Source organism: Papaver somniferum, chromosome 10 (genome assembly GCF_003573695.1).
Source record: "Papaver somniferum cultivar HN1 chromosome 10, ASM357369v1, whole genome shotgun sequence".
Taxonomy (NCBI): Eukaryota; Viridiplantae; Streptophyta; class Magnoliopsida; order Ranunculales; family Papaveraceae; genus Papaver; species Papaver somniferum.
Window position 1 is genome coordinate 92,700,201 of NC_039367.1, and position 72,089 is coordinate 92,772,289.

The 72,089-nt window shown below is 35.4% G+C and overlaps 1 protein-coding gene, 1 long non-coding RNA gene and 1 other non-coding gene across 9 annotated transcripts; all 3 read right to left on the reverse strand.

The window, feature by feature from the left end:
* Positions 1-40,626: 40,626 nt before the first annotated feature.
* Positions 40,627-43,337, reverse strand: LOC113317756. 5 transcript variants are annotated; one of them, XR_003343983.1, is made up of 3 exons: positions 43,208-43,337; positions 42,655-42,803; positions 40,627-41,099 (listed from the first exon to the last, which is right to left on the reverse strand). XR_003343983.1 is itself a non-coding variant. In XM_026565895.1 (3 exons), the coding sequence occupies exons 1-3, from the start codon at positions 43,320-43,322 to the stop codon at positions 40,894-40,896; spliced, it is 225 nt and encodes a 74-aa protein (XP_026421680.1). In that variant the 5' UTR covers positions 43,323-43,337; the 3' UTR covers positions 40,627-40,893. The 5 variants fall into 5 exon arrangements, 2 of the variants coding, with proteins under 2 accessions (XP_026421680.1, XP_026421679.1); XR_003343982.1 differs by having other exon boundaries at positions 40,627-41,443; XR_003343981.1 differs by having other exon boundaries at positions 40,627-41,446; positions 41,540-42,803.
* Positions 43,338-45,515: 2,178 nt separating this feature from the next.
* On the reverse strand, positions 45,516-45,588 carry TRNAK-UUU. Its single transcript has one exon. It is a non-coding gene; the product is annotated as a tRNA-Lys (tRNA).
* A 1,364-nt stretch (positions 45,589-46,952) lies between these two features.
* Positions 46,953-50,704, reverse strand: LOC113319363. 3 transcript variants are annotated; one of them, XR_003345406.1, is made up of 10 exons: positions 50,203-50,701; positions 49,661-49,694; positions 49,310-49,496; positions 49,009-49,223; positions 48,789-48,925; positions 48,465-48,708; positions 48,155-48,270; positions 47,922-48,014; positions 47,774-47,833; positions 46,956-47,254 (listed from the first exon to the last, which is right to left on the reverse strand). It is a non-coding gene; the product is annotated as an uncharacterized LOC113319363 (long non-coding RNA). The 3 variants fall into 3 exon arrangements; XR_003345407.1 differs by having other exon boundaries at positions 46,953-47,254; positions 48,155-48,708; positions 49,634-49,694; positions 50,203-50,704; XR_003345405.1 differs by having other exon boundaries at positions 46,954-47,254; positions 48,155-48,708; positions 50,203-50,702.
* Positions 50,705-72,089: the final 21,385 nt, after the last annotated feature.

Consider the following 72,089-nt stretch of genomic DNA (forward strand, 5'->3'; position numbering starts at 1 on the left):
GGTACTCAACTACACACTTCTATCATAATCTGAGACTTGACTGAATGTAGACTAGAAATAAAGAACAAGATATAGTTTTGATCAACTAAATTTGACAACATGCTAGCAACAATTGTGAGTTTGACCGAGCAATACTCTAACAATCTCCCCCTTTGGTGAAAAACTATCAATACATACGGATTAAAAGCTTCAAAACTCCAGTATCCATCAAGCTTTCTTTCTTTGGTTCTCCAATTCCTTGAACTTTTCGTTACTTCAAGTTGCAACGATTCTAAACGTGTTCAACTCAGCATCGTTTTTGTTAAATATTTGTAGAAATAACAACTTTGAAAACAAATATTCTCAATCGTCGTTATACAAAAACATTGTATTATTATCTTCTCCAAAGTTAAATTAAATCACAACTTCTAAGTAATACTACGGTGATATGTTTCTCCCGCTTAGTCAATATTTACATCTTTTGCATAATAGGTGATACTTGTAGATGTTGATTCACTCCTCCTTACATAATAATCCGTAAACCATATGTATGTAGTGCGAAACTACTTAATACTCCCCCTTTTTGTCAATAAAAATTGGCAAAGGCACGAAAAAAATGGGATCATAATGAATTCAATCAAAAGATGCTTCAAGACTTAAAAGGAACACATATCAACTTCAATTTAGATGATATCACATAGTATAAAATACTTAGCGTCTCATCTAGGATATTTAAGATACAAGCATCCCCATTGTATTCCACATCCATTTTCCCTACAAAGATATAGCAATTAAGCACAAGTTCAATGAAGAACTATCCCCTATTTGATGTCACTCCAAAGAGAACAACATGAGTGACCTTACTTTAATGAAAAAGAAGGGTTTTGTCGGACATTACCAAATCATATGAATTTGTATCCTAAACATCAATGCCAGTTACGAACAAGAAAAAAATTTAATCGATATGACTCAACGTAATAAAATCTTACGGAGTTTGATAATGCAGTAATTACACAAGAGTGTGACCACGAGTAGATCAATATTGTGAGAAATTCACACAAAGTTTGTTCCAGTTTTAGTTCATAAAATATAATAGATTTAACTTTTATGCATATATGAGATATTAGTTCAATTCACATAAGGTAAATGACACATATATCTCATAAGACTTTGCAATGCATAAAACCAATAATAATTAAATATTGCAAGTTCAATTTCCAAAAACTCTAGAATTTAAATAAATAAATCTAGAAACATGCAAGATGAAAATCGTTGGAAATAGTTTGTGTACTCACAATATATGTTATACCAAACCCTAGTTATCCTTCTTGAACAACGTGGGGGTACCAAAATACACCACCAACTTTTTCTTTGGAAACCTGTATGGAAAAAATCTAAATATAATACCGAGAGTTCAAATGAATTTCAATCAAGAAATAATATTCAGAGTTATACCTTTTCTCCCACAATCAGAAAGTTTACAAAGACTAGTCTGTGAACCTGATTTACGTGTGAGAGTTCTTGGACGATTCTAAAGAATCAAATCAAGTCGTATTCAACAAATAAGGATGGATATATCTATTTTCATTTATTTACGTACAATCTGTGATATTTTAATTACAAAGATAAACAATATAATACGCAAAAGAAATAACACAGACAGTAGAAATTTTGTTAACGAGGAAACCGCAAACGAAGAAAAACCCCGGGACCTAGTCCAGACTTGAACACCAAACTGTATTATACCACTACAAACACTATCCTACTACAAATAACTTACGTCTCGAATGTAGTTGAGACCGAATTAAACCCTCACAGCAATTCAGTTACAGTCGGGCTCCTTGGGCCTCTGAATTCCAGCAGGACTCTGCGCAAATAATTCCCTTAACTGACGTCCTTTATTCGCATCACAAGTATTAAACCTGTGGAATCAGAAAGTCTCAGACGAAGAGAACTTTGAGATTTCTATCCATCTTGTTTGAGTAAGCATCTCCACAATCAAAACAAGATCATGATACTCGAATTATAAAGAAAAAGATAGTTGGACATGGCTTCACGAATCCGTAGGTGAAGTATTTTTAGTCGCTAAACCCTAGAATGGTTTTTGGGAGAGGACGACTCTAATTAGCAACTAGGACTCACAAAGAATAGTGTCAGGGATTCAAAAACCACAGTTGTTTGAGGTTATCCCTTATATAGACTTTCAAAGTATAAGTTGCTTTGGGTTTAAGATAAGATAGCTTAAGAACCAAGCAAACAATATCCATCATCAGATGAATCTTTGAAATGAGATTAACATACTAAGATATACACTCTGGTTAAGATGAACTGTAACCTAATCATGTAAAAAGACATTGTTCATGGAAGGTTAGCCAAGACTAGCCGATTGAACCATAAACTTAATCATCTTCATATAACACTTAATACTTTAAGCTTGAGTCACAACCATAGTTAATGTGATCAATCATGTTTATATAAAGTTTTTAGAGATTTATTCAAATGCCAATTATCTCACAGAAATAATTTTTTTGCATCTGAAAATATTCGACAGGGCAAGTATGTGTACCAGGTACGTGTATTAAACCGTGTTCGTGACTATTTTTGTCATGTTACATGTGCCAGGTGTGTGTACCCTTAAGAAAAAATGGGTTCAAAAACTCACAGAACTTTTCCGGTTTGCGTACCGGGTATGGATACCACACAGATTTCAGGACCAACAATACATTTATGGTATACATACTAGGTATGCGTACCATTCCTGGTTCATGAGGAAAAAAAACTTTTATGGTATAAATACCGGGGATGCGTGCCAAAAAGTTGTTGTCGACTATTGCTATGTCGGTATGTGTACTGGGTACATGTATTGCGGCTCCGGACCTATGACAGTTTTCCCAGTATGTGAAACTGGTATGTGTACTATCTTGTATCCAGATTTACAATAGTTATATATTTCTCTCTAAATCAATTCGATACATTCCCAAATAACATCATTGCCAAATGTCACTTTTCCAGGCTATTTTCGAATGATAATGTTCACTCACGATTTTGATTATGAACAATAAATCGTTCTTAACCAAAATTCATCAAGTACGAACAAATGTTCATCAAGCTTAGTCATATATTTCGAGAACTAATTACCAAGATAAACTTGACTCGAAATTCGTGATATGCTTACAATAGTCTAATTAGTTATGCTACAACGTCTCATAGATAGAAAGATGAATATAACTTGGGAAATATGAGGTTCAGTCTTCACTTACCTTTTGTTGAAGAAGTTCTCCAAAAGATTCGGTTGATCTTCGTCTTCAAACAGCAGAACGCAGTGATGCCCGATTCTCGATACATACTTCTATTCTAATCCGATAGTTTACTAATTGCAGAATAGAAATCAATATATAGTTTGATCAACTAAATTTGATAACAAGATTGATATAGCAACACTTGTGAGTTCGACCGAGAAATGCTCAACAAGAATAAATTCTCACGAAAGGAAAACAAAATAAGGAAAACTATAACTCGTATGTAGTCAGCGACTTAAGTTTTGAGAGAAACAAGATCATCAGTCACTTTTCCCAACTCTGTTTTAAGGAGATCGAGATCCCTTTTAGCTGCAGATAATTGGTCGAACACAACTCCAAAGTATCTAATAAGATTTCTAACCAGACCGGTGGACATCGGAACAGGTTTTGTCCCAGCATGTTCTTGAGCAAAGTAACAAGATATGGTGACAGGATTATAGTTAAATTAAACAATACTCAACAATTTCTTTGGTACCACCATCCTCCATCTTCTTGTTATCTTCCTTTATACTGTTTGGAATCTTAGAAGCATCCATAGATTGTGATAATTCACGAGTTATACCAGTACTTGTATATATTCAAAGGTAGACGTACCTTGAGTATATATATATCTTCCACATTTAGGTCAAGAAAACTAAAGGAAGAGAGATCCTTTTCTGGAATCTTTCGAAGAGTATTAACTCATTACTTAGATCGGTCATGGGACCCACACGGTTACGGGTTCGTGAGTTCATTGAGTTCGTGACCAAGTTAATTCCCAAAAAAGTTCATATAGACACCATCAACATTGTTCTTAGCTCAATATATGGGGATTTCGAGTACAAGAGTTAGTTGATATTCACATCAGGACATTTGATGTGACTGTATCAAGAAAAAGCCCTATAGTAGTGTTTAGAACCATATTTTTGCACAAGATTAAATTTACATATAAAAAGATAGTACATCATATGTTAAGAAGGAAACAATTTTCTTTCTGGAACAAGTTGTGCATCCTCCTTTCAATTGTTACAGGAGGAAGCATTGTATGCAACAATCAAGTTATGTCATGATAAGCATCCAATAAAGGCCCATCATGAACAACAAGAATTTTTAGTATACTTAATTTCTTGTTTTGTACTTATGATATCTTTAATACAGTTTTTCTTAGGTGAGCTACTGAGGGATACAAAAGTAGAATTCTTACATGTATATAGCATTTTCCTTGTCCTTTTAATGCCTCGTCTTAATCGGCTAATCTGCGTTTTGAGTTCAGAAATCCTATGATCAACTCTTTTCTGAAGGTTCGTAACTGTGTGGTTATGAGTTTCTGGGAAAGCTTTCTTCCGATTGAAGTTATCTTTCTTTTTCCCATATAATTTGAGAGTTGCAACACAATTAATAATTTGGTGCAAGGACTTTTATAAAACAGAAATCCTATATCCCTTAGTTCTTGATGAACAATATTTTGAGAAACTTTTCGTATATAAACAAGGTTCCACACTAGACAGTTCTCTTTTATAATTATTCCTACATGGTTTCATATGACCATCCTGTTTACATTGGAAAGATTTTTTCCGAGATCTAACGGGATCAAATTTACTTTTCCTCTCTGTACTGGATTTACTTTTAAAGGTACTTGAAACCATTTCTCTGACATGCTGAGAAGCATAAGGATTTGTGTTTTCTAGGGAGTTTTCTGGAGAGCATACTGAGTTATTTCTTACTTGACCACATGGTGGTTTTAGTGTAGATAATTTTTTTTCAGGTTTTTAATCGTTTAAAGTGCTTGTATTAGATCATCCATTGATTCATTAAGTTTTTTCTTCAAGAGTTTTTCTATTTCATTACTTTCCTTGAGTTTTTTTTTAAGAAAAACATTGCTTTGCTCTTTTGATTGAAGTAGTTCTTCAAGAAGATTAACTTTGCCGTGAAGAAATGATTGGGAACACGTTTCGTTGTCAGAGTCCTTGATTGCACATACAGTTTTAACTATATGTTTATCATGACGGTTAATGAACCTGTTGTGCAACTGTCTTCTCAGAAGTTTTGATAAACTACTCGGTTGTACACACAAGAGAGGTGTATTGATGAATAAGGGAACCTCATTCCCCGTGTTGTTTTTTATTCTAGGAAGTACGCACAATGAGTCTTTCCATGGTAAATTGAAAACCATACTTTGACTCATTGGTTACAGGTTTAATCGCTTACAAACACAAGCTTATTAGGTTTTCTGTGTTTTCCCGCTCTGATACCAATTGAAAATTCGGGGGTACCAAAATACACCACCAACTTTTTCATAGGCAACCTGTATGGACTAAACTCAAATACAATTCCGAGAGTTATAACTTAATGAATCTCAATTAGGAATTATATGAAAAGTTTATATCTCTTACTCTCTCAATCAATATGTATTCAGAAACAAGTCCGTGAACCTGATTATACAGTAAGAGTTCTTGGACGATTCCAAAGATCAACATACAATATCAATAAAGTCGTATCCGACAATTATGATGGACGTATCTACTGTGACGACCCAAATACTAAACCTTCTTAGCTAATAGGATTATAACCTAGTTGTCGAATGAAGCATCAAACCAAGATTACCGTATCTAATAATCATAATTACATGAGCTAATCCCAAAGGCAAACCCATACATTCTAGTATTATATAAATGAAGATCTCTTGAGTGATATGAATATAATAATGGGTTGTTTTATAGATTAAAAAAATATACATATACAAAAGCTACGCAACATCTCTAATACGATAAAAGCTTTAAGCCACAAAACGGTTATCTTCGAGCGCACCTTTTCTTTTGATTACTGAAATTGAAGTGGGAACGAGTGAACACATCATCCCAAAGGGGTGCCCAATGGAAACAAATAACTTTCAAGTAATCACTAATATGCTTCATAGTTCTAAAAGAAATATAAATCGAAAGAAACAAGAAGAAATTAATCATTCGGCTATTTATGCATCATGAAGCAAGTGTCACTCTAACCTCGCCAAACTCATTGGAGAAGACGACGCGAGAGCAACCCTAATCAATAATAATAACATCGTCCACACAGAGTGCCCATACAAACCATGATTCAGAATATTACCATCAAGACCAGAAAGTTAGACAAACAAGTATAATATGCACACGAGTGATTTCCCCAAAATAAAATAGTATATATAATAACGAAATGGGGAATAAGCCGCCCTACTAGGTACTATTATAACGGGGAAGAAGCCTCCCTACTATATATTATTTATATACTATCGAAACGGGGAAGAAGCCACCCTACTAATATATTGAAACGGGGAAGAAGCCGCCCTACTAAATAATATTAAAACGGGGAAGAAGTCGACATACTTAACTTTGCAAAGAGCCGTGGGGAATCACAGACACTCCTTGCGGGAAAATCATACAACACATATTACATGCACATCAAGGCACATATAAGCATTTACATAGATAGTAAAACACACAAATATGCCAAAAGTAATAAAGACTCATCATGCTCGAAATAGAAGGAATGCTTAATGATTACAAGAAGGTTACAAAATTCCCACCTGATTTGATGTCAAGCCACACCTAACTTGAAATCCACAATCCACTGGTTCATCCTTGGAATCGTTCGTTGTTAATATAGACTAACTGTTAATCACACAAGTACTCTAAGAATTATCCAAAAGGCTCATAACATAATCTCATACAATTCTCTAGTTGTATAAAGTTAGGTGAACTATATAATGGTTCTACATCTTTTTTGCTATCTATCTTTAACACATATAGAAGTTTACTAATTCAATTAGGTTCATTCTCTATTTTATTAGATATATATGTCTTATGAATATCTATAACTTTGTAGAAGGAACCAAAGGCTAGTTCGGACCATAAAGGGTCCAAGTATCAAACTAAGAAAGCTAGGTATAAGCCCAAGTCTACTAACCCGGACCATTAATCGAAGGCCTGGTCCAATTGGGTTAACTAACGGTCAAAGACGGTCAAAGGGTTTAACTAACAGTCAATGTCCATTCAAGGTCAAGGTCCTGGTCAAGTCAGGTCAAACTATTCAAAGTCAGGTAAGGTCTGGTAAACTGAGTCAAGTCCGTTTCAACACTAGTCGACTCATTCAGCTAACTGAGTCAAACAACTGACTATGATAACTAATTCAGGTTAAATATGCCAAGGCCAAAGCAAGGTGCAACACAAACAAACAAAGACTTAGATGATACATTTTTAACTCTTATTGCAAAACAACATAATCACTATCTACAACACTATAATCACCATTCTCAGCATTACATCTAATTCCACTTTCACAACTTCGTTGTCTTCATTGTCACTAAGTCTTATAACCTGTGCCCTATAACTTGTCTTGAGTTGTAGTACCAGAAGCATTACTATAAACCCTTCCACGTATGTGATTCAACATCTCATCTTTATTAACACAATCATTTCTAGTTCTCAACACCACCAATCTGTAACTCAATCAACAGCAACACAGGACCAGCACTGTAGAACTCAGCTCCACCTGCAGCTTCACTAGACTGCAACTTCTCCATTAAGCCACCAATCACAGTCATCTTTATGACCACTTGCGACTACCTCTAACATTCCTAATTCACACATCTAAACTTCAGTTCAGTACAACTCCACCAATTGTCATCATTATCACAATTCAAACCAATTCAGCATAACCAATTCATCCACCTACACCAACACTTTATCAGCTTCATTACTGTTTCTAGTTCATTTCACTTGCACATGTAATCTCATCAACAACCATTTCCTGAATTTCCCTTTCACCTGTAGTGTTCCCAAATACCACCTGATTACCATTCTTGCAATTTGCAATACATTTCAACACAACTATAATTCATATGTTACCCAAACCTAACCCTCTAAGCAGCAACACAAACACTTGTAGTTTCTTCTTATTCTTCAATGATTTAACACTTAACACATCTCCACTCCTTACAATTATGCATTTACAGCTCAACTGCACATCCTCTCTATTACCAAACAACAACCAAATCTACATCATATCAACCTCCACTAATTAAATCTATTTCCATAATTCATCTGCATCATTTACTTTTAACACATTCACCATTTACAGCTCCTCTCTACCTCCCCTAGTTCAATAACATCACCATTACTTAAACTACTAACCTCTGCATATCTGTAACTACAGAGTCCCCTTTAATTGAAAACACCAGACCCATCTTCTCCTTGTAACTCAATTCTACATAAAAAATCTCAGTTTCATTCTTCCATCCCCAATTTCATCTTCATTAACAGTTCCCCATCAATCAATACAAACAACACCACCAGTTCAGTTTTTCGTTGTTCTTGTCATTTCACCAGCATCTTTCCCTGGATTCCTTTGTCTTGCCTCAATTTAAGTAATCTAATTCAAAAGCCTAACACCATACATATAACCCATTCTTTTAAGCAGAACCCTAAGCCAATAATTTAACTTCAATCACCATCATATTCATCTTCCTCATTTAAGATTCTACATCAACAGTTCAATTCTACAAAACCTAATTTCTGATTTAATTTAGGGAAGAACGGAAACTCTAGTTTCTATAAAATCAAAATTAAACTCTGTACATCCATCTACACTTCAATTAATAACCAACCCAATCTATGACTGATCAAAACGAAAAGAACACATAAAGAAACATCAATCAAAACCGAAACCCTAAATTACCTGTTTTTCGGTTCTTTATCAGAAAATCTTCACCTCTTCAATTCCTTAAAACCCAATGGTTCTTCATCTATCGGAAACTCAAATCTTTTGTTGATTACTCCATCTCAAGAACTACACTCTAACCCTGACATTTCTATTTCTCTTTGATCCATCGTTCCTTCTTCATCTAAACTTAAACCAACTTTAACACCAACTGATTACCGAACTCCTAAGCTTACTCGAACAAGATTCACGATCAAAATCTCTAATTTGAGATTGACAGATAGAAGGAAAGGAAGAACAGAGAAGAAGAAAGAAAGAAGAAGAAGAAAAAGAGAACGGAAAAGAGAAAATAAGAATTTCTTTTCGACACGTATTGAAGATAAGGCCAACGAGATTACTAAGACGTCCACTTTTTGGATATGGGCAGCCCCGGGTCGGTCTAAGGCGGAATTACTATCTTTCCCTTCATACTTATCCGATGATATCTTCTTCGTCTGATATTCGAATGGCACGTTTGAGTAGTCCATCACGCATAACTTTTCGAGATCTATCTAGTGATACTAGTTTCAAATATAAATTATTGTTAGATTAAAATCTATATTAACTAATCGAGTAAAAAGTTGCAAATCGTCTCTTGACTAGTCTAATAGCGTTGACGAGTTGAGGATCCTTACACTACTTTGATTGATTTACGTACAACCTGTGATATTTCAATTATAAAGATAAAAAATATAATGTTGAAATAGAAATAACACAGACACCAGAAATATTGTTAAAGAGGAAACCGCAAATGCAGAAAAACCCCGAGAAACCGCAAATGCAGAAAAACCGCAAATAGGCTTCCCAGAAATATTTGGGAAGCCTATATTAAGCCTCTACAGACTCTAACCTACTATCAAAACTTCAGAGTAGAATGTAGTTGTGACCAAATCTACGGTCGCAACGATTTTGTTACAGTCTCACTTCTTAGGCTTTTTGAATTTCACAAGACTCTGCGCAATTCATTCCCTTAGTTGACGTCCTTTACAACCTTGAAAATGCGGGGGTCTAACAACCACACCCAACAATTCGTTTGGCAATCTGAGATGACTTACTCCAATACACTTTATAGAGAATCAACTAGACAGTCATACTCAATCTAGGGTAAAGTATATCAAAGAGCTTAATATCTCTAAATCTTAATTCAATCCGCAATCAGCAAATACAAATCTACGAGCCCGATTGAATATAAGAGAAGTTACTTGAACGGTACCAAAGACCAATGTTCAAGTGTCAATCAATGTAAATTAACAACCAAAGGTTGGATATTCTAATTGATTGATCTTAACGCACAACCTGTGATATTTCAATTATATAACAAAATATAATGTGGAAACGAAATAGCATGGACACCAGAATTTTGTTAACGAGGAAACCGCAAATGCAGAAAAACCTATGGACCTAGTCCAGATTGAAAACCACACTGTATTAAGCCGCTACAGACTTTAGCCTACTACCAATTAACTTCCGACTGGTACTGTACGTAGTTGAACCCTAATCAATCTCACACTGATTCAAGGTACAGTTGTGTTCCTTACGTCTCTGATCCCAGCAGGATACTACGCACTTGATTCCCTTAGTTGATCTCACCCACAACCAAGAGTTGCTACGACCCAAAGTCGAAGACTTGATAAAAAAATCTGTCTCACACAGAAAAGCCTATAGATTGAATAAATTTGTCTCCCACAAAAATATCCAAGAGTTTTTGTTTCGTCTTTTGATAAATCAAGGTGAACATGAACCAACTGATAAACCGGACTTACATTCCCGAAGGACATCCTTGTATTATCAATCACCTCATAATAATCTTAATCGACTATCGAAACAAGATAATGTGGAATCACAAACGATGAGACGAAGATGTTTGTGATTACTTTTATCTTGCCTATCGAAGAAATTAATCTCGAGTCAATTATTTCAATTGTACTCCATATGATAGAATCGGGCAAGATCAGAACACGCAACTACAAAGAAAATAGTTGGGGTCTGGCTTCACAATCCCAATGAAGTCTTTGAAGTCGTTAACCTACAGGGACTCTATAGAAACCTAAGGTTAAAGGAGAATCGACTCTAGTTATGTAAATAATAACACACAAGAGGTGTGGGGATTAGGTTTCCCAGTTGCTAGAGTTTTCCTTTATATAGTTTTCAAATCAGGGTTTGCAATCCAAGTTACCTTGGTAACAAAGCATTCAACATTCACCTTTAGATGAAAAACCTTATTCAACCAAGCTAATATATATCTTTCTACCGTTAGATCGAACTTATCTTGTTACACACAAATGAAACGTACCCTCATTTAGGTTTTTGTAATTGTACCCAAACATGTACACCATGTTGGTTCACAGATAGTTAACCGAGGTTAGTCATATGATTACTCTCATATCAACCTTATTCATCTTAACCATAAATAGTTCAAATGACTCAAATGAAACTAGTTAAAGAGTTTTTCAATTGGTATATTCTCATAGAATTACACAAGAACACGATTGAAGCAAAATCAGTTTGATTCACTGGAATCAATCATGAACATTATACCACGGTTTGCAAAGATTGCATTCCTTATTATATAAATGTTTATGTTCATGTTTAAAACCAATTTTAGAACTTTAACCTTCAAGTATGCAAACGGGTACGCATACTTGAAATACCCGAACTAAGATTGAGTTACCCCAGTACGCAAACGGGTACGCGAACTTCAAATCCCAGCAGAAATTCTCGGACATGAACCTATACGCCAGTACGCAACGCATAGGTTCCCGGATTTCTCAAACCAACAGGTACGCAAACGGGTGCGCATACTATGGTTCTGGACATGGATTACATATGTGCAAGAGTGCACAACATGACATATCCAATAATGGTTAAGTGTTCTAAACTCTTATTTCAATCATTAAAACTTTGTTAGAGGATGACAATAGCCGTTTTCACACACTATTAGCATCAAAACAATTTCCAAGTTATTGAAATAATCATTACAAAACATTCCAAGGCAACACCAAATGATTGTATCACACAAACCATGTAAGATGTTACTCGGAAATTTTCACATGATATAAGACGAACATGTGAAATCATCCTAGCTTATGTGAAAGGAGGGACTCTCTCCTGTGGCTATGCAAGGCAGCAGGATCGTGAAAGGGGGGACTCCTCCCTGTAGCCCTGCTTGCCCTTGACAAGGATAAAGTGGGCATGTTATTTTAACGGTCGCGAATGCGTAAACCATACTAAAATGGTGTGACAACCCCCTGTTCCACCCGCGGCACGGAAGGTGCCAAGGACTTACTACTGTCTCCAACAGGTTGCCCGGGCAGGTGAGCCGGTTTAGAAATTTAACCATATCTTGGAGATAAAATCTTTACGAGAGATTATTTATGCCCAACCTGGTACATGCTACTAGAAAATGAGCTTTGGATATTGGATATTAGATTAGATGAACTTGGTCGAAGCGAAAGCTTTCCAACATATATTTCGAGAAATATGTAAGCGAGTTAAACTCAGCTCGAAATCTCAAATGTGTATATAGAAAACTATATCGTAATACGACTTATGTCTCAATATAATAGATAAAGTATAAATAGACTTTCCCAGTGATAGATGAGTTTAAGTCTCCACATACCTTTTGTCGATGAAGTTCCACAAGCTCCCCTTAGTAGTTCTTCGTCTTCAAATGATGAACGTCGTGAAAACTAAGCTCAACTACACAATCTATGTCCTAGTCCGAGACATCCATAAATAGGCTAGGAATCAAGACTTATATTTTTGATCACTAACATTGATAAACATGCTTGAGATAGCAACGCATGCGAGTTCGACCGAGCAGTGCTCTAACAATCTCCCCCTTTGTCAATTTTAATGACAAAACTATCAATACATATGGATTATAAAATAAATAAAAATTTGTAGCTTCTCATCCAAATGGTTGATCTCCTTGGCATCTTCAACATGACTCGAAAACTTCGTCACTTCCAAGTACTCCATGTTTCTAAACGTGTTCAACTCAGCATCATAGTTGTTGAAGATCCGTAGCGATAACAATGAGTAAACAAATGCTCTCAATCATTGTTATACAATGTCATAGTATTATTATACAGCATCAAAGTTCAATTGTATCACAACTTTGACAACAATACTATGGTGATATGTATCACTCTCCCTTAGTCAATACTCCCTCTCACATGGAAACCACTCCCCTTTACATAATGATCCGAAAACCATATATATTTGTAGTGTGAACTACATATTAATTCTCCCCATTTTTGTCAATAAAATTGGCAAAGGTACAAGAACGGGTTCCTAATGAAATTTCCGAAAGAGACATTTCTTGACCAAAATAAAGCAAAAATATCAACTTGTTCTTTAGATGCAATCATAAAGCCAAAGCTAAATGCATTCATCAAGGAGTTTATAAAGATACAAGATAACCCCTATAATATTCCATAGCCGCACTCCCCACAAAGATTTGGTAATTAAGCACAAGAGCAATTAAGAACTCTCCCCCATAAAATGTCATTCCCGAAGAACAACAAAGGCTACCTTGCTTTTACAAGAAAAGAAGGATCTCTTTGGACATAACCAAATCACATGAAAACATGAATTTGTATCCAAAAATCTTAATTGAATCAACCACAAAAATGATCAATTCAATTGGTCATGCTCGACATAAGAGAACTTACGGAGCAACACAGTATGTGCACAAAAATGTGGATCGGAGATCGGCCAATACTGCAGAATACACAAGGATTCATTCTATTTTCCATCACTATTTGCACAATGACATATAATAGACATAATCCTTGTAAACAAAAGTTTTATCCTTTCTTCCATCAAAAAATGACATAAAAGGCTTTAACTTTTGTAAGTCAAAATTCCATTTTATCTTTTATCAATACTTTCATACCGACATAATAGAGATAACTTTTGAACAAGTATGGGACTGTCACAGGTTCACGGATGTAAACAACATATCCCATAACAATTTTCAGTATATAAAATCACAAAGATTAAAATTGCAAAAATCATCTTCCAAAAAACTTAGAATTTAAATAAATAAATCTAAAATCATGAAGATGAAAACGTTGGACATAGCTATGTGTAATCACAATAATGGTTATTCCAAACCCTAGTTATTCTTATAAAAACACAAGAAATAAATTCTCATAAGAAGATTTACTATACATTATAGAGCTTTCTCAGGGAATCTACAGAGAATTCCTTCTCATTATTGAAAAATCCATTGATAATCAGATCATTCAATTCCTCCAAATCTTCAGTAATATCAGTTAACTCACTAAGTTCTCTTTTCAGTTCACACAGAGTGTTCTTTGTTAGAGACAACATTTGTTCATAGTGAGAAATATCTTCTAAAGATAAAATGATTTGAGATTTTAAATCATTTTTTTTTCCTGATGAAATCCTTCACCATAAACCTAAAGTTATTATCAGAATGACAAACAGACAATAGGCAGTTTGAGGAAGAACTTGGATTATTAGTCCTATCCTTTACCTTCCTTTTCCTTGAGGACTGAATTCCTTCACACAGATACACATTTACTGCTTCAACAACATCTCTTTTTGTGGTACCTCTTGTTGTAGGAGCCATGAGATTGTATCTTTTGAAGAGAGAAGGTAAAGAACAATGATGTTCAAAAACGAACATAAATAAACTTCTAGGATAATAAAACCCTAAAGGACTTTGAAAAAGTCTCCACGGTTCATGATCCATTATCTACTTCAACAATAAGATATTTACTTGCTCAAAATAGAACAGAAAATCAACAAAATATTTACAAGACTTGAATAACCTTTAAGTAATCCTTATTTTTCAAGTCCAAATTAAGGATACAGTTCATTACCATGAATTAGATAGTAATAGAGTGAACAAAATGTTCACATCTTGTGTCACGAGGTGACATTTCAAGGTTTGTAGAATTAACAGACTTACCTCGTTTGTCTCTGAATCTTTTGGACTTCTTCTTGTTCCCAGGTGTCACTGACTGCTTCTCCAGAGTCAGATTCATCTTTTGCATGTCATTTTGAAGTTTGGTAATTCTTTTGTTGTTCCTCTTGAATCTCTAACACTTACTTTATACATGACTTGTACTTCCACAAAAGTAGCAACACAAAGAAGGTTTGCTTTGTAGAGATGACTATTGTTCATTGCAACACACAGGATCAATTGATCCAGAACCGTCTGGAACAAAAGAGTTTGATGTGCTCACAGTCTTACTCTTGAACACTAAACCACTTGTTCTTCCAAAAGCCTTTTGACCAAATAACATTGTTGAAATTTTGTCTGAGCTTCCTGGCAACCTTTGCAGGTCACACTTGAGAGAATTGATCTCTTTTTCTTTTAGAAATAGGGTTCTCGTGAATTCATCATTAAGACAGTCAATCTCAAGAGTTTTCACCTGTAGTGATGATTCAAGTTTATTCAACAATTCTTTCAGTTGAATATTTTCTTGATGAATTTCTTCATACTTATCCAGAAATTCTAGGATCTCAGTCTCATACTCGCATTCCAAACTGGAAATTGAGTTACACGAAACTTCTGTCGTCAAGGCTGAAACTTCCATACATACTTCAGCAGTATGTAAGATGTTGGGACACTGAGATAATTTTTCTTGACTTCAATCATCAGAAGCAATAAAGAGAGAAGATGATCTCTCGGATCTTTTGCTCTTCCTCACCATATCCTTGATCTTTTATGTTATCAGTGATCTATTAAGACCGCCGTGATTAAAGCAACATTCATCAGCCTATGACAAGCTAGAGGCTTTACTTGTAATGGCCACAGCGTTGAACGCATAAGTTCTGACTGTATTCTGATCAAGATCAAGTAATTTAATCTTTCTCACAAGAGTACTTCTGGAAAGAGTATCAAGGTTATTTCCCTCAACTATGTCATGCTTATTAGAATCGTATCTAGATGGCAGCGATCTGAGAATTTTTATGACGATGTCCGTTTCAGGAATAGTCTTACCTAATGCAAAAGATGCATTAACAATTTTAGACACTTTGTGATTAAACTCATCAAATGAATCTTCATCTGCCATACGAAGGTTTTCCTAATCATAATTTAGGTTTTGAAGCCTAGATTCCTTTTCACTGGTATTCCCTTCAAATACGGTTTATAAGATATCCCAAGCATCTTTAGACCGAGTGCACGTAGTCACATGGTGCTGAAGATCTGGGGTAATGGCATGTATGATGGCATTCAAACCGTCAGAGTTTTGCTTTGCAACAAGTATCTCAGCAGCGTCATATGCACCAATATCCTTAGGAACGGTCGCATTCCCTACTACCACAATGGGAGAATCATAGCCATTAACCACATAAACCCATGATTGAAAATCACACGCTTGAAGAAAGACACACATAGAAATTTTCCACCATACGTAATTTGAGCCATCGAAGACTGGTGGTACGTTTATAGAGACAACACTTCTTTCCATATCAGATCACTACAAACACAAACTTATGAGGTCATTAATGTGTTTGCCCGCTCTGATACCAATTGAAAATGCGGGGGTCTAACAACCACACCCAACAATTCGTTTGGCAATCTGAGAGGACTTACTCCAATACACTTTCTAGAGAATCAACTAGACATTCAGACTCAATCTGGAGTAAAGTACATCAAAGAGCTTAATATCTCTAACTCTTAATTCAATCCGCAGTCAGCAAACAGAAATCTGCGAGCCCGATTGAATATCATAGAAGTTACTTGAACGGTACCAAAGACCAATGTTCAAGTGTCAATCAATGTAAATCAACAACCAAAGGTTGGACATTCTAATTGATTGATCTTAACGCACAACCTGTGATATTTCAATTATATAACAAAATATAATGCGGAAAAGAAATAACACAGACACCAGAATTTTGTTAACGAGGAAACCGCAAATGCAGAAAAACCCCGGGACCTAGTCCAGATTGAACACCATACTGTATTAAGACGATACAGACTCTATCCTACTACGAATTAACTTCGGACTTCTACTGTAGTTGAACCCTAATCAATCTCACACTGATTCAAGGTACAACTGCGTTCCTTACGTATCTGATCCCAGCATGACATTACACACTTGATTTCCTTAGTTGATCTCACCTACAACCAAGAGTTGCTACGACCCAAAATCGAAGACTTGATAAACAAATCCGTCTCACACAGAAAAGTCTATAGTTTGAATAAATCTGTCTCCCACAGAAATACCCAACATTTTTTGTTCCCTCTTTTGATAAATCAAGGTGAACAGGAAACAATAGATAAAGATGTTCCCTCTTATATTCCCGAAGAACAACATAGTATTATCAATCACCTCACAATAATCTTAACCGACTAGCGAAACAAGATATTGTGGAATCACAAACGATGAGACGAAGATGTTTGTGATTACTTTTATCTTGCATATCGAAGAAATTAATCTCGAGTCAATTATTTCAATTGTACTCAATACGATAGAATCAGGCAAGATCAGAACACGCAACTACAAAGAAAATAGTCTGGTCTGACTTCACAATCCCAATGAAGTCTTTGAAGTCGTTAACCTACAGGGTCTCGATAGAAACTTAAGGTTAAAGGATAATCAACTCTAGTTATGAAACTAGTAACACACAGGAGGTGTGGGGATTAGGTTTTCTAGTTGCTAGAGTTCTCCTTTATGTAGTTTTCAAATCAGGGTTTGCAATCCAAGTTACCTTGGTAACAAAGCATTTAATATTCACCATTAGATGAAAAACCTGATTCAACCAAGCTAATATCTTTCAACTGTTAGATCGAACTTAGCTTGTTACACACAAATGAAATGTACCCTCATTTAGGTTTATGTAACCGTACCCAAACGTATACACCATGTTGGTTCACAGATAGTTAACCGAGGTTAGCCATATGATTACTTTCATATCAACCTTATTCATCTTAACCATAACTAGTTCAAATGACTCAAATGAAACTAGTTAAAGATATTTTCAATTGCTATATTCTCATAGAATTATACAAGAACACAATTGAAGAAAAATCGGTTTGATTCACTGGAATCTATCATGAACATTATAGCCACGGTTTGCAAAGATTGCATTCCTTATTATATAAATGTTTATGTTTAAAACCAATTTTATAACTTTAACCTTCAAGTATGCAAACAGGTACGCATACTTGAAATACCCGGACTAAGATTGAGTTACACAAGTACACAAACGGGTACGTGAACTTCAAATCCCAGCAGAAATTCTCGGACATGAACCTGTACGCCAGTATGCAAAGGTGTACACATACTTAGGTTCCCGGATTTTTCAAATCAACAGGTATGCAAACGGGTGCGCATACTATGGTTCCCGGACATGGATTACATATGTGCAAGAGTGCACAACATGACATATCCAATAATGGTTAAGTTTTCTAAACTCTTATTTCAATCATTGAAACTTTCTTAGAGGATGACAATAGCCGTTTTCACACACTATTAGCATCAAAGAAATTTTCAAGTTATTGAAATAATCATTACAAAATATTCCAAGGCAACACCAAATGATTGTATCACACAAACTATGTAAGATGTTACTCGGCAATTTTCACATGATATAGGATGAACTTGGTCGAAGCGAAAGCTTGCCAACATGTATTTCGAGAAATATATAATCGAGATAAAATCAGCTCGAAATCTCAAATGTGTATATAGAAAATTATATCGTAATACGACTTATGTCTCAATATAGGAGATAAAGTAGAAATAGACTTTCCAAGTGATAGATGAGTTTAAGTCTCCATATACCCTTTGTCGATGAAGTTCCACAAGCTCCCCTTAGTAGTTTTTCGTCTTCAAATGATGAACGCCGTGAAAACTAAGCTCAACTACACAATCTATGTCCTAGTCCGAGAAATCTATAAATAGGCCAGAAATCAAGACTTATAGTTTTAATCACTAACATTGACAAACATGCTTGAGATAGCAACACATGCGAGTTCGACCGAGCAATGCTTTAACAAACCTAACAGTTGCTTCAACTCAATTGAAGAATTTTAACCAATCTACATATCAAAGTTAAGATTATATGTGATTTCTGTTTTGATGAAAGATCAAGGTGAAATAGGAAATCAATTGCAATAGAGAAAGTCTAACAAACATCAAAATACGGTACTTACGACTCCCAAAAAGTAGCCTATATTATCATTCACCTTACAAGTAATTCCTACTCTGATTTTAACAAAGAATCGTTATTGTGGAATATACCTGTGGAATCACAAAGTCTGAGACGAAAAACTTTGCGATTTCTATCTATCTTGCCTGTTTGAGCTAAAGGATCAACAATCAGTAGCAAGATTATGGTAAACAAACCATCAAGATAAAGATAGTTGGACCTTATTCGCTAAACCTAAAAAGGTTTAAAGGAGATGAAAAATCTAGTTAACAACTAGGACACACAAGAATAGTGTAAGGGATTCAGAGATCACAGTTGCTTGAGGTTCTCCTTATATAGACTTTTAAGATCAAGGTTGCTATAGATTTAAGCTAAGGTAGCTTTTGAATCAAGCAATCGATATTCACCGTTAGATGAAAACTTGACTTGAGATTAGCATAACAAAATATAAACTCTGGTTAGGATGAACCATAACCGAACCATGTACAATGACTTGTTCCTGAAAGGTTAGTCGAAACTAGCCAGACGAACTATAAGCTTAACCATTTTCATATAACATTTTAAGACTTTAATCTTTAGTCACAACCATAGATTATAATGTGATCAATTATATCTAGATAGTGGTTTTGGAGAGTTATTCAAATGCCAATTTTCTCATAGAAATAATTCTGATGCATCTGAAAATATTCGACATGGTAAGTACGTGTAATGTATTTCTGTTCCTGAGTATTTTTTCATAGTACGTGTACTGTGTTTGTACCCTTAAGAAAGAAACGGGTTCAAGAGTCAACAAATCTTTTCCTGTTTGCATACTGGGTATGCGTACCATCCTGGTTCAAGAGTCAACATATCTTTTCTTGTTTGTAAACTAGGTATGCGTACCATCCTGGTTCTAGAGTCAACCGACTTTTTAAGGTCTGCATACCGGGTATGCGTACCAAAAGTCGTTGCCGAACTATAACTACGCCGGTACATGTACTGCGGCTCCGGACCTATAATAGTTGTGCCAGTATGTGAACTGGTATGCATACAGTCTTGTATCCATATTTACAGTTGTTCTATATTTCCCTAATAATCAATTTGAAACATTCCCAAATAACATCAATGGCACATATCACTGTTCCAGGATATTTTCAAATGATTTAATCTTGAATCATTATTTATGTCATAAATAATAAATTTTTCTTAACCAAATTCATCAAGTATGAACAAATATTCTCAAGCTTAGTCAAAATATTTCGAGAATGATTAACAACATAAACTTGACTCGAAATTTCTGTTATGCATGTAATGTCCTATTTAGTCATTAGAAATTTTCTCTTAGATAGAAAGGTAAAAACTTGAGTACGGTCTTCACTTACCTTTTGTTGATGAAGTTATACAAAAGCTTAGATTGATCTTCGCCTTCAAACAGTAGAACGCAGTGATGTTTGGTACTCAATTATACACTTCTATCATAATCCGAGACTTGACCAAATGTATACTAGAAATCAATATATAGTTTTGATCAACTAAATTTGACAACAAGCTTGAGATAAAAACACTTGTGATTTCAACCGAGCAATGCTCTAACAATCTCCCCTTTTGTCAACTTTAGTGAAAAACTATTGATAAATATGAATTAAAAGCTTCAAAACTCCAGTATCCATCAATATTGATTTCTTTAGCTCTTCAACTCCTTGAATTCTTTGTTACTTCAAGTTGCAACGATTCTGAACGTGTTCAACTGAGTATCGTTGTTGTGGAAGATCTGTAACGATAAAAAATTTGAAAATAGATAATCTCAATCGTCATTATACAGAAACATAATATTATTACCTTCTCCAAAGTTCACTTAAATCACAACTTCGAAGTAATACTACAATGATATGTTTCTCCCCCTTAGTCAATACTTATATCTTTTGCGTAATAGGTGAAACCTATAGATTTTGATTTACTCCCCCTTAGATAATAATTCGTAAACCATATGTATATAGTGTGAAACTACTAATTAATTCTCCCCTTTTTTGTCAATAAAAATTGGCAAAGGTACGAAAACAATGGGATGGTAATGAATCCAATCAAAAGATACTTCAAGACTTAAAAAGAACACATATCAACTTTAATTTAGATAATATCACATAGTATAAAATATTTAGCGTCTCATCTTGGATATATAAGATACAAGCATCCCCTTAATATTCCACATCCACTCTCCCCACAAAGATATAGCAATTAAGCACAAGTTCAATAAAGAACTCTCCCCCGTTCCATACAGGTTTCCTAAGATATACACCATCAACTTTTTCTTAGGAAACCTGTATGGAAAAAACCTAAATACAATACTGAGAATTCAACTTAATGAATATCAATCAAGGAATAATATTCAGAGTTATATCTCTTTCTCCCACAAGCAGAAAGTTTATAGAGACTAGTCCGTGAACCTGATTTACGCGTGAGAGTTCTTGGACGATTCCAAAGAATCAATCAAACCATATCCAACAAACAAGGATGGGTGTATTTACTTTCATTGATTTACGTACATCCTGTGATATTTCAATTACAAAGATAAACAATATAATACGGAAAAGAAATAACACAGACAATAGAAATTTCGTTAACGCGGAAACCACAAATGCTGAAAAAACCCCGGGACCTTGTCCATACTTGAACACCAAACCGTATTAAACACTACAGACACTAGCCTACTACAAATAACTTCGGACTGGAATGTAGTTAAGATCTAATGAAACCCTCACAATAATTCAGTTACAGTCGCGCTCCTTGCGCCTCTGAATTCCAGCAGGACTCTGCGCAAATAATTCCCTTAGCTGATGCCCTTTGCAGCCCAAGAGTTGCTTCAATTCAATTACAGACTTTAAACCAATTTTCCTCCCACATATAATGTGACGGCCCGGAAATTTTTTCGCTTCCCGTCGGCTGTGGAGTTCGGTCAACCGACAAGTTTCAAATTCTCTGAGCTTCCATTTGAGATGCACTGACTGTAAACCAGTTTGTAAACAAGAGTAAAAGTCATTCTATTATTAAACATAATAAAAGAAGTATCATTTACATAAACCAGTTAACTAAAAAGTGTGGAATACAAGATATGAGACATGAAACCATTTAAACCCACACTTACTAATAATAATACTCTTTTACAAACAACAAATTCAAGAAGAGAAGGAAACTCTTTTAACAAATCACAATAGCAAGTAAAGATACTATCATTTTTCACAGACTAAAACAATAGAAAAATACAGTATCCTTTTTCATAAGCCAACCCAGATACATATGAATATATACATGAACACAAAGTGATGTACTCACTTTGACCCCCAAAGCTCAATGCACCAAGCTTAAGAAAGATTACCACCTCAAGCTGACCTCAAACTCTGTGGAAAACAAAACAAATCAAAAGGGTGAGCCACAGCCCTGTAGAGAGTTAACGATACGATACCACGTGTATAAAGAATGCTCAGATATGATAATAATAATCAAATCGAATAAACCATAAATAATGCGTTAAGTTGTTTAGCACATCCATATCGAAGTATCAAAGGCCTTACAAAGCCAATACACAATCAAAATCATTTAAACCCAGTGAGTTCGCAATAATCTACTATGAGGGTCTGAATAACCAACTGTCGAGGTTTATCAAAAAACCACCCTATCGTCCCGGACGATCTTCCGCAGGTCACCATTAATATGGATTGCCCCTTGTGGGCCCGACAAACTCATCAATAGTGTTCACAATCAAAAGGATGCTCAACGCAGTTCATAAATAGTACACAAACATCGTTAAATACGAGTATTGAACAAATCATCAACAAGTTTTTATTCATAAACCATGAAATCAACTTACCTTAGCCTTTCCGCATAAAAACAAGATCATAAATACTGGTAAGTATTAAATCATAATGCTCGGAAAAACTCAGAATCGGCGAATACATCAAATCAATGAGTTTGTGCGATAAAATCCATTTTAAACCAAATTCGTTTTAAACCATTTAAACTCATAAATTTCCATGGGCTTGATTTCAAATCAAAATTCAATGAACTATAACATTTTAGAATCCAAAAGATGACTCCTTTCTTACATAAATCATTAACAAAAATAAGGAAGTGAAATATCTTAGATGACAAGATATTTAGTTAAAAGACAACTGCACAATGTTTCTGAAATTTCAGATTGCATAGCTTGTATTCAAAAATTCGTACAAAATTCATTACATAATGAAATTCAGAAGTTTTGGTTTTGTTAGAAAGCTTAGAAACCTCACTTTGATATAAAAATGACAACTAAAAGTAGTGGAAAACATATTTGTGTTGAAAAACCTCAATAAAACAGGACAGCAACGCCAAGTTCAAAAGTTTTCAGTTGGGATAACCTGTGTTCAAAAATTTGTGTAGGATTGATCACATAATGAAAATGAGTGATTCTTATCTCATTTTAAAGAAGAAAGGATAATATATCATATAAAATATGAGTAAAAACAATAAATTCTGGAACAAGTCTAAATTATTCTAGTAAAACTTGACTGTAAAAACGTTTTAGAAAACCATCAGATTTAGTAGTCTTCAGTTAAAAATTCACACAGACTTCATTACTCATCCAAATCCATTGATTCTTGGCTTAATTTAAAGAATAAAAGATGATTTATTGTATAAAAAATATATATAAAAATTATAAATTCAGTATTAAGGTTAAATTTCTCGGAAAACTTCAGACAGAAAAATTGTATACAAAAACCTACAGTTTTGGTAGTTCTCAATCAAAAATTCACCCTGAATTCAGTACTTATCGGAATCGAGTGATTCTTGTCTAGTTTTAAAAAATATAAATCCCTATTTTACATAAAAATTACAATCAAACATAAGAGTCAAACTAACTAGATGAGAATCTTACCCAAAAACAGGACAAAAAACTGTTTTCGGAAATCCCATAATTGCTTCTAAATTGAGTTTCAAGAGAAAATAGAGATCAATTCTGATAAAAAGAGAATACCCATGGATTATTTTTAGAAGTAATAGAGTTTTAACATCAAATTAGAAGAAAACCGTAACTTGTTTCATGAACCCAAAAATCAAAATCAAGAGGAACAAGCATGAATTCGTTTTAAACATCACAAATTCATCACATAGAGTATCATAAGAGTATGAAGAAGCTTCAAATTTCATTGAACATGAAATCAGAGAATTGAAATCATAAATATCAATTCAAAAACAGTTTCGAAGAAGAATATCCCCTACCTTTTCATCAGCAAAATCTTCCAAAGCTACCAAATCCATATCACCAATCAAGATATGTAAATTAAGCTTCCAAAACCAAGTTTAATGAAAATATTTCTCTTGTATGAAGAAGATCAGGATTCAAGAGTGAGAATAAAGAGATGTTTCTCTAATGAAATTCAAGAGAAAACGTTTATTAAAGAACACAAAATGTCTAAAATGCTACTATTGCAATTTAAACTCGACACATAGTCGAGGCAGGTGTCTCTTTATCGCAAATTCGAGTTTAAAAACTCTATTAACGTCCGTGCACACTACGGTCAGTCTCACACAAAGAGGAATATAATTTTCTCAAGTAAAAACCAAGTGTTTCTCAACCGAAACACAACAACAACTAGATTTAACGCTCCACAGTGCGCTATTTCTAGTCTTCCAATCAAAATATATTGGTCTCATACCCTAATAATTTTAGAAAAAGAACGCGGGTATTACATATAAGCCTATATGTGATTTCCTTTTTGATCGTAAATCAAGGTGAGATTGGAAATCGATAGCAATAGATAAAATATTGATAACCTCAAAATCTGGACTTATGCTTCCCGAGGAGCAGCCTAGATTATTATTCACCTCGCAAGTATTAAACCTGTGGAATCACAAAATCTGAGATGAAGAGAGCGATTTCTATCTATCTTGTTTGAGTAAGCAGCTCAATAATCAAAACAAGATCAGGATACTCGAACTATAAAGATAAATATAGTTGGACTTGGCCTCACGAATCCCTAGGTGAAGTATTTTTAGTCGCTAAATTCTAGAAGGGTTTTAGGGAGAGGACAATGGATTCAAAAATCCCAGTTGCTTGAGGTTCTCCCTTAGATAGACTTTCAAAGTATAAGTTGTTTTAGGTTTAATCTAAAATAGCTTTGGAACCAAGAAAAAAAAAATCCACAGGGTATATGAATATTTGAAATGAGATTAAAATACCAAGATACACACTCTGGTTAGGATGAACAGTAACCTAACCGTGTAAAAATACATTGTTCATGGACGGTTAGCTAAGACTAGCCGATTGAACCATAAACTTAATCATCTTCATATAACACTTAAGACTTTAATCTTGAGTCACAACCATAGGTTATAATGTGATCAATCATGTATATATAGGGTTTTTAGAGATTAATTCAAATTCCAATTATCTCACAGAAATAATTTTTGTGCATCTGAAAATATTCGACAGGGCAAGTACTGTACCATGTACGTGTATTCAACCTTGTTCGTGACTATTTTTTTCATGGCACATGTGCCATATGTGTGTACCTTTAAGAAAAAAATGGGTTCAGAAACTCACAGAACTTTTACGGTTTGCGTACCGGGTATGGATACCACACCGGTTTCAGAACCAACAGTTCTTTAATGGTATACATACTAGGTATGCGTACCAAACCTGGTTCACGAGCAACAGACATTTTATGGTATGGATACCGGGTATGTGTACCAAAAAGTTGTTGTCGACTATGGCTATGCCGGTACGTGTACTGGGTACATGTAGTGCGGCTCAGAACCTATAACAGTTTTCCTAGTATCTGAAACTGGTATGCATACTGTCCTGTATCCAGATTTACAGTAGTTCTATATTTCTCTATAAATCAATTTGAAACATTCCCAAATAATATAAATGACCCATATCACTGTTCCAGGCTATTTTCAAATGATTAAATCTTGGATCGTAATTTAGGTCATAAACAATAAATCATTTTTATCCAAATTCATCAAGCATGAACAAATGTTCTTAAGCTTAGTCAAATATTTCGAGAATGATTAACAAGATAAACTTGACTCGAAATTTATGTTATGCATGTAATGTCCTATTTAGTAACGCGACATAGTCTCATAGATGAAAACTTGAATACAGTGTTCACTTATCTTTCGTTGATGGATTTCTCCAAAATCTTCAGTTGATCTTCGCCTTCAAACGGTAGAACGCAGTGATGTATGGTACTCAGCTGCACACTTCAATCCTAATACGAGACTTGACTAAATGTAGACTGGAAATCAAGATGTCGTTTTGATTAACTGAATTTGACAGCAATCTTGAGATAGAAACACTTGTGAGTTCGACCGAGCAATGGTCTAACAATAGTCTACCAAGTCAAGTCTCGGAATAGGTTAGATTTTGGTAGTTGAGTATCAGAAATCACCCTTGAAGACTAAAGATCGACGAAGAAATTTGAAGAACTTTATCAATCAGGTATATGAAAAATAAACCATTTTATTTACTCACTATCTTACTATTCTATCTTATGAGACTATGTTGTGTGACTTCTAGTAGATTTACAAAGAAGAAATTTTGAGTCACGCTTGTTTTGTTAAATATCTCGAAATATGATTCAATCATAGATGTTCAAAGGTCCTTAACAATATTAGTTCGAAACAATTTATTGTTCAAGAATTAATTTGTGGATCAATTAAAAATTTCCCATACAAATGTTTTATCAGTTGAGGACATTTCAAACATCAAAAGAGAGAAATTCAGAACTATTGATATTTAGGCTCAGGATAGGTTGACGAACCACTTTCCAAACAATATATATTCGGGTTTCAAAAATACATGAAAGGTTGGCTAACCAGTTCGCAAACCATAAGTTCTGAATGGGACAGTTCACGAACCGTGGTGATATGAATTTTTCATGTTGGTGTAAAAGGCTAACGGTTGGCGAACCGGTTCACGAATCGAGTCCATCTAAGTTTTCGAGCTGATTAGGGTTGGCAAACCCGGTTCACAAAACGTAGCACCCACCAACGATCCTAGTAGAACTTAGCAGATGCTCAAAGACTTATTTTTTAAATATGTTTAACATTGTTATGACTCTCTTAAATACCTTTAATACATCATTTATCACTAAAACACTTTTATATGAGTATCATGATCAAATTCAAGCGTTTAAATGAACATCAGATTGCTTACAGTTCATAAGGAATATTTGCCATAAAAAACAGTCATTATACACGGTTTTGTAGCTGAACCACTGTGTATATTCTTATATGTAGTTTCAAGATGAACGTCTCACATGATTATTTGAAACCCTAGTTAGAGTTTCATCTAAACGGAGAAAGAGCTTTTTTGAATCTCAAGTTATATTAGCTTGATTTCTAAGAAACCCCTAGTCTTGAAAAACTATTAATACATATGCTCTATCAACTTGGAAATTCAATACCTGGCACTTTTTTTCCTAGTTGATAGCTAGAGTCGTCCTCTATTGATCTAAGTTTCCTCTACAAAACTTTATTAGGTTTTCGACTAAAAAACTTCGATTTGGAGATTCGTGAATCCAGGTTCGACTATATTTTACCTTGATAGTTTGTTTATCCTTATTTTTCTTTTCTGTTATCGAGGTTTTCGTAATTTTCTTTAGGAAAGATAGATACTCATCGCAAAGTTCTTTTCGTCTCAGTTTTGTGATTCCTCAAGATAGATATCTGAAAATTATTCTTAATTGATAAGTATTAAAGATTGTTTTTCAGAGGTAGTAAAGAATCCATGCTTCTGATCTAAGTGAGTGGAAGTGTTCTGTATTTTTGAGGTTTGCTAGCTTTGTCTATTAAAAACAAATTTCCAATCCTTAATCTTTGAGGGATTTCAAATAGTTTTATCCAGTTAGAGGAAGATTGGTATCGAAAGTCTTCACTTAGGTTAAAGAAACTCTTAGGTTATAAAGGACGCCAGCTAAGGGAATCAACTGCGTAGAGCCTTGCGAGGTTCAAGATACGTAAGAAGCTAGCGCGACTGTAACTGAATTTCTTAGAGGGTGGATCTGGTCTCAACTACATTCTAGTCCGAAGAATGATAGTAGGATAGTGTCTGTAGCGGCTTAATACAGTGGCGTTCAAATATAAACGAGGTCCCGAGGTTTTTTCGTCGTTATAGTTTCATAGTTAACAAAACTTCGATGTCTTGTGTTTTTCCCTTTCTGTATTATATTGTTTATATTCGTAGTAGGATTTACACAAGTAGTATGTATGCAATATTGTAGAGTCCATATAATTGTGATCGATTACCTTGTGTCTTGTAGAATTCGTATTTTGAAAGATAGATAACAAGTTTGTTACTTGGAAGAATTCCGATTTGGTTATTTGGATACGACTAGATTGATCTTATATATTTATTTTTGAGATCGTCCAAGTACTCTTCTTAACAATCAGATTCACAGACTCCTTAGTCTATATATAATGATTGAGAAAAGATAGAGATATAAAATCTACATGCATATTGTCAAGGATCATTAAATTGGTCTACTTGCAATTATATGCCGAACGAAAAAGTTGGTAGTGTATTTGGTACCCTTTCCTTTTCAAATAGTCAAGGCTTAACTAGCGAAAAACTGATAATTCATATTTGATGGATACTCAATATCTGAAAAGTAACTATTTCTGATTTGTTAGTGGTGGACATGTAAATATATTAAGACTATACAACCAAGTACCATAGTGCTTGCTTTTTCTCTTTTCATTGACTTAGATAAAAACCTTAATCACAGACAAACCAAAGGTCGCAATAATGCTAGCTCTAAACCAAGATTTTGTTGATTATATGGTAGTAAAACATAGTTGGATGTAGACCTTTTAAATAGGTGAAGTGATTTTAAGTAATTAACTTTTGTCTTTGATTACTTCTAGAAGTCCTAATACTCTCGGTAAAAATCGGCAATTACCTAGCCTAGTAATTGAAATGTATGTGGACTGAGTCTTCAAGGTCAGAGTAACGTACATGAAATTAAGATCCTTCCTTTTAACCCTAGACCATGATTATGATATCAATTCCAAGTGAGTCGATCAACTTATAAAAAATCCGACGAAAAAACTTTTGGTATGATAACTCCGATGGCTTCATACAAGAAAGAGAAGATGATTTTTTACAGAAAAAACTATTTTCCGAATTAGTGATGTAAGGAGTGATAAGGTCCTTGAGGAGGATATGATTGTGAGTTAGTTGAGAACAGGTGTCCATGCTTTGGCAATGAGTTTTTAAGAATATACTAGTATTGTTTCACCGTCTACTCGAGAACCAAAAACTCTAAAAAATCTGGGGAGAATGGATTGGATTTATTCGTTGCTTATTTACTACATCAATACGAAAATATTCAAGTTTTCCTGTCATATTTTCAGGATAATTTTCGAAAAATGGGTCATATGCCCAAAAAACCATAAAGTGTGGGAGCAATGGACTCCTAAAATATAAGTCTTGTTAAAAAGGATACAAAAAGATTAGTCATATATGACCTCTGCTTTTAACTTTATTCTTTGTTTTATCCTTTTCTCTCTCCTCTTTATTTTTTGCCTCTCCAATTTAAAATTAATGTCTTAACTTTCGAAATAGAAGTTAGATTTTAATAAAATCTATATATTTCGAAGGGGCATGAAAACATCTACAAAACAAGATCCATTGTTGATATTAAATTCGAAAAAAATAAATAAGTTGAAACCAAAACGATGGTATGTTATGCACCTAGCTAGGTGCGACCTAGCCAAAAATTTTCCATAAGAATATGCATTATGCACCTAGGTATAACCTGATCGAATCTTAATTCCCATAATAATATGCATTATGCACCCAGGTGAAACCTGACTAAAATTTTCCTATAAGAATGTGTATTATGCACCCAGGTGCACCTGGACAAAGCTTATTTCATATAAGAATCAAAAAAATATGCATTATGCACTCAGGTGCACCAGGTCAAAATTTACTTCCTGTCAAAATAAACATTATGTACTCAGGTGCATCTTGTGTACAAACACGTATTGAAGGAAAAAAAAAGGAACTACAAAAAATTCAGAAAATATACATTACGCACTCCTGTGCAACCTGGCTAAATCTATTGTTTTCTATCAAAATACGCATGATGCACTCCGGTGCATCTTGTACAAATAAACTCTGTGCAAAACCTCATCCAATTGGAGACTCAAACACATACATGCCATGTGTCAAAATCACATCTAATAATCACTTTCTTCGTGTTTCATTGAAACTTTATTATTACCACTCTATTTTCCGACTTTCACCATCCGAAACTAGTAGTACCAACTCACTATTTTCGCTCCCTTTTCATATTGTGTAGCTATGATTCATGCATTACCTAAAAAGTTTAAAATCATAAATCCTACAATAAAAAAATAGAATCAACATAATACCTTTCTCGGTTTGTGTTGCTACTTATATTGTTGGTAACAAAATCAATGCTTGAACCCTAAACACAAATTCAAGGATAAAAAAATCAATGAGATATTCCAAAAAGAACACCAGAAAAAAAAATCAAGACTCAACCTTCATGAGAAATCCATAAAAAAAGACCAGAAAAATGAAATAAGCTGCTTCAACAGAGCAACAACATCATCAATGACATCTACACCTTTAATAATAGGAAATACAGCCAGTTGTTGAATAACATATGGATCTCAAATCCATATTCCTAAAATCCAAAGGAGTAATCATCTTTAACACCCATTTCATCGAAACTGCTTACCGGTTCTACTCCATGACTCGTCTATGATTCATAACATTGTTGTTTTTCTCTCGTCTCTCTCCCATTCTCAAAAACCTAGAAAAACCCTATCATCTTCTTTCACCTTTGCTCAGATCTAGTCATTTAGGGGCAAAATCTGAGCAAAGATTACTTGTCTTTAATTTTATTTTGTAGAGTTGATCTTATCTAGGAGTTGTTTCACCATTTTTAATATTTTATTCGTTATCAGGGGGATTCCTTCTTCACCAGTAAAGCAATTTTATCAGCACTTTTGTAATGTTTCTTTCTATAGATTTGTTATTGATTTGGTTTTTTGGATACAAGAACATCAATGATTTCACGGAGGCAAGATCAAGTGCTTCTTAAACAGAATAATAAATCTAGGGCTTTCCGGGATTCTCGCTACACATGGGTTTTTGGAAAAATCACTTTTCTTTAGTAGGAGTATCTTTTTTCCAAGAAGAACATCAATTAAAATGGTCGAATTATGATTTCGAGTACAATTCCTTTTCCAATCTCTCCGTACAAGATTTGGGTGCTAACATTGTAGTTCGCTCTTTCTCTTTGTGATTTATTTACGTTTTGCATCTTTCATTGTATTTTTTCCATGTTTATGAGGAACTTATTATTTTTTAAAACCATCATGTAAATGTTTCTTATAGGAATGAAATACTATGGTTAATTATCAAAATAAAAAAAAAATTACATTGTTGGTTTTACCCTAATAATGAAATATGATCATAAAATTGAAAAAGGATCAAAAAATTAACCCATTTAAAATCTGTATTTATATGATTGAATGCTCATAAAATTGAAAAGGGGATCGAATAGTTAAACCCACTATCGAAATTTGTCTTGATTACGATACAAATTGAGTGAACAATGGGGTGTTGATGTTGGTGGTCCTGATGGTGGCTATGCTGACAGTGGTGGAGGTGCTGCTGATGGCAGTGGTTCTGGTTGTGGTGGTAGTTATGCTGGCAACGGTCGGGGTGTCGGTGGCGGTGCTGTTGCTACTGCTGGATGTCATGGTGTCGGTGATGAATCCAACATGGAAGATATGAAGATTTTGATTGAGTCAATATTTTTCTTTATTAAGAAAATAGGAGGCATGTAGGTGATGTTTTTTTCCTCCTCAAATATGATAATTTTAGTTTAGGCAGAATGCCCAAAAAGGATATTATATAACCCACATTTGGAGGATACTCTCATAAATTGGGTGATACTCAAAAAAAATAAATAAAAAATAATGAAGTAATTTGAAAATCCCCTTATCCAAATAATTTTGGTAATGCCTAAATTACCCTTGAGCATCCCCCAATGTGTTAAGATTAAACTTTAAATGTTTCGATTTTATTTCTTAGTGTTAGTGGAAGAAAAAGAAGGAATTTGAGAGATTTGAGTGATATGAGAGATTCTAGTGAGGAATTTGATATTGGGGACTCCTTGTCTCACCAAATTGAATGTGCTTAGATCGATTTTAATGACTCCAAATTACAACCTTTTGTAGAGAATCAAACTTTCATCCATGAAAATACCCCAAATCAAACCCAAAGGTGCTTACATTTATCTATGTGATTTTCGTGTATTTGATTTTTTTCATTTACAAAGTCACAATCGGCATAGTATTGTGATGAAAACAATACCGACTGTTGATGGATATCGGGCAGAGACATTCACCAAGAGTCGGCATTTATGTCGTTGTTCATGTAATGTCGTCTGGTCGACGGTCGTCATTGTGTTTCTCGAGCATGACGATTGTTGACTCGGCATTGCTTTATATTTTTTCAACTATGTCAACACAACTCAATTTGGTAAAAGATAATTGGTGAGAAGTGGTGTATGTATCAGCATAAAATCTAACCTAAAATTCAATACCTACTTATTCAACCTAATTTCTATTCCGACAAAAAGAATCAATGTTAAACTCATCCAAAATATCTATACATGAAGCTCAGTCGGCATTGAACCCATTATGCAATCAATGCCGACAAAAACATTGTAGCTGAAGAAGTTGTGGAAGAAAAAGAGAAGAAGAAGAAGAGTCGACAGTTGTGAAATTAAGGGGCACCAAAGATGAAACAATTTATTTTATTTTTATGTTTTTTTATTAGGTTAAATGGCAGTATTGATATTTCATCATTTAAAAAAACAACCCCTTAGCCAAAACTCACCCCATGTAAATGTTAGTATCCCCAATATATGAAGCTATCCCCCAAATGTGGATTCATATTATAACCGGTAATCTTAAATTCTTGGTTATTTGAACCGTAGTCATACTTTGCTTGTCTTATAACCCAAGAATTCTCTAAGTTTCTCTCTCCTTTCTGGTTCCTTTTCAAAACCTAAAAAAAAAACTCATCACTCTTAAAGCTTACTGCCCAGACCTAGTCCATTTTCGGCTAGATATGAGTAGGTTTCTTTCTTTTTTTCTTGTTTTTTTAGATAGATACTAGTTTAAGTTGTTGTTTCAATATCCAACTAAAACTGATAGTAATAAACATTCTAGATATCGTATCAGTTTCTAAATTCTGTCGGAATCATCTTGAAAAAACCAAGAGGTATTTTTTTAACCACGAAACACATGAATTTTACTTAAAAGGAATCAGACAGTTTATGCTAGAGAGTTTTCATCAGCAGTAACTGTTGTATTTAACCAAAATGGCATATTCTGCTGCCAAAAAAGTAAAGCTTCTATGGAGTCTGCAACATTGCTGCCTCACGGTGAATAAGAGTACATTTCCACTTGCTAAAAATTCTGTTTACTAGAAAAAGATAACCAAGAGGTAGGCCAATGCTATTTCACGTGTTACCACAGACTAGATTAGCGTGCTACGCACCAGTTTTTTATAACAAATTTTTTGATTTGGTGTGCGCGGGGCCCGCCCCATGACGATATATTTTTGATTTGGTGTCACCATATCCCGTCACGACGCATTAAATAGATGGAGAAAAGATAAGAAATATGTGCGGATTTTATTTAATTTTTTCCTTTTATTTTCGTGAAAAATATGTGTCTCCCCCCAGGCCCATTATGTATTAATTTGGAAAAAAAAGTCTTAATATATTAGGTTCGACTTCCAAATTGGGTTTGAACTTCCATAAAATTCTAAACACGGTAAGTTAAGTTTTGTATTAGATACCATTATAGTGTTCTTAGTTAGTGGCAGGTCCACCCATTAAAGCCCACTAATCAGAGGTCCATAATTAAGAGAAAACATGAAAATGGACCAAATTTTTTAAGCCCAGGTCCTGTACACGTACGGGACAAATTGTACGAAATTTCTAAATACCTAAACTACCCTTCCAATCCTACATATATTAAAGCAGTCTATTTCAAAGTTTCTAAAAAAATTTTCAGCCGATTATTCTTGGGAAAATTCTGCTGTCTTTCTTCTTCTGGATTTGGGACTAGGGTTTCTGAAGATTTCTTCTGCGATTTTTAACAGGTATGTTGCTTAATATTTTCGTTTTCTTATTTCTGCTACAGTTTAATGGAGATAGGTTGTGTTCTGTTTTTTTTTATGATTCTTGTTCGTTTTTATTCAGTTATTTGGTTAGATTGTTAAGTTTTTAGTTTATTTTAGCTTTCGATTTGATTATCTTTCTGTTTTCTTTTCAAAATCAGTTTTGTTTTCACTTTCAGATCGTATTATCCAGCAGTACATATATGACATACTCATTGTTTTTGCTACAGTTTTTGAATCATTATAAGATTTGAATTTTGGATCATGGAGATCGGTTGTGTTCTGTTTGTTTTTTATGAATCTTGTTCGTATTTATTCAGTTATTTGGTTAGATTGTTAAGTTTTTAGCTTATTTTAGTTCGATTTGATTATATTTCTGTTTTCTTTTCAAAATCAGGTTTGTTTTCACTTTCAGATCGTATTATCCAGCAGTACATATATGACATACTCATTGTTTATGCTCCTGGATTCTGTTTCTTGCATAGATCTTTCACTTTTTTTAGTTTGACCCATCAGTACGTATGTGAAATACCGTATTACGTGCTTCGATTCTGCTGTTTCTCCTAGATTCTTAATTATTCTTTGTCATGCAGTTGATTTTGTAGTTCATGAATCTGCAGTACATATATGGCATACTCATAGAAACTGCTCTTAGAATCTGTTTCTTGCATAGATCTCTCACTTTTTTTTAGTTTGACCCATCAGTACGTATGTGAAATACTGTATTTTAATACTGTTACATCTTTGTGACATTTGCAGGTTCAAAACATGTCTGATGGAGAGTGTTCCAATCCGAATACCTACTGCTATGCATACATTTATTATAATCATCATCATTTTGCTGTCAAAGTGCCTGTGATTGCTGACTTTGCTGTGTTTTTGCTCCTTTTTTAGTCTTACCCTTCAGTACTTATGTGAAATACTGTAATATGTCTTTCGATTCTCTTATTTTTCATAGATCTGTCACATGTTGTTGTCATACTGTTGATTTGTAGTTCATGAATCTTCAGTACATATATCGCATACTGATAGGAAGTGCTCCTTGTTATGTTTAAGGAGAAGTGAAGTAGATGCAGGCATACAGTGGAGCTGCAATAATGGGTGCTGCTGTACAACAACCCAATATTTTTACTAAAGGTTCTTCAACTTTTTTCCCCAAGTTGGGTACTACTACTCCGGATAGATTACCTTCTCAAGTTAGGAAGACCCTGAAGTACGTTCAATAATTGATAGTGAGAAGAATCGTCAGTTTAACAGCTTGGAGCTCATTGCTTCAGAGAATTTTACATCTCGCGCAGTGATGGAAGCTATGGGTTCTTGTCTCACAAACAAGTATTCAGAAGGGCTTTCTGGTAAAAGGTAAATATGGTGCTTAATTTTGTATATTTTCCCTGTATTTGTATTGAAATGCATTTGATCATTTCATTCTGCAATGTAGGTATTATGGCGGCAATGAGTACATTGATGAGCTAGAGACACTTTGTCAACAAAGGTCTTTGTTCATGTAACTGGCACAGGGTATGGATCTTCCTCATGGAGGTCACTTGTCACATGGATTTATGACTCCTAAAAGACGGGTATCTGGGACTTCGATTTATTTTGAATCGATGCCCTACCGTCTTGATGAATCAACAGGTGCTGCTCTGCATTCTTATATTGTGTAATGACTATGTGGTCTATTGTTGTTCATTTATAATTCGTTGATAATTTGCATTCATTACCAAATTCACTTGCAGGCCTTATTGATTATGATATGCTTGAGAAAACTGCCACCCTCTTTCGACCAAAACTCATCATTGTTGGTGCTAGTGCTTATCCTCGTGATTTCGATTATCCTCGAATGAGAAAGGTATACACATATATTTTGATTGTCAACAGTTGTTATTCTTAGTGATCAGAGAATCAGACTAGTTAACCCATTACGCACACCTAATTCCCTTTCCTGCTATGTTTCTTGAATATTGCAGATTCTGTTGGGGCTTTTCTCATGATGGATATGGCTCACATAAGTGGTCTCGTTACTACATCTGTACTTGCCGACCCATTTGAATACTGTGATGTTGTAACAACCACCACTCACAAGGTACACCTAGTCACATTCATGAAGTCTGCAAGACTTCAACTACTGACACCAACACAAGCAGCATTTGTTTTTATTGGTTTAGGTTCAAGGGTCCTGTTGTTTACTATGTCTTATGTTTCAATTTGCATTCATTACGAGGTCCCATAGGTGGCATGATTTTCTTCAAGAAAGATCCTGTTCTTTGGGTTGATATGGAATCTGCGATTAACAATGTTGTTTTCCCAGGGTTACAGGTAACTAAAACTGTAGCGGTTATTTGTATTTATCATTGGTTCAACATTATAACATTTTTTAGGTTTGTTACAGTTGTTTTTCGTGTATGAATTGACAGTACATATATGGCATACTGATACAAAACTCTTCTAATTTTGTTTTATTTGAAGTTTTTCCAATTTTTTTGGTTCGATCCATGAGTATGTATGTATAATACTGATAGGAAGTGCTATTTGCTGTGTTTTTGCTCCTTTTTTAGTCTTACCCTTCAGTACTTATGTGAAATACTGTAATATGTCTTTCGATTCTCTTATTTTTCATAGATATGTCACCTGTTGTTGTCATACTGTTGATTTGTAGTTCATGAATCTTCAGTACATATATCACATACTGATAGGAAGTGCTCCTTGTTATGTTTGATTCAGTACGTATATGAAATACTGAAATAGATGCTCTTTGTTACGTTTGATTTAGTACTGGAATTGGATATGGAGATGATCTGGAGCTGCAATTCAGAACTTATTGCAAGAAATGACAGATTTTGAATGATAGGAACAGGAGTTGTTGTTGGTTCAGATTTGCAAGCTTGTGAAATTGGTGGTGGTCTTGATGAAGTTACAAATTGGTTGTGACGTGTGTTTGAAAGAAGGTGTGTTGCAAATGGATTTGGAGGAACATAGAAGGTTGGGTTGCTACATTGTATGATCCTACAATGTATGTGATGTAATACGTTTTCTAATTTATTTATCATTGATTCTTACATATTTGTACTCTACCTGGAAGCAGTGCAGAAAATATGTACTCGAATTTGTAAGCATTCAGATATATAATCGGATTTGTAAGCAGTACGACAGATATGTACTCAAATTTGTAAGCAGTGTAGCAAATATGTACTCGATTTTTTAAGCAGTGTACCATATGTACTCAAATTTGTAAGCAGTGTAGACACACACGTTTGGTAGTAATGGGCATTATGGACATTTCCATGTTTTAATTAATTTTGGACCTCCGGATAAAAAAAAGTTCCGGTTGGACCCTACTATAAATAACTATATGGGCCTAGGACCAAACAAGAAATTTTCCTTTTTTTGTGGTTTGACTGAAGTATTGTCCACCTTAGACGGTGTTACTAAAGTACAGTTAAGTATTTGGTGTAAACATGGTGTAGGAAAATTAATTAGATTAAAACTCTCACGGAAATGTTGTACACCTTCCTTTTTGTTGACGGTGTTACTAACAGACGGTTAAATACTTGATGTAAATGAAATGTATTCCAATTTTCAATATCCCAATTAATAGAGTTATGCTAGGTGGACTTCACCACAACTTCTAAATTATAAAAGGCCTATTTTGACCAATAAAAAGCGAGAATTTCATCACCGTTCAGCGCGAGAGTTTATTTTGCTAAAGCCTTTAAGTGGGAAGATGTTAAAGCCTCTTTAACTTGAACGTTTCCGCTCTACTTCCTTTCGCTCGTGTAAACAGAATGACCCTTCAAGACATGGTAAGCCCGAAGTCTCCAACCTGTCAAGAGCTTGCCTGTTTCGACCAAGAGGCTATTTCACGAGTTACCAAAGATGTTAACGCCTCCTTTTCAAGGCTTAATTGGGGCCCTGGAAAATAATTGGGGGCCTCATCAATTTTGTTTGCACCCCAAAACTTTCAGGGCGTATCAATAGTAAAGTGAAAATACTGTTTTACCCTTTATTTTTTAATTAAAATTTCAAAATCAAAATCAAAACTTTAAAATCAAAATCAATTTTTTTTTCGATTTTTATGTTTGCAAAAAAAAATTCCGGCTCAAATTTGTATGAAAAGTCGTCATGGAATTTTTTAAAAATTAACGACCCTCAATAGTTGTCATTGTTTTAGTGACGACTCTAAACAGTCGTTATTGTTCCAAAAAGACTCTCGGGAGTCGTCATTGTTTCAGTGACGACTCTAAACAGTCGTTATTGCTTATAAAAGAGTCGTTATCTTCTTTAAAGATTCATTAATGGCGGAATACATTAAAGGGTCGTCATATGCGTAGTTGAACATTAACGACTGTCCAGAGTCTGTCACTAAAACAATGACGACTATTGAGGGTTGTTTTTGGAACAATAACGACTGTTTAGAGTCGTCACTGAAACAATGACGACTCTTGAGGGTCGTTAATTTTTAAAAAATTTCATGACGACTTTTCATACAAATTTGAACGGATTTTCTTTTTGCAAACATAAAATTTGAAAAGAAAAATTTGATTTTGATTTTAAAATTTTGTACTAATTAAGTGAGATTACCATTAATTAAGTGACCCAAATTAGGATTACGCATTACCAAAATATTCGGATAAGGGATGACCCAAATTAGGATTGAGTGACCTTTTTTATCCTTTAGTGGGAGGCCCCCAATTACTTTGCAGGGCCCCAATTTTTCTTTCCTCCTTTTACTTGAACGTTTTAGTTATGCAGCTTATGCTTCCTTTAGCTCGTGTAAATTGAGTCACCCTTGGTCAACCAAAATTAAAGTCAACGAGGTTTGACCTTGGTGTCCGACCTGTTAAGAGCTTGCCTGTTTTTAGAAACGAGTTCATCAGACAAATTACAGCGGCTAGAAAACGCATTACAACTGGATCAATATTTAGAAGCTGTAAAAACTTGGGAGTGAAGGTTTTATATCTATATAAATAATCATCTCAAGTGGTTCGCTGTTACTACTAGATAAGTCTCAGTTAAAGCCGACGCCCTTACTTGTTCTTTCCTGTTCTTCTTCAACACTCTGTGAAAGTTTTTTTCTTTTTCATTCAGAAGTAGAAATTGAAGATTGAAGAAAGAAATTATGGATTTTTTGAATCAGTAAAAGGTAGAATCATCTTTTTGTGAGGGGAATGGTAAGCAACAGAAGATTTTTGAGACTTTAGAGAAGAAATTTCATGAATTAAGAACTCTGTGTGATGTTACTTCTGGGGATGGAATGGTTAGTATACTACCTGAATGTCAAGAGATTGTGGATGATTACATTAATTATGATCCAAAAACAGCAGGGAAAAGAAAGAGGGATACTGATGAAGAAGCTGTTGATTCTGATCAATGTGTGAATGACAACAAGATGAGGAGATTGTGCAACGTTGATCAGGAGTTGGGTGATTTATCTGTTGAAGAGATTGAAAAGATTGAAAGGAATTTGGATGCCATGTTTGGTATGATTTCAGAGAAGTTAATGGAGGAGAATAAATCAATGGCACAGGGTTGTAATGAAGATGATAGGGTTAAGATGCCTCTTCCACTTTCATCATCTATGGATTTTTTCAATTATAACGAGTTTGATTATAGTTTTAACCAAGATGAGTGGCTTAATCTTCCTGCGCCAACTACTACTACTGATGATGCTATGGTTATGATGAATAAATTCCCCCCTCTACCACTCTCATCATCTATGGATTTTTTCAATTATAACAAGTTCGATCAAGAGGAGTGGCTTAATCTTCCTGGGCTAACTAATACTACTACTACGGATGATGCTATCGCGTTAGCGCCTTTTCCTGCCGTGATCGACTTGAAGCCACTGCAGTATTACTATGCAGGTTTAATTCATTGATACGATGAAGTGCTGAAGAAGACTAGTGCTGACTGCTAAGTTGTTCTATTCTTTTGATTTTTGTTATCTATGTAGTGTAATAATGTAGATGCACTGAATGTTGAATTTGCAGTGTGTTCATAAATTTCATTTATATGTGCAGTGTAATTCTTTTGATTCTAGCATGTCCTAGTAGTTCATGAATATATTAGCCTTTTCAGTCTGATCTCTCCTATGATATCTATCAAATTCCTGCATTTAGCCAATATCTCAGAAAGATAATGAAATATTGAGATTTTCCGGCAATTTAATTGTTCCCACATCCATCTGACAGGTTCAAGGTAAGCATTTGCATTCCACTAGATAACCAAAACAAAAAGCATGACATACTATCAAGTCCTGCACAAGCTTACAAGGACAATTACTCATGATCTGACTTGGTCAGCGTGAGAATAGTACTTGTTCAGGATTTTTATTAAAATGAAAATGGATAAGAAAACACAGGACTCGGTTTAGCTTTTATAAGAGACAGGAGACAGAGACAGAAGTCACTAACAGAAAGAAGAATAGAACAGATGACCATTCAACCAATTTCAACAGACTTGTCATACATCATCTGGTTGACTCAGACTCTTAACAAACTGAGCAAAAACACAATTGAATGGACAAATTTAAAACAACACAAAAGAAGAAAATTCTTCAGTTAATAATACTCCCCCTCAAGCTAAGTAGAAGTAGGATGCATAAGCTTGGACTGAAGACTGGTGAAGTAAGTCCTTTAGTAACGATATATGCCACCACCTGCAAATGAGAAGGAACGATGCTGATCTCAACATAACCAGCAGCCACCAAATCCCCGACATAGTGATAATCCAACTCGATATGTTGGGAACTTGCATGAAAAACTGGTGTTATCACGGAACAGCTGAAAAAAATTTGAATAACTGATGTTCAACTCAGCTAACAAGTAGGAAATCCATAGTACTTCTGAAGCAAGCAAAGCTAAGGCCTTATACTCTGCTTCTGAAGAAGAGTTAGCAACAGTTGGCAACCTTTTAGACCTCCAAGCTACTAAGGAATGACCCAAAAATACACAATACCCAGCAGCGGATTTTCTGGGGTCAGAGCATCCAGCTCAGTCTGAATTGGAAAACCCAGATAAAGCAAAATCACCAGCAGCCAGTTTGATTCCACAACCAATTGAATCTTCAAGAAACCTCAGACATTTCCAAACTAAAACCATATGACTTCTCCTAAAACTCAACTGACCTGCTTCACTCACAGCAAAAGACAAAGTTTTAGCAACAGGAAAAAGTTTCCCTAAAATCTACACCTTCCTCCTGATGGAATCCTTTAGCCACTAACCTGGCCTTGAACCCATCAACTATCAGCTTTAAGTTTTTCCTTGTACACCACATCCAAGTACATCTATAGAAGAAGAATTTGGAACCAACATCCATTTCTGATTGGTGTGTACATTCTGAAATTCTTGTGACATAGCCTCTACCCATTTAGGATCCTTAGAAACGGTTTTATCTGTTTTTAGCTCAACAGGATATCTAGAAGCAAAATGAGGAACAAAAACTGTAGTAAGGCCTTAGCTTTTCTAGTACCATATCTAGACCTAGTGACAATGGTAGTGGCACTACCAGTAAGTATATGGAGCTATTGGTACATTGAGTAGCTGAACAATGTCTGGAGCTGAAGGTAATCTGGCTACTTGAGGAATATGAATAGGTATTTCTGGCATATTAGATAGAGATTGTAAAGTAGTAGGTAAAAAGAATTCTGGAAATGAAATGATAGCTAAATCAATTGGTAAAGTAGATGAAGGAATTGAGACTGCAGTCGGAAAAGGAAAAAGATTCTCATTCAACGGCCACATGTCTAGAGACATAGACCTTCTTGGTAGCCAAATCAAAACACCTGTATCGTTTATGCCACAGACTATATCCTAAAAACACACACAAAGTGGTTAGGGACTCAACTTATCTTTAGTGCAAGGAACAAAGTTTGGGTAACAAGCACATACATACGCTTTAAAAAGGAATAATCTGGTTGCTTAAACAAATCTCAAAAGGTGATTCATAACCAAGTAATTTAGGAGTTCTATTAATGAGATATGCTGCAGTGAGGAATGATTATTTCCAGAAGGATTTAGGTAAAATGCTTGAAAAGAAATTGTTTTACCTACTTCACTCACATGTCTATGTTTCTTCTAAGCTAGGCCATTTTATTGTTGAGTATTTGGGCAGAGCAAGAGCATGAAATGACTATACCACATCCATCTATGAACTCTCTGAATTTCACTTAAACTAGTTCACAAGCACCATCTGACTGAAACATCTCAATTGTGCAGCTAAACAAATTCTCAGTTGTTGCTTTAAAATGTTGGGAACAATCTAAAGCATCTGTTTTTAAGCTTCATAAGATATAACCAATTATACCTACTAAAATGATCAATAATAAGAATGTAGTACCTATAGGCTATAGCCAGCGAAGACGAAGTAGAAGTAGGTCCCCGTGCATCACAATGAACCAATTGCAGAGGTGCAGAAGTAGTTCTATTTAAAGTTGAGAAAGGTAACCTTTTGTGCTTACCTAACTGACATGAGTGGCACAATCCATCCTGAGAAGAAGAAAATGATAATTAGATTCAGTTTTTACATTAACCCAATACATCAAAACAACTGGTAAGAACCCTCTAAAGATGGGAAATGAAAGCTTCCCTCTTGAAGCTGTGAGCAGCCTTGAGAGTGACATTGGCTTTGGTGTTAATAACAAGCTCTTTAATCTCTATCAGGCATTTAATCAAACAATTAAGGTTCTAACTGAATCTGTTCCACAATGAAAATTAATGACTGGAATCTTCAGTAATACGAAACCCCATGATACCCAGTCAGTATTGTATATGTTGCAGACTTGAAGAGAATACAATATGAATGAGCAGCCACAGCAAACAAATGCTTCACACAAGATGAGAATTCAGAAACAAATTTATCATGATATCATCATCTAAGTGAATAATCGAACCTTTTGAATTCCTCCGTCTCCAATTTGGGTTTCCTGAGATGAGAGTATTGTTGGTGCCAGTAAGGAGTTTCGAATCGAGTCTGGGGTTTGAACGACGAAAGAAGAAGAGAAACATTCATTTCTTTTTTTATTTTTTCAAAAGGATCCTATAGGGAATATATAAAAAGATGGTAATTTTTTTGATTTTTATTTCTTAGTCCTGCTTACTACCTCCTTACGATCTTAATATAAAAGGTGTGGAGCCACTCCACTCATTGCCAATTGGTTTTGAGTTGGAAGCCCACGCAGTTCTATCAGCGTCCATAAATTTGTGAAGATATTATATGCCATAGGGAATATATATGACCTTATAATCACGCCTTAGATGAAATTCAAATTCTTATGACTCAGAAAGTCAAAGAGAAAATTACGGCCGCACTAATGGAAGTTTCCGGTACGAAAGTGCGGTTTGGCGGTTCTCAAATCTCAACTCTGAAAGTCTCTGATCAATTGTGAGGTAATCTTTTAATTGATTTTTTTTTTTGCTTTGTTTTTGTTTTGTTTTATTCGTTAAAATTAATTTCTAGAAATTCCATGTTTTATATTTGCAGCCATAAGCATACCTTATTGGACAATGAGCACCTCATTCATATATTGCTTTGTAGCTCTCCCATTCTTGAAGAGTTGAGTGTGAGAGTGTCTCTTTGGAAAATACAACACCTAAATATTTTTGGTTCTAATCTGAAGCGGGTGTTCATTAAAAGTGCAATGCATAAGTATTTCGATATCCAGATCAATGCACCAAATTTACAGTCATTCAAATACTCTTCAATGCTTTCACGGGATTTTGTTTGGCAAAATTTCTCAACATTGCTTGATGCAGAAATTATCCTATCATGCTACGCGGGTAATGGGGAAACAGGTGATAAACTTTGTCATTTAGTAACCAAACTGTTCAAATGTGTTTCTCATGTGAAGTATCTAACAGTATCCGAGTATGGTCTAAATTTTCTTACCTTTCAAGATCATTTCCTGAAGAGTTTGTCTCCATTTTATAACTTGATTCGTTTGGAAGTAACGACTGCAGCTTCACATATTGGATATGGATTGGATGATGAGGTTATTCTTCCATGTTGGAGTGTTGAAACACTACTCAAGTTTCTCCATGTCTCACCAAATCTGGAGTCACTCATCTTTCTTGATGGATTTTGTGACTATGGATCTTACCCATCTTATGATTGGTCGCTAGATTTGCTTCCTCACTGTTTGTTGCAGCATCTCAAGTCTATTGAGTTTCGTGGGTGTTTCTGGAACCAGGCCGAGAAGGATCTGGTAAGATTGTTTCTGAAGAATGCAAAAGTTTTACAGACGGTAAGACTTACTATTTCGGGTCAGTCATCTTATTTCTCAAAGAAGTCAAACTATAAAAAGAAAGTTTTGAATGAGATATAGCATTGTTTCCAAGAGGCTCAGTCGACTGTGTACTTCAAGTCTCTTGAAACATTTAAAGGATTACCTGGTCTGTTGAAGCTTTGAGTGTTGACGACGGAGAAACAACATATCCACCAGGTCTCTTCAAGATGGGCAGCAGAATTGTTTACTTCAGTTGGTTCGTTGCTGCTGTGGTACTGCTTCTTTTCAGTATTTTGTGTTTCTTTTGTCTTTTTTTGGATTATGAATTTCATTTAAGGAACTGCTAGATCCCTGGTGATTTTGTTCCATGTTTAACTCCTTGATGCTAAAAACAGCTCGCCATTTAAGGAGGCAATGTCAGTACCATTTTAATTTGAGCATTTTTGTCAGATAGTTCATGCCATGATAATTTAGACATCTTACTCTAAGGTTCATACATTTTGCTACCCTTAAATATGAAACACTGCAGAGCTTGATTGAGATCTAATACCATGAAATAGTAGCAGAATTATCAGCAAGTAGTCATCTCATTATTCTGAAAAACATTGATAGTAAACACAAATTTTGACTGGTTTGTCTTACTAAACACGGGACAACAAATGTGTTTCCACCTTTCAGGTGCCTGGACTCGACAAGCTTAGCTTAGCTACAACTTCCCCTCCTGCATGGATTCCAAGTTCTATTGTTACTGGAATTTCACATTTTCTATCTGACATTACCAAGCTTCATACTGCTGCAAAATAGTCCAGAGTTCTGATCTATTAATACCTACAAATTGTGTTTGAGTTGTGTCACATGACATGTGTTGTTAGAAGTAACTAGGTAGTAAGATGTACGTACAGTCTAAGCAATTGTCAGATTACAGGGTAGTAAGATGTACAGTCTAAGCAATATACGAAACCTTAAGTAATTTGTATTCCGTCTGTGGAAATCGAACCCACGACCTTATGGCAAAAAGCCATACGCTCTACCAACTGAGCTAAGACGGCAAGAGATGAATTCAAAACTAATGCTACACCTCGTGGTTAGTAAGTTCGCGAATTATACTCGATCCGTACGTATCAGCCGTATAACTGAAATCTCGACTTACATTCGCGAATTTCCAACTCAAAACAAATTATACGCGTATTTACGAATTACCGAATCATACGGCTCGTATAATATTTTGCCATATCATCACTAAATTATCATTTTTTATTATATTTTTGACTTTTAAAATTTTACATATACCAATCTGATTCCAATACCACCAACATACATGTTATTTGCTAATTGTAATTCATATATCATATATATAGTTTATGTCAACTATTAAATTACTGTATCTAAGGAGGGATTATATTAAAAATGATTTTTTAACAGGTTAACATATACCGAATTTTGTACGCCGGATACATATCTCTAAAACGAATTATACACGTAGTATGCCGTTCCGTATTACTGTCGAATTACAAACCGTTGACCGCATTTTTGACCGAATTTGAATTTTACAAATCCGTATAATACTCGTACATATCCAGTTCCGAACGTCTCAATAAAAAAAATACTAGTGGGTCATGGACTTGCTTTTATTCTCTTTGTTCACGATATAGACTCCATTAAAAGTACCACTTTGAAATGTTCAATTTGGTAATCATAACCAAATCCAGATTCTACATACTTCCTACTTCGATCCTTTGATGCACCAGGTGGATTTAGTACTCTCTTACATTTGTTGGTACATGCGTTTCATAACATAAGAACACACGAGTGAGACTTATTAGAATGCCTTAACAAACACTACACCAAATCCAGGTTTTTGTCACAGAGCATATCTGTCACTGATTAAATTTGTAACACACGAAACGCGTTGCAGAAACGCTGTGATATTAATCAACTGTTTTTTCTGTGACAATTATTGATTAAAGTCACACTTATCAACCGTTAGATGGCTAAAAAGTAACGATTTCCCTAATTTTGAAGTGGCAACACGTGCCAATTTGTCACAATAAAATTCCAACAGTTATAGGTGTGGGTGTATTTTACAACGATTCAGTAGAGGATACGTGTCCCTTTTTGTTACCTTTACAGTAACACCTGTAAGTGTGACCTATTGCTTTAACAAATCTTTGAGTGACACGTGGCGTCCTCTTACCTGAACACTGGGATGATGACATGTGTTTTCTTTGGCTAACACCTTTTGTTACAATTATTTCAGTGACAATTTTTTAAATTACAATTAAGAAGTCCAGATCCATTATTACGGGCCTGGACTTCTAGTTTACAGGCCTGCAACACAATTTATCCAGAAACACAGGCCTGCCATACAATGAAACCTGAAATACAGGCCTGTAATTTCTCAGTCCGCGAACTATCCACATTTTAACACTCATACATACATTGCTGAAACACAAGTACAAAAGTCTATTCATTATGATATTTAACCAAAAACAAAAAATTGTTCTATTCATTATGAAATTTAACCAACAATTCAAAGCCAACACTCGTGAGCTGCTACGCCCAAATAAAAAACAAGCTTAACTTCTCAATAGATACAAGAAGTTGCAAGAGAATAAACATATACAAATGAATCAATATGATTGTCATCATACCATATGAGCATAGACAAAGTTATCATTTCAAGTAATTCCAGCGTAGGCATCAAATACGCATGACCTGTCCAGTAATAAAAATTGAACATGTTAATGACACAAGTGTTGGAGTTTCATGGGTTGAAAGAGAAGTAGAAAGAAAAACAGAATAAAGAAATATAAAGAACTACATTATTATCATCGATCTCTCTTCATAAACTCCAAATTACAGCTTAGCTATATAAAGCAAATCATAGACTAAGTGGCATTTCACTTCCCACGACTACCACTTCCTAAAGTGTAGGTAAACAGACTCAACATTAACACCTATGGTTCATCATCACGTCCTGTAAACAAGAAAGACTAAAACTAATTCAACACTTCAGTTCTACATATAGCAGGAACAATATGGTGGTTATAGGTAGTTAATGGACAAAGAAAATAAGACAAGAAACTAACTACTGTGGAGATAGAAACTATTCAAGGAGCTTATTCTAGTTCTGGATCACATGGTGTATACAACAAATCTTTACAAACAACCACAGTCTAATATATTTAGCTTGATATATAAAATTGAAATAAGTAACACTGAGTCTACGATCACCTTATATGCCGAAGCAGTAACAAAGAACTCGTCCTTGGGTACAAATTTGACACTGGGAACCTACGAAAAAGAACACGGCTTCAGTACCACAATTATATTATCAAACATGAAAGAGCTTGATAAAAGGATGCCTAGTGAGGAATAAGACCTTCGAATGGCCATTTAGTGTAGACAAAATCTTCCCAGATGTGCGGTCCAAAACAATAGCATTTGTGTCAACCCCTCCGGTTGCAATGATATCCTGCTAGTCAATAAAGGGGATGATCAGAAAGTTTGGATTCATAACTACACGAGGATTCCAAAAGTAGAGGCCAGTGAAATGAATGTAACATTATGCAAGGTCCAAAAACAGCATGGCACTACGGCAACTTATAGTTGTACCTTGGATGGATGTATATCAACGAACAAAATGCCAGGTCTGTTAGTTTTGTGAAGGGATGTCTGGAAAGCTGGGTGTACCTCTCAAGGGCATCGACAGGAGCCAATGCGGAAGGAATCTGGAAACAAACAAAACGAACAATTAATAGTGTGAAAGCGGGATAGTGAACTTCTAACTACGCCTTTTGAAGCAAAACAATCTGGAGTCTTGCTAAGAACATTGAAACCAATACCTGAAATAGTTAACATCAGGATACTATATTTATTAAGGAGTAAAGGAAAAAAAACTACTATAGAAGTAATGGATGCTTACAGTTGTTGACGACAAGGCAAATCACTCAGTCCAGTGATCTTATATTCCGAATTTGAGGGACTAACCTTAACCCTTACATTTTTAAGGGTTCACTTATCCTGTCAACAATAAAACATATGCCAAGTTTGAAGAAAAATTACGTTTACCTTGTCCCAGTTAATTTGGTTTGGATGATTCACATTTTGATTGCCCAATAAAAAATCAATTACAGGTCTTGGCCATATTATCATGGTAGTAGACACATCTGCAGTAAATTCGAAGTGATTAAAATGAGCCCCAATAATACATTAGATTTGCAGCACCAAGAGAATAAGGAATGCTTACCAATATTCAGAGATAATCCACCTTGAGTGGTCCTAAAACTGGAATGAAAACCTCTACATCCATGGACTCCACCACCCAAATCAACAAAGTTCTGTGGCTCATTGTGGAAGAACAACTGACGGACAAGTAGACAACCCCTGCAATTAAGCAAAGCATCAGATGAAATACTTGTATAGCAAACACAAAACCGCTTAAAAATTAAATAAAAAGATTCACTTACTGTCTTGCTGCATGCTGTCATAAGACTATATCTAAAACTCCGAGAGCTTCTTGTGAGTTTTCAGTTTGACCACGTAATGCATTTGCTATGGCCTGCATAGGGATCTTGGCAGCAAAACTTATCTCTACCTTGAAACTCTTTGTCTGGCAAGGACGCCTAGACCTTGGACTACCTCCGTCACCAGATTCGCATTCACATTCCCATTAGCAGCAGTTCTAAATTAAGAGACTTGAATTAATAATAATGCAGCAGAATGAAGAGAGAACAATTCACCGCAGTCCAGCATTACATAAAAGAATACCTGTTAGATGAGGCCTCTTCAAGCACAACAGTGAACTCAAGTTTGTTAGTAATTAGACTCTTTTCCGGATCATAAAAAAATGGTTCCCAGCCAACTCGGTATCATAGGCCTCTTTCACTCGATCTATCACTTCCCTACCAATGCCTTTTCCATCCACAGATCGACCATCTTCGTAAAACAGGGTAACCTAAACCACAAGAAACGAGGGGCAGTCATTATGGGTTTTATCTTTCAAAGCACATTACTGGCATAGAATATGCAAATTCATACACAGTAGTAGTGGTAGAGAAATCGCAAATGAACTCAAACAGGAAGAAAATAGACCTAACAAAAGAGGTGCAAGGACATTACCAAACCCTTCTCCAGATTTTCTTTTCCTGCAATACTGAAAATACACAAGCACAAGAAACGGATCAATTAAGCACACTCATTACAATACTAAGTGGGATAGTCACATGACTATATAGTATATACATTCAGCTATGGACATATACCAACAACTGCTTTTTGGATACCATCAGCCACTTATTTGAAACCCTTGATTCGAAAAATCAGATCCAAACAAAAAAAGTAAAAGAAAAAAGAAGTAATGAAAAGTATGTACAGCTTGACAAAATCAGATCAATAATCACCCATAAAGATCATCTGGGTTGTGCCAAAAAAAAATTAATAAAATCTAAAACCCTTAGATTCATAAAATTTGAAAACAATAAAAGAAAAAAATCAGTAATGAAAAACAACCTTCACTAAGTAACAACATAGTAACAACACAGTACAACAATTAACCCTAAAGATCATCTGGGTTGTGCCAAAAAATCAACGAAATCTGAAACCCTCGATTCACAAAATTAGATCCAAACAAAAACAGTAAAAGGAAAAAAAAATCAACATACCTGTAAACGAAGATTATGAAATTAGAGAAATGGGTTTTGCTCTCTATCTTGATTTCGAGATTGACTTGAAGAGATTTGATGGGAAAAAGAAGATGTCTATCCAAACCCTTAAAAATTAAAAACGCAAACAATACCATAATCGTTGATCTAAGTAAGTATTACGTACAGAGATAGTGAGAGTGAAGGTATTCGGTGGTGGTGATTACTGATTAGAGAATGAACGAAGGTGGATGAGTTATTCTGAGTTAGGGTTTTATTCTTTTGGAGGCGGAACATTAGATTGAAAGAGGAGAGGAAAGTGAAAATGAAAATGAAGTGAGAGAAAAAAAAGAAAGATGTTTTATCTAAAAGGCTTTGGACACCAAATACAACTGGAATTGGATGCTTTCACATATAAAACAACAATTTTACAAGGTTTATGAAACTCCCAATAATCAACGACACCAAATTTCCGTTGCCTTATGTCAGGCCTTGCGTCTATTGTTGCCGTCCAAGACTCTAATGCGACGACTAGCTAGGGTTGCTGTCTTTTGGAGCTGTGACCTAATCTCTTTGATTGTAAGATCAGGATATCGCACAGACCATAGGAATACTAACTGTGACACAATTTCTATCTTCATTTCAGGTGATATTTACCATTAGAGGGGACCCTGAAATACTTGAAGCAGTTCTTAACACCTATGGAGACTAAATGAGGAGTAACTGCACTTTTTCAAAGCAATATAACAATGACTGTAGGATAGGTATGATCACCTGTACTTTGTTGTGATATAAGACGAGTGTTTCGTATTCAGATTTCCTATGCTTTAGCTTCATATGAAGCTTTCACCTGCAACACCAGTTAACAAAACAGTCAAATGTTGGAGCCTAGTTAACTTCCTTTAGATGCAAAACAAAGTGCATTCTAGCTATTTTCGGTGTGTCCTAGTTAAATACATCATCACCATCACTAGTTTTTCTGATACACCAACTAATCCAGGCCACTATTTCTCTACTGGGAATTTGAGTTCTCTTGGTGTTATTCTTCTTTGCCAGGTCTAGTAATTTGCCAAATAACATGCCTTTAAAAAGTTTGCTAAATCCTCTATAGTCCATGGTGATTTTCTATCAAAGCTCAGTAAGTTACAGCTTATTCATCATTGCATCCACATCTATAAACTTCTTGGACAAATAACTTTCAAGACAATAATCTATATGGACACCAGCTCAGTTCTACTAAACATGCAATTGATGAAGAACAGAGCTTCAGCTCCAACATAAATTTATCCAAACATTTTTTGTTTAGATAAAAATTACTATCTGTGCATCTCATAGTAATTAAGAAACTCAATTCTGTAATCAATTAGTTTAAATCTAACCCACATCAGAAAGTCAGTTCTTTAATCAATCTAAACATTCAAAATACCCTCTAATCACTACACCATTTTAAGGTTTCAGCAACCCAGAGTAGCAACAACACTAGTGCCGTTGCGAAATTTTTGTTGCTAATTTCCATTGCTAATATTTCGCAACTGCATGTTGTTGTTGCTAATTTCGCAACCGCGAGATTTCTGTTGCGAATAGAAACTGCTAGTTGTTCGTGCATGCGAAGCGCGCATGTGGTCGGGAACACTTTGACTTGTTTTTACGCCCAAGTCAAAGTTTGGTCAAGTCCTCTTCTTCTTTTTTCCACCCCTTCAGCCTTATCCGCCTTTTCTATCATCCCTTAGAGTTTTCTCAGCCACATTTTTCTTTCATCCTCTTTCTTCTTCGAGCTGCAGCTCTGAAGAAGCCTAGTTCAACTACAACTTCAAACCCTTATAACCAGATTGATCACAGGACCACCATCAATTTCTTCACTTCATCTCAGATTCAAAAGCAAACCCTAGTCTCTTCTTTAACTGAATTCTTCTTAATCAAGAGTACAAAGTCATCAGAATCATCTTCAGATCCCTTTTCACAAAATCGATTGAAGCACAACAACCCTAGTTCGATCTGCATGTAATAATCATTCTGTTCTGTGTATATGTTGGTTTTAGGTTTATGTTTGCTAATGGATTTTAGTTGGAATTTTTGTTGCAGTTAGAAGCATCGATATGAGATTTAAGGGCATTTATTAGACTTTGAAGCATCGATATGAGGTAATAAGGTCATCTTTTTGTTCTAGTTTTATGATTTGGTTTCAATTTTAGGTTTGGTTGTCTATGAGATTTGGGTTTTTATTATTTTCGATTTTGAATGGTTCTCACCTGGGTATGGAACTAAGAGATCATGATAATCTTCAGTCTTATTCATCTCCGTTTATTTAAAAAACTTATACCCAATCTTCTCTGCAGTTAGGGTTTTTTTTCAATTTACTGTCTAATGTAATTTTCCTGGATCAGTTATGTTAAAACTTATACCTAATCTTGATTTCTTTTATGTTTCTTCATTAATGGTGATTTCTGAATGACATATACTTTCATGGGTTTGCGACCTATAATGGTGATTGCTTTTATGTTTTCCAAATCCAACTTCAATGATTCAGATATCTACTGTTACCATTTAAACTTCAAATGAAATAATTGTAATTGCAGGACCTATTTGAACTAGCGAAATTTGTTACTATAGAAGATGCAGTAAATATATTAACTTGGATTTGAACTTGCTCCTCGTAGGCAGATAAAATTGGGTTTCACATTCTATTTCCCAGTAAGGAAGAGCATCAATTGCATCTGGAACTCCTATTAATTGGAAATCGCATATGCCATAATTTAGTTAAGGTAAAATTTTGTAGCCTTCTTTTTAGTTCTTCCCATTTTCATTTGTAATTGCTTTTTCTTTTTTCTCACATGTCAAGACTCTAGCTAGTTCATTTCTCACTGATATATTAAGGTTTCTAAACCCTTTGTTTTCTACCAGGACCTGAGAACGATGAACAAGGGAAGCCATGTACGTAGGTTTACAGTTGCATGAATTTCAGCTGAAAATTTCCCTTTGTTATTATTTTACAATTCATATATATATTTATTAGATTATTATGTCGTTATCACGTTGGTATATCATCGACTAGGCCCCGTTGATTCAGACTAAGGAGGCCTTATTCTTCTTACACTAAATTTGTATTTGGTTTTAATTTGTACTTCTATAAGTTAATGCTTCTCATTACATATGTATTACCATTGCAGTGATTTTAAGGTTAGCATTGCCTCTGAAAGTTGTTGATGGTGCGGATCCAAGGGAAAAGATTAACCAGCAAAAAACTGTTATAATGCACAAGAAGCAGTAAGTGTTCTTACATATACAGTAGTAGCAAATAAATTTACAATCAAAATTGATGCCAACTTAAAATAGGTATAAGATCTCTTATGTCCCTAAGATAGCCCTATACTTTCTAGTACTTTGTGAGTTTGATTAACTTCGTGGAATGTTTGTTAGTTTAAACTTCATTTCACCTTAAACTTCATGAATTCGAGACTTCATTTCACCTTTATATTCCTCCACTAAAAGGAATACAAAATCCTTTGAATTGTTGTTGGTATTGGAGGTAACCTCATGGTTCCCAAGACCTTTAAGTTATTCTTGGAGTTGGTGCTAGTAGTGACGAAGCCAAAAGAAGCCAGGGGAAATTTGGTTCTTGCTGGCATAGCCTTTTTGTTGTTGGAGGTGGTGGCTGGTTTTAGTAGTAATGATAAACCCAGGGTAAATTTCCATGGCACCCAACTTGTTAGCGGTGGGTAGTGACTTATTGATTTTATCAATCTTATTGCTCTTGTTGTTGATGTATCGTGTGTATATGGATAGTTGAAGTATTGGCAATCGTACTATGTGTCCCTACCTCTCACATGCTGTTACACTTCACGTTTATTCATTTATTTGATGACTTTCTTATTTAACAAAATAATCCACTGACTTTGAGCTGCGTTTTGGGTGCAGAGTAGCCAAAGCAAGGTACTTGCAACAGATGCTTGTGTATAAACATGCTAAATTGCAGTTAGTGCATCTGAGGCAGGAAAGATCGCATGTAATCTTCTTTACTTATTTGTGTTTTTTGTTATGAAGGTAATGTTATTTATTGAGTTAGAAGAGCTTAATATGACACCTAGTGTGAATTATTAATGTGATGCTTCATCTTTTTGTATAGTTTCACAAATATAAACGCTTGTGTTGCCTTTATGTTTGTATCCAATGCTATGAGATCTGGGAATCTTGGTAGTGGGAAAAAACCTGGCATTTGAAACACAAGTAAGTGATTAGAAATTATTGGTTATATTTCCCTTCTCGATTTTTCCATCTCATTGCAATGGCATCCAACTTGTTGGCGGTGGGTAGTGACTTATTACTTTTATCAATCTTATTGCTCTCGTTGTTGATGTATCGTGTGTATATAGATAAATGAAGTATTGGAAATCGTACTATGAGGCCCTGCCTCTCACATGCGAACAGAACAGAAAACCAGGATAATTGGCTCTCAATATGTGAATGTGTTGCGTAGTTCTCATTTTCCCAGGTACGGTGGGGTATCTCCAATGTGGCTGATTGATTGCATTTCCAGGATGAACATGATGAAGTGACTTCTAAAAAGTAATAGCTTGGGGCTTTAGATAAAAAAAGTAAAGGACTTAACTCAGTCACTCATTTCCTCCTGTAAGATCACAATACAACCGAGCTCCAATGATGTAGTTGAATTGGTGAATGATTATTTAAAGAGAAAGCTAGCAGATTTGTTCGCCAGGACTTACAGGTACGTACTAATCCATCGTTACTGATATGATTTCACCACAATGTTAAACTAACTTATTTAACTTGGTGTATTTATTTTTATGGCTTTACCTTCAGTTCTGGGAAGTGGTTGGTTTTGAGAGAAAGACTTCTCAGTATGACCTTCTGCTCAACTACCGTGATTTCCTCCATCAAAGGTTGTTGCCTTTTCTCCTATCTATGACTAATTATTTTAAATAATAATTTTTCTTGATATATATATTGAACCCTTTCTTCGTGGCTGGAAGGTTTAGCATAGATGGTTGTCCATCATCAAGTACAGTAGCAACAATCAAATTGATTGATGTGAATATTATGAAGGTAATGCTATTTATTGATTTAGAAGAGGTTAATACGACGCTTGATGTGAATTATTCATGCGATGTTGCCTTTACGTTTGTATCCAATGCTATGAGATCTCAGAATCTTGGTAGTGGAAAAAACCTGACATTTGAAACACAATCAAGTGATTAGAAACTATTGGTTATTGTTCTTTTTCTTCCATCTTGTTGGGAATATCTTTAACCTGGAACCGTCTCATATAAGCAACGTATCTTTTTATGCTTACAATTTGCTCTTCATGTGTGGATTGTGTATAATGCTGTTTGAGCGATGGACTCGCCTGTCAATAGCTTAGTTGCATGATATTTTACATAGTTGTTTCTTCTCCCCTGTTGTTTTTTTAACTGGAATGAACTTCTGGCAACTGTATTCCTAAACTGAATTTTTATGCTGCAGTTAACTAGTCTCCTTCTGAGCAATCTTCTAGATGTGGTTGAGGAGGCATACTTGATACATGTAGAGCTTGATAATGTGATTAAAACAAGTTTCCGTTAGCTCAGAGGTAAAAAAGTTTCTTTCGTTCTCTTTCACAAGCTATATATTATGCATATATTGTTTAATCTAGCTTTAGCACCTTTAGCATTTCCACTTTCAGCTCAACAATGGTTGATTTTTTTCCGAAACCTACTCTTAGTTGTGAATCGTGTTGTTTGTCCTACGTAATAATAGTCCCTAGTGCCGCCACGTTGACACGTCAACAAAAGAAGTCTAAATGTGTAATGCCTAAACTAGAATATGATTTAAAGTTCTTGCATATCCCCAGAAGGTCTCCCTTTTTCACATTTACATATATCAGCATAGTTGTGCACAATTTAACTTTGGCTTATGTGACAGTTGACCAACTTGATTTGCAACTTCAATTTATTGATTTCAAAGTGACTCTAACTCTTGATATGACTTCTCTGAAAATGTATGTTCTGATCTACTCTACTTTTTACTGGAAATTTCAACATTGTATAGCTTTCCACCGAATTGTTATGATTTCCTTGTCACTTGTCTTGAAACAGAGGTGGCTACCCCTCAAAGATTCTTCCTTCACAATTCCAGACAAATTCACCAGTGTCACAACTTCCCTCAGCTGAAATTTTGGTCATTTTTAAGGGATTAGTGAACTGTTCCTTTGGATTAGGTAAACAACTCTGAACATGATACTATTTTCTTGTGCAATTATATGGTATTGAGGTTGGATTTTAGGAGTGTATTATTGTTCACTCATTCTCACACTTGTCTCTCTGAACTAACTGCATTATCAAGGCTCCTAGTTATTATTACTACATTTTGATAAGTGAACTGAAATGGAACTTTAAAGTTTGTTCTAAGCCTCCTACGAGCATACAACTCAATTTCAGTTCACTTATAGTAGAGTAGTGGAAGAAAGAGTTCTCTTTTCCCTCTCACATGATGTTCTCTTAAATATTTTGTTTGGATTTGCTTCTACATACATCTCCATTTAGTTCACTTATAGCAGAGTTTGTCGATATTTGCTTTACATGGTTTTGACTTGTCTCTGCAGATTATACAAAATCTAGGATTTAGTCTTTTGTTTGTGACATCAGTACTGAAACATCAAGTTGGTTATTATGCAGGTCAAAAAGCAGTACTCTGGTGATATTTTAGAAGCAGTTGAATCTTTGCTGAGGAGATTGGTTTAGCAAGCAGAGTCTGGTGATACTTCTGGTGATTTAGTCTTTCTTTCCCTGTTTTTCAATGCCTGTAATATTCAATTGAAGAATCCTTTCTTTTATGATAATATTATCAGTGGTGATTCTAAACTACATTTGTATCAGTTTTGTATTGCCATTGTAGTTTGTATATATGTGTGGATGTTGAATATGGGTAACTGGGTAACTGCAGGGGTGAAAATGTGGGGGTAATGAATGTTGACTAGGTCAATAAACATAGACTTGACCTTTTTTTTGTGGTTGCAAAAAATTAGCAACCTCAGTTCTCTGTTGCTAAATCAGAACTAGAACCAATAAATTAGAACCAGAACCAACAGTATCTGGTTCCGGGTAAGGGTATTCCTATAATTAGCAACAGATTAGCAACAACAGACTGTTGTTTCTAATAAAAATGTAGCAACGACATGTTCCGTTGCGAATTGTCGTTGCTGACTGAGATTCGCAACAAACCTTATGCCGTTGCTAAAAATTGCGACACCGTTATTAGCGACAAGGAAAGCCTGTTGGGACCCTGTTTAGCAACATGTATTCTCAGTTGCTAATACCTTAAAATGGTGTAGTGAATTTCATCTGAATCTTTCACCCAATTTCATACAAGTAAACAAATTATCAATTGATTTCGAAGAAATAGAGAACTCAATCACTTATCTCGTCGATGAATCAACGAAATTTATCATCAACAGAATTAACTTTGAACCATCTTATTCATCTTCATCGTTCGGATTTTAGGTCAAATCGATCCACATAATTAACAGAATACATACCTAGCTAAGATTTATCAGATTTGAATCAAACCCAGATTTGTTTTTGGTGAAACGTCTTTACTTTCGATCTATTTTTTTTACTAGTGTGTTAATGGCGGAAAGAACAAAGGAAGAAGATATTTCTTCTATGGTTCTCTCGACAAAGGGTTTGGTATTTGTCCAACTCTAATTTTTCCTACTAAGTCATGACTTTTTTTTTTCTTTTTCTTTTTTTTAACCTTGGTCATGACTTGTTGACTTAGTCTTTGTAACAGTTTTTTAAATTAAGAAAATTAAAAATAAAATAAATTTTGATTTAAAAAATTAAATACAATTGTTAGTTTGTGAAAATGTTGGGAAAATTGTGACAAGAAATTTTTTAAGAGTGGTAAATTTGGGGTTGTTTTAGATGTGGTGAAATTTTTAGGTGGAATCATCATTTTAGATTATAATTGTTGGTGTTTAGATAATTATCAACAAATATTATCGTGACTAATAAAAGAATTTAATATTCCTAGTTATTATCACGAATACAAAATTTATTAACAGTTATAACTGTTGCAGGACTTATCACAGGTGTATCTGTGACTGAAAATAAACTGTGACAACTTACACTGTGACAAAATCCTGATTTTGGTGTATTGAAACCAAGCCATTACAACATCCAAGAAACTCAATTCCCCTCTCGATAGATTCAACTAGGTGTATGTCATAACTAGATTCCTTGCATGTTGACGATAATGGATCGTAACGTAAGGTATCTATATAACCATTACTGGGGAGCATGAATCTAAATTTGTCCATTTCAACAGCATGCTGAGTATTGTTCTTTAAGAAATTCAGAACAATAAATTGAGCCACTCATTGTTTACGCACCTGAATCGTGCAATTGACTTTACAGGCAACTGCATTAAGAAGTCTGATAGGATTCTCCTGGCAGGTTCACCATTCCTGCTCATCAAATCAAATAAATTTCAAGACTAAGATCAGGAGAGATCTGATTAAAATTAATTCATTGATTTCAAGAAGGGAATGCAGAAACAATCCTTGCACATATGCAAATCTACAGACAGCAGTGGAGTGACAAAATCTGGGTCGTGCTCAAACTACAAGGGGAGTATATACGGATTCTTTTCTGTGTCTTTCTTCTACTGGTCCATGGGCCATGGCATTCAGTTTAGAACCCATAGTTTAATTTCCATCTAGGGTTTCAATGGATGCCGCATGTGAATCCGGTGTATACCTAGCAGTAATGCGAACGACTCTCCTTTCTTCTTCAGAAAAAAAAAAGAATCAAATTTCTTCGAGTGTGCGCTGCAGATCATCATCACTACTAAGGAAAAACCCATGTACAAGATGGTCATCATCGTCCATATCTACTTCTTTTTCTTCAAACCTAATAAAAGTATTTATCTCAAAACTTCACCACCAATTTTCATTATCCTTCTGCTCCTCCTCCACAAATCCCTGGAAACCACCATTTCCGGAAATTCAGTGGAGAAGCAGCAGAATGTAGCTCTCTAGATCATGATTTTATAAAAAACGAAATTTCGAAATTTCAACAATATAACGTTCCGTGGAGAATAGAAGAATTAGGTAATGCAGCTTCTCTTGAAGCTGTCTAGGATCTGGTGGACAAATTCAATGCCTTGATGGAAAAAATAGGTCTTGCGACTCTGGACGACAATGAGAAAGAAGCTGGTGATGATGATGATTATCCGCATCACCTGCAGAGATTCAGAGAAGAGATCAAAGAGTTAGTAGAATCCGTTGAGATGACCGTGGCGTTTTGGGAGTTTGTTGCAGCCGGTGGAGATCGTTGTTGGGACTACTTCATGGAAAATTATCAGTGTATGCTAAATTATCATGAGATTCTTGCATCGCTGAAGCAAATGAAGATAAGAAGCAGGCTTATGAGGCAATTAATCGGTTATCCTTCTCCTCCAAAAATCAGTAAAGGAGCAGCAGAATCTAACTATGGCCATGATGATTATCCGGAAAATGAAATCTTGGAAGTTCAAGATGAACAAATGGGTGCTCAGGGGGACGTGGAAACTGGTAATGGACCTCCTATTGATGCTGTCAAGGTTCTTGCAGACAAATTCAATGCCTTAATGGAAAAATTGGGTCTTGAGACTCTTGACAATGATGAAAACGATGGGGATTATCCGCAGCACCTGCAGAAATTCAGAGAAAAGATTCAAGATTTGGAATATCTTGTTGATATGACCGTGGCCTTTGGGGAGTATGTTGCAGCTGGTGGAAGTAGTTGCTGGCATCCGTTCAGGGGTAATTATCGATGTATGATAAAATATGAGGAGATTCTTGCATCGTTAAGGAAGATGAAGATAAGAAGCAACCTTATGAGGCGATTAATTAAGGCACAATTAGATTTTCAATCAACAGTAGCTCAGGGACTGGATTGTTACATATACAACAGATAGCGTCATTTAGAATTGCTTGCTTAAAACTTTTAATAAGTGGGTTTGCACCTAGAGAGGCGCTAATGGAATGGCTGAGAATCTAGTAAAAGATGTTAGACTTAGGTAACTCAATTTGCTAGGGTTCATCATTATTTACCTCTTTGGTTAAAAACTCTCATTAGAGAGAAATTGGGTGCGTAGTTTATAAGGTTTTATTAAATCAATTCAATCTGACAATTCTATTTATAAGTTGCCTATCCTTGTTTATGACTTCTCTTCTCTAAAGTAAAGTTGTTAATGAACATATCTGTTGGAATATAACATTTAGCTGACGAAATAATACCTTTCCATCTTCTGTTCTAGTTGTACATGTTCCTCTTCCACACTGCGCAGCTTCTGTGGTATCCTTCCGTTCTTTTTGAACTTTAACGAGCTCCAACTCCATTGCCGTATCTACAGAGAAACCAAACTAGCAAAACAAGTCACAAGAGCATTTTAAAGAAATATGAACTGCACGAAAAATGAGCAATCCAACAAACTGGCATACCTTGAGAACTGAATTCTCCTTGTTAAGATATACCATTCTATCATCTCCTTTCTAATGAAGATTTCTCTTTAATTGATCGTTCATTGTAGTTGCACTCACTATTCTAGTTGACTTGGCTGCAGCCTGCATGTCTGCATCTAGCTCCGAGTTCAAAGACCCCATCGTTTTCCACGGCTTTGTCTTATCTGATGACTAACGAAACACCTATTGGGGATGATCTGTCACCAAATTAAGAAAAACCTTAACTGTGATTTCATGGAGACATGCAAATCAATTTCATCGATTAACTGAGACAAATAAAAGACCTAGGCCATTAAGGACTCTCAAATATCTAGATAACCATGGTTCCTAGAACCTTAATAAAATTCTAAACAGTATACAGAAAGAGAGTTAGTTACTACAGTTAACGACTTCATCGTACGCAATCTTTCTTTCTGTTATAACTTCATACCCTCCTCCATCCATTCTTCTCTTATCAACATCCAAGAAAATCAATTTCCCTCTATGTATGTAGATTCAACTAGGCATATGTTATGACTAGATTCCTTGCATTTTGCGGATAATGGATCGTAACGCAAGGTGTCTATATAACCATTACTGGGGAACATGATTGTGCTTTAAGAAATTCAGAGCTTTAAGAAATTCAGAGCTTGACAATAAATTGAGCCACACATTGCATACGCACCTGAATCGTGCAATTGATTTCACATGTAGTTGTAAGAAATCTTACAACTACACTCCACTATAACTGATTTAATCTCTAGGTGATCATCATGAATTCTTGTTTTATTAACTAAAGATTAAGAATGTTTACAAGAATGATTCAAGTATTACAACAATTTTACTTGAAACCTAAGTACACTTTCTCTCTCTTCCTATTTCCTTTTCAAGATTTGTCCTAAAATACTCTCAGATACAATGACTCTCTCCTTTATGTAGGATTTTACATAGTGGATGACAGCTAAGAATCCCATTATTTTCGGGATCACTATGCGACATATTCGCTCATATACAGTCGCTCATCTTCGCATAGCATACTTCTTCGCATGACTCTTCACACTTGATTCGTGACTTTGCTGACATCATCTGGTGCGTCATCTCAACTTTGTTGTGTGTGATGCCCTTCCTTAGGTTGTACAGTTTACTTCGCGTAGTTATTAACGTGTGCGATATTTAACTCCTACATTTGACTCTTCTCATGTTGTTTATTCTTCAGAGTGAGCGATATGAGAAATTCTCCTCTTGTAATTCGCACATGCTTATCTTTTTTCATTTTACTTTGCCGACAACTTTCCCTATCTTAAGCTCTCCTCATGTACGCGTGTCCTTTTTACCACTCATCTTTCGACACGTCCTTTTTAACCGTACGTTTTTATCCGTTCATTTTTTTCGCATTAATGAGAATAAATATTGAAAAACAGGTCGCTCTTTCCTATATATTCTCTTCTACCTTTCTCCTTCTATTTCTTTCATTTTTCTTCACCTTCTCTGCAATTTTATACTCTTCATTCCCATTCTTCAATGGCTCCCGCTGGTAAAAAGATGGAAATCGAATTTAACAGAGTGAAAACTGACTTCAATCAGAGGGGTTATGAACTCTCTCTTCCGCCTTCATGTAATTTCGCATCCAAACTTAATCTTGATCTAATCAAATCTGAGCAATGGAATAACCGAAAAATCATCATTTCGTTAGGTCAACTTCAACTTCTACCAATTCCCTTATATAATCCTGAGATTTCTCTTTTCTATAGAGTTCTTGCTGATGAAAGATTCGCACGAGGAATATTTCAGTTCAGTGGTGATGCTATCAGGATACCATTAGAGTATGCTCGTCGCGTAGCTGGTCTTGGAAATTCTTATCCTGATGAAGTGCGAAAAGAGAATCATCGTGATAAAATTATAGATCCTGCTGAGTATACTCTTGATAATTTCTTTAAGAATTATTACATCGCTATTATGAAAAGTAACATGACTAAGTGGGTTGTTCGCATAAGGAGAGTAGATGGTATCGCTGAAGATGAAAAAAATTACGCGAGACGTTGATTGAAATTCAAACTCTAATCGTGCTGCTCGCAGATCCAATGATTCTAGTTGGCTTAATTACCCTGTCATCTTGGAAGGATCCTTTGTATCTGGTAAAGCTGCGGATGGTTCTGACAATCCTTTGCCCGAAGATTTTCCTCTTTACCAAACTTGGGAATTTAAATTATTTGAAAATGAGGAAAAGAAAGTTGCGGTATGTGATCCTCTTAATTCAATTTGTAAATTCTCGTAACTTTCCTTCTTATACCTTATTTCTTCTCTTTCGCAGGATGCCAAAAAGGTAAGTACTACTCCCAAAATATCATCTTCGCAGAATACGGAAGTAAGAAACACACTTTCTATTTTTAACAATATTGTTGCCTCTGTTTCTTATCCTGATTATTCGCGTAGGTGAATCCTTTGAACGACAAAACTTTAGGAAAAAGCAAGAGCACTCCTAAGAAACGCGCGTCAAAATCTGAATCCAAGAAAACTTCGTTAAAAGATGATGTCTCTAGAAAGCGTGCGAGGTATGATTCTTCTTCAAGTTCAGAATCTTCAGATAGAGATACTTTTTTTCTGAGGAAGAGGTATCGATTGATTCATATCGAAAGAAGTTGTCTGATCTTTTTTCTGGAGATTCTCTTGCTACTCTTGGGGATGCTGAAACGGATCGCTCCTTCAAGATGGTCTCAAAAATCTGTACTTCTTCTGATTGGGGGAATCGATCTCTTCGTGGAGCTGCCTCTGCGATAAACTCAGATTTTCAATTTTCAATGAATGGCTTGGTAATATTCTGCAACATTTTCCTTTTATCTTTTCCTTATTATTTCTTCTTTTGATTATGATGCTTTTTTCTTTTACATTTCACAGGGTGCTCGCATATCTTATGCGATTTCTTTAGACAATGAAAGAAAGCTTCGTAAGTTACAAAGATGAGAATGCCACACTGAAACAGGAGAAATCTAATCCTTCGGATGCGAATGCGAATCTTACAGGCGAGAATACGAAACTTAGAAAAGAGAATTTAACTAATTCTCAACTGGTTCTCCGAACTCGATAAAGAAACAAAGAACTCATTGGTATGCAATTTATATTTTCTTACTCCTTTCCTTTTATGCGATCGTTCGCACTTCTTACTTAACTATCTTCGCAGACCTGTATGACCTTTCAGATGAAGCGGCTAACCTTCCCGATGATGAAACTCTTTTAGAACACCTCAATTCCTCTTTAAATAATTATCCTACTCGAGGATTTGAAAACCTCAGCTTAGAAGAGTTAAGATTAAAATATACCACTCTTAGAGAACGCCATAAAAGTGCATTATCCACTGCCAACAATTTTAAACGACGTTTTTATGAGGAGAGAGAAGCAATTCAAGTATTGGAGGCGAAGAAGAAAAAACTCATTATTGAAAAAGATGAGATCACTCTTAGGGGTGCGAAAACACTAGAACAATTTCAAGAATCCCTTATTGAGGTTAAGATAGAACGTGATTCAACTTGTCGTGAGAGGGACATTCTTATTGAGGAAAGAAATTTAATTCGATCTCAACTCCTTATAGAAAGTGAAGCTGAGTTTAACTGGGTTGCTAGAGTTCTGAATGATGCTAGAAATAATCTAGGTGTAAATGTTAGCCTTCACACTGAACATTCTACACTGGTCGCAGACATTATTTCCAATTATGAAGGTCATTTGTTGTTCTTTGATCTTCATTTATATTCTTTAGGAATAATTGTCTGTTATCTTAACTCTTTTGTTGATGCTTCGCAGAGAAAGAAAAGTAATATCAAAAGAGAGTTGCAGAGCTAGAAACTCGCTTGGATGCTAAAGAAGAAGAATCATCTACTCGTAACTCAAAGTATCAGCAATTGAAGGAAAATTGGTTTAATTTAGTCCAAAACAATAGTAACGATGCTAATCGTTCTCGTGAAGCTGTTGTTAAAAGAGTTTGTCTTGAAAATGGTATTCCTTTGTGGAAATACAACTTTCCAGCGATTCCTGAAAATGTACTCATTCCTGATATCCAAGTTACTGATGGAGATAAGATTCCGAAGAAGAAATTAGTGATTCTGAGACTGAGCGAAATGAGGGAGATGAAAATTAATTGCATCTTCTTGTTGTAATAATTCTTGTAAATTCAGTTTTCACCTTTTTAATATGATTCTTCTTTTCTTCGCTTCATATTTATGACTTCTTCATATGCATATAAGACTATCAAAATGGAGCAAATAAACCTTCTTTTGTATTCCCATTCTTGCCTCTTGTTATTTGGAAGATCTTGATAGACCAAATATGATTGGTATCCTTTATCATGAACTTCTCTTGGTGCGAGCATATTTTAAACGTTATGAATATATTTCTTTTCTTGTATTATCTATGAGGTTTTATTTTTGCCTTCCTATGTAAAGGTCTTATGTTTCCTCTGTTTATATGCGACGAAATCGCAGGAAGTCTTTGTATTTTAGTACTTCGACCCATTGATCTCGTCTTATCTTTTTCGCTTGTATTATTTCCTCTTCAGGCTTGTCGCATAAATATCACAAGTCTTAATACTCCCATGAGTAAAATCCTTATAATATTTACGTCTTTTGACACAATTCAGCTCCCTAATGGAGGGTGCCGTCCTTATCTTCCCCTCTGATTGCCCTTCAAGGAAGCTTACCTCTATCGGGTTAAGATTATGGCTCTTCCCATCCGGTTTTTCAACAAACAGGTGATTTCGCAATCTGGCATACACTACCTATAGGGGTTTATGGCAGCAAGATCGCACCCTAAGTGGGGTATCTTCAGACCGAGTGCATCATAGTCAGGACTTGTCAAGAGTGGCAAGGTACGCTCCAGACGTCCCTGGAACTCTTGACTCAACCGTGTACCTCGGCGCCCTGATCTAGTTTCTGCACTCCTTGGGAGAGCCTTTCTCACCTTAGGCTCTCAATCTAAGATTTCTATCTTAGACTGAAATTTTAAGGTATCTCTCCCGGATGGGAATTATCGTTTAATTCTCACCCCAAATATCCACAAATCAAGTTCCGGGGTCGGTGTAGCCATCCCTTGAGTCATTCCTTCTAGGTCTTTCCGATTATGACGTGCGATAGGTCTTACTATACTTCCTCTTGCATATGAGCGAACTAGAGTGCACGCCACATTCGGATTCCTATCCAATCTGATAATAAATATCATTTTCTGTAGCCTTTTATAAAGGTCTTATTATAAAGATTTCTCTTTATGTTTTCTTATTATGGATTTACCATATGAAACTAAAGTTTCTCATTCCAATTTTTTAACTCGTACATAAATGCTTTTATTGAATTTTCTTAAGTTCGCATATGTTTTTCAGAATATTCATTCGCATAACCATTCAATCGGTATTGCACGAAAGTCATTGTGCCCTCCACCTTTTGATATTTTGCCTCTACACTTTTTCTTTCCATAGAAATTGTGTTGCTAAACTTGATTAAAATTTTATTTGCATAAGAATCTATTCCAGCACCTCGCATCATTGTTTCCCCAATTTTGTACACCGCATCAAACATCAACGATTAATATCTCTGCTCTTCGACTATCTGCTGCATATTTTTTGAAATTTCTTCGCTTGAATTCTCTTGCTTCGCATTTGTCAACATCAATTTCTTGGCAATTTTTACTTTCACTTGTATCTCCTCTTATAATGCCAACACCCTGAGGTAGAGGAAACTTGATGCATTGATGAAATGTTGATGCAACAGCTAATATTCCATGCAGCCATGGTCTTCCAACGAGAGCATTATAGGGCGACTCGACATCCACTACACAGAATGTGATATCTGTTGATAAATTTTATAAAATAATTCTCATAGTCACTTCTCCCTTTGGTTTATTTGCAGAACCATTAAAGCCATAGATTTTGTATGTTGAAGGGTCTAACTCATCATCTCTTCCATCCATAGTTTTATATGTATGATAAAACAAAATATCTACAGAACTTCCAGTATCTATAAGTATTCTATTTATCTCCCAGGTGTTTCTCTCATTTTCTTCCTCATCTTCTTTCGATGGCTTCGGATTAATTCCCAATCGCACCACCAATAGACATTCATGTGATTCTTCTCCTCCTGGTGTTTCATCTGCGCTGAACGAGATTTTCTGCTTTTGCCATTCTTTCAAGGGTGATATTTTTTCTAGGTTAAGAATTTCCCTTCCTTCAGCATCTCTCGCCTATACTCGACTTAAGACATTATCATGAAAATCTTCTATTTTTCTGAATGAGTGTATGATCGAGTTACAGTATAAATTATTTGCCTTCGCACCCACTTCAATAACAAATGTACTCCTTTCCTTCTCCTTTGCATATGTATTTCCTTGAGGTGGAGGTGGAGGTGGTGGTGGTGGTAAATTCCTTGGCTGTATTAGTAAGAAATGGTCCAACTTTCCTTGCTCAATCATTCCCAATATAATCTTCCCCACATTTCTACAGTTGCTTGTTGTGTGACTATGAAATCTATGATAGACACAAAATTCTTTACTCCTCCTTCCTGATGGTGGCTCTTCGCCTACATTATGTGGTTCTGGAATATCATCCATTAGGAGAGCAGCTTCCCATACTTTATCCACTTTAGTGTTCAACTTCGGAAAATTTATCTGTTCCCACACTATTCTTCCAGTTTTCTTGTTATAATGTGTTTGCTGTCCTGCAGAAATTCCTGGCTGAACTGTATCAGCACCTCCATAATTTTGAAGTTGCTTGTCTCTGTATTCTTTATTAAACTCTACTTGATCTGCACTGCCCATAGGCACTAACTTTTGTTCCATCTCTGCATTATTCCTTCCTTGAGTTCCCTGCGATGTACTCGCAACAGCATTTGTCAACCTCGGAAGTAGACTTGTATTTCCACCTTTCAAATAAGATACTGTAACTGGGTAAGATTCCATATCTCTTTGATTTTCCTCAAGTGCTGTGTATTCTTCTTGAAATTCGCGTAGCTCCGACATTGTTATTGTATCCTTTATTCTGAAGATTTGGGTATATAATAAATCTGTTGCAAAGAGAGCATTAATGAATGCAAGAATAAGATGTCGCTCATCCACCCATCTTCCCATTTCACTACACATTGTTCTCCAACGAGTCGTTAGATGACGCAAAATCTCATTTGTTCTTCTACGAAGTCCGAATGCAGTCTCAATCTCTGGTCTTGGTAGATTATTACTTATGTATTACCCCAAAAAGACATTTTGTAGATGATGAAATGAACCAATGGATTCTACCGGTAGGCCTTCAAACCATTTCAGAGCTTCTCCTGCTAGACTTGCAGCAAAATATTTGCACATGACTGCATCATAATTTTCCCACTGCAATAAACATCTAGAATAAGCTTTTACATGTTGTATCGCACATGCGCTTCCATCAAATATACTTGTAAATGCCGGTAAACTGCACTTAGATGGTATCGGTGCTCTTTGAATTTCTTTTGTAAATGGAGTTTTTCCAGCTTCCTCTAGTTATCTTCTTTCATCATTTCTCTTTATAGTCATCATTTCTCTTAATTCTGCCATCTCCTTAAGAATTTCTTCGCTTAATGATTGATCCAAATCTTCTCGCATGGGTCTTTTTAATCTTTCTTGTCTAAATCTATTCTCATGATTGTTTTGGCGTATTGCCTCTTGTATCTCCTGTTGTTCAGTTTCCTCTCTTCTTCGCCTACGCCTTTCAGTATTTGCTTCAATTTATACTCTATCATGTCTTTCTTCATTGCCCGTGCGATCATATCAATGTCTTGATATTTCTATTTCTTGTGGTGTAACTCGACCTTGATCTATATCATTTATGCGATGACGCTCGCGTCCCCTTACTCGATTATCAATATGACGCAATCCGCTTTGTAATTCTCTTTCTTTTAATTCTTCCCTTCTTCTCTGTCTATTTCTCGCACGTGCAATCTATCGTTCGCGCTCATATTCGTCTCTCAACATTTCTCTACCATGTAATATCATTTGTCCTTGCCTTGGATCCTCTTCTTCCCTTTCACAATTAGTATTTGCACAACGAAGAAGTTCGCGTGGGTGTTCATATCGATTAGTTGTTGAGTCAATTACACGTCTCCTTTCCCTTTGATCTTCCAAATTTTCATCTTCTTGCGAGTTTTCTTCAATGACTTCCATATGTTGCCTTCGCCTATCATTTCTTCGATTAGATTGGCTCTGTCGGGAAGAACTCCTACTGGATCTTGACCTTGAGCGTGTAGCACTCCTTGACCATTGTTCTTGTAATCTAAGATTCTCTTCTCGTAAATCATCATTTTGACGGATTAAATTGCACGCTCTTCTTCTTCTCTCTCTCTCTTTCAATTAGTAATCTTTGCCTAAGCTCTGCAATCATCATATTTCCTTCACTCGCTGTAACTGGTTCTTCGTTCCCAATTCTCTGTCCTTCCTCTGTGGAATTCGTCATCGCAGTATGGACACTCACTCTATCATAATCTATATCATTATTCTGTCCTTGTTCTCGCTGTGATCCAATTGGAATTTCTGTTCTTTGATGTTCTTCCATTCTTTCCTCTTGTTGCTCAAGATTTGTAATTCGTCTTCGTTCAGCAAGTCTGTGACTTCTTCTAGTTGTCATTCCTTGTTCAGCAACAGACTCGATCCTTACCATTTCTAAATTTTTAGATCTCACTTTTTTCCTTAAAATCTATGATATACTATCAGGACTTATCATCCAGACCTGTTTTCTAGCGCCAAAAATGTAGTTGTAAGAAATCTTACAATTATAACTGATTTAATCTCTAGGTGATCATCATGAATTCTTGTTTTATTAACTAAAGATTAAGAATGTTTACAAGAATGATTCAAGTATTACAACAATTCTACTTGAAACCTAAGCTCACTTTCTCTCTCTTCCTATTTCCTTTTCAAGATTTGTCCTAGAATCCTCTCAGATACAATGACTCTCTCCTTTATATAGGATTTTACATAGTGGATGGCAACTAAGAATCCCATTTTTTTTGAGATCACTATGCGACATATTCGCTCATATACAATCGCTCATCTTCGCATAGCATACTTCTTCGCATGACTCTTCACACTTTATTCGTGACTTTGCTGACATCATCTGGTGCGTCATCTCAACTTTGCTGTGTGCGATGCCCTTCGCTTAGGTTGTATAGTTTACTTCGCGTAGTTATTAACGTGTGCGATATTTAACTCCTACATCACAGGCACCCAAATCAGGATGTCTTGATAGAATATCTCTTGGAAAGTTTACCATTGTGCGCATCAAATCATCCAAGTTCGAGGACTAAAGATCCTAAGGAGAGATCTGATTAAAACAAAACTTCATTGAGCTTTAATTCATTGATTTCAAGCAAGAGAGGAAAAAACACTGGAAAGGATAGTAAGAGAGATATAGAGTACCTGCAAAAGCCAGGGTGCTGGGAGACTTTGAAGAGACTGTATAGGCCCCAACACCAAATCAATGACCCCAGCAACAAAAACAATCAACCGAAACTAAAAAAAGAAAAGAAAAAGAGAAATGATCAATTACACGCTTACTTGAGCAGCATTGTTTGCTCCAGCAATTTGGAGAACTTCAATATAATCAATTACACAAATTACACTCCTCAGTCTCCTTACATTCCATAGTAATAAACTTCTCCCTTAATCTACTTTCTCAATTACCCTCATTCCCAACCCTCTCCTCAAGCAATATACAATATCACAGTCAACCCCGTACCTTGATTTCCAAAGAGGTTTTCTCTAGGACCTCATCATAGTCTTCAAGGAAAACCCAGAAAATCATGAAGATGTACATCTTCAAAATTCAATTGATTAGACCGCCCAAGAGTAAAAAATGGGATATGTCTAAGAGTAGATATTCTTATTCATTTTTAGATCAGAAAAGTAAAAAAGTGGCAGGGGTGCCCAAGAGACGTGGTGAGTCGACCAACTCAGTGAACCGCCAAAGCATCCTCCCGGACAGCTCAGCAGCACTCCCAGACAAGCCTCTCGTGAGGTTCCACGTGGATCGAAAGCAGAGTCGGCAACAGTGCTTTTTACTGTGCAAGGTGGAGGGCAAAGCACCGGAGTAAACCCCTCCACTCACAAAACCACCTCACATTTGGGTCAGGGTTCAGGGGCTTCTGCCAACGATCCCCTCACACCCCCGAGTTATTCGGGCTGAGCTCCGCCTGTTTTTTAAAGTCGAAGAAACTCAACGGTATAAGCTATATGGGACTAAACTGCACCCGATGATGAGCTCTGGAATGACGACGTCAACATCTTCGCTGTAACTCACTCACAGTCACTCACTCAATCAATTACTTTCTCTCTCACTTTTTAGCTCAGAAGTCAGAATTTCTAACCTTGTTTTTGTAAATGAAATTGAGTCCGAGTTATTCTCTCTTCATTTAGAAATCCCATCAGCATTCTCTCTTCATTTAGAAATCCCATCAGCATTCTCTCTTCATTTTACAAATCCCATCAGCATTTATGGCACTATTTTTTACAAACTTTTTTGAGTTACGTTTTTTTTTTGCAACCGTAAGTAGCTTACCGTTGGTCTCGTGTGTTGAGTTACGAACCGTACATTGTTTTGTAACTTTCATTTGGTTTCAACGATTTGTAATTCCATCAATGTTATCAACCGTATTTGAGTTACGACTTGTAACTCAACATCCATTACCAACCGTAGAACATCCTGTATGTTAGTATTTGGCCAAAGAAAAATTACGGTTGAAAACTAAGATAAAATACCAACCGTAGTTTAGTTACGGTTGATCTCGATACATCAGCTACCAACCGTATTGTTGATACGGTTGGTCTCGATTCACTATTTACCAACCGTGTGAGTAGTACGGTTGGTCTCTGTTCATTGGTTACAATCCGTAACTATGCAGGCTCACCATTTTGTTTTGTTTTTTGTTGTCTATATTATTTGTTTTACCCTTAGTAAATCAATCAATTGTAATGCTTGTGTAGGAAGAAAAAGAGAGGAAATATGACTTAACCCCGATTGATCATACGCCCACCCCTCGCGGTGACAAGCATTTAGGGGTTAATAATAGAGGTATCCACAAAAATGAGAAGAAGATGAAGAATAAGTTTGAAATGAAGTTGAGGGAACAACCCGTGGCTGAATCTGGAATTGAGTTAGAAGGAGTAGAACATAATGATCAAGAAGAGGTCGGAGTCGCAACTAACCGTGAAGGCAACGAAAATGAAATTGTGGAGGAAGAAACTAATAATGATGAAGATGAAGAATAATCTAAAGATACCGATGATGGTGAAGGGGAGGAATAGGAAGCAAATGATGAAGAGAAGGAAGATGAAGAAAATGATGAAGAGGAGGCCGATGAAGAAAATGGTGAAGAAAAGGAAGAGGAAGAAAATGATGAAGAGGTAGAAAATGATGAAGAGGTAGAAAATACCAAGGAAA

Bases quoted from the DNA above. Each gene is read 5' to 3' on its own strand.
- LOC113317756 (XM_026565894.1), bottom strand. From the start codon at position 43,322: ATGTTTCTCTTCTTCTTTCGTCGTTCAAACCCCAGACTCGATTCGAAA. The intron at 42,804-43,207 runs GTTCGATTATTC...TCTTCTTCTCAG, and splicing joins GAGACGGAGGAATTCAAAAG to GATGGATTGTGCCACTCATG. The intron at 41,100-42,775 runs GTAAGCACAAAA...AATTTTTTTCAG, and splicing joins GTGCCACTCATGTCAGTTAG to CTGTTCCGTGATAACACCAG.